At 40.1% G+C, this 72089-nt stretch overlaps 4 protein-coding genes across 5 annotated transcripts in view; 2 read left to right on the top strand and 2 right to left on the bottom strand.

The window, feature by feature from the left end:
• The window catches only part of LOC140374073 (myelin-associated glycoprotein-like), a 22801-nt gene extending 16019 nt beyond the window's left edge, over positions 1-6782 (bottom strand). Inside the window, exon 1 of the mRNA XM_072460850.1 lies at positions 6717-6782. Coding sequence (XP_072316951.1) covers positions 6717-6762 — 46 coding nt within the window. The 5' untranslated portion in view covers positions 6763-6782. The remainder of the gene's footprint in view (positions 1-6716) is intronic.
• A 5110-nt stretch (positions 6783-11892) lies between these two features.
• LOC140374176 (NACHT, LRR and PYD domains-containing protein 12-like) lies at positions 11893-21276 on the bottom strand. Its single transcript, XM_072460995.1, has 7 exons — positions 20849-21276; positions 17880-17957; positions 17749-17799; positions 15339-17145; positions 13371-13457; positions 13123-13290; positions 11893-12229 (listed from the first exon to the last, which is right to left on the bottom strand). Exons 1-7 carry the CDS (start codon positions 21177-21179, stop codon positions 11923-11925), a joined length of 2829 nt encoding a protein of 942 aa, XP_072317096.1. The 5' UTR covers positions 21180-21276; the 3' UTR covers positions 11893-11922.
• On the top strand, positions 21189-37019 carry LOC140374177 (sialic acid-binding Ig-like lectin 5). The gene is made up of 9 exons (XM_072460996.1): positions 21189-21205; positions 22466-22557; positions 23208-23612; positions 24679-24990; positions 26581-26844; positions 34269-34541; positions 36272-36380; positions 36467-36632; positions 36707-37019. The coding sequence occupies exons 2-9, from the start codon at positions 22515-22517 to the stop codon at positions 36854-36856; spliced, it is 1722 nt and encodes a 573-aa protein (XP_072317097.1). The 5' UTR covers positions 21189-21205; positions 22466-22514; the 3' UTR covers positions 36857-37019.
• A 1422-nt stretch (positions 37020-38441) lies between these two features.
• On the top strand, positions 38442-63161 carry xrcc1 (X-ray repair complementing defective repair in Chinese hamster cells 1). 2 transcript variants are annotated; one of them, XM_072460726.1, is made up of 17 exons: positions 38442-38895; positions 38970-39062; positions 40295-40402; positions 40477-40635; positions 41856-41933; positions 42339-42450; positions 44382-44488; positions 45241-45397; positions 45486-45720; positions 47916-48032; positions 58515-58596; positions 58676-58757; positions 60355-60415; positions 60825-60973; positions 61200-61290; positions 62284-62359; positions 62726-63161. In XM_072460726.1, exons 1-17 carry the CDS (start codon positions 38845-38847, stop codon positions 62831-62833), a joined length of 1866 nt encoding a protein of 621 aa, XP_072316827.1. In that variant the 5' UTR covers positions 38442-38844; the 3' UTR covers positions 62834-63161. The 2 variants fall into 2 exon arrangements, with proteins under 2 accessions (XP_072316827.1, XP_072316825.1); XM_072460724.1 differs by having other exon boundaries at positions 38443-38895; positions 45477-45720; positions 62726-63159.
• The last annotated feature ends 8928 nt before the right edge of the window (positions 63162-72089 follow it).

Raw genomic sequence — 72089 nt, 5'->3', positions numbered from 1 at the left:
CTCTGAAATTGTAATCTATTATATAAAGTTACAGTGATTGAAAAAATTCTAATTTATTACATTTTTAATAAATTATTTTCTAATTACTATTTTTCTTCCTGTCATCACAAACTGGTTGCCTAATGTATTTTATAAAATTGTTCATATTTAGATTTTGGCTTTTTAAGAGTTTCTCGTACTGTTTTAGCTCTCTGACCTACTTTTGGACACGCGCACCAACAGTTTGAGAACCACCGCTCTAAACCAGCTTTCACGTGCACTTAACATAGATTAGCATTTGAAAGTGCCACGACATTTGCAGTGACATTCATAAAACGATCAGAATACAAAGTGTTACTCTCAAGAGGGGCTCAGCAGATGTTAGAGCATTCAAACTGGAAAAGCATTGGAACTGGTCTTTATCCACAAAAGGCCGCCCTGCACTCCCCTATACTCCCTGTATGTGGACCTATCCCTCTCCCTCACTCGCATTAGCCAGCTGCTAACTGCCTGAAACAAACAGCTCAGCCTCAGTGTGATTTCTGTAAGTCCACTGCTGACCACAGTAATACATTTTGGGGTCTTTGGGGATGTTACAGAAGAGGAATTCTTTGTTTTGAGACTTGTTGTTGGCACAGCTCACATCACTGTTTCACTTTGGACCCATGTGCGGGGATGTTTTGTATTGGTTTGATGTGTTTTTGCACCTTTTGCTCTTACTGCTCAAAACTTATCATCCATCCATCCATCCATTTTCTACCGCTTGTTCCCTTTCGGGGTCGCGGGTGACTGGAGCCTATCCCAGTGACTTCGGGCCTTAGGCGGGGTTCACCCTGGACAGTGGCCAACTTGTCGCAGGGCCAACACAGAGACATAGACATTACAGACAGTACACTCTCACATTCATTCACTAGGGCCAATTTAGAGTCACCAATTTTGCCTAACACATGCAAAACTTATCATAACTTATATAAACTTATTCACCTTATTCTGCCCTGCCCAATGTGACTTCCGACTGCTACTTCTTTTGTTTTTGATAAACAGGATGTTCCCTCATTAAAATAGAGAACTAGAGAAAAGTCACGCAGCTAAAATATTACATAAAGGCAAGGCAAGGCAAGGCAAGTTTATTTGTAGAGCACATTTCATACACAAGGCAATTCAAAGTGCTTCACAGCAGGAAAAATGCATTCAAATCACAAAGAAATTACAGAAACAGAAATACTATAAAATTAACTAAATTAAAAATTATCAATCCAACTGATTTTCTAAACTAATAAAATCACAAACAAAAGAGAAGAGTGCAAAGAAAAAATCCTTTCAGTCATATGCGCAGCTAAACAAAACTGTTTTTAGCTTAGATTTGAACATTGTCAGAGTAGAAGCCTGTCTCACATCTTCAGGAAGACTGTTCCAGATTTTAGCTGCATAAAACTGAAACGCAGATTCCCCATGTTTAGTCCTGACTCTGGCACCAGCAGGAGGCCGGTCCCTGAGGTCCTCAGAGTCCGAGATGGTTCATATGGCACTAACATATCCAAGATGTACTTTGGTGCTAGGCCATGGAGAGACTTGTACACAAGCAGAGCTGCTTTAAAGTCTCTTCTCTGAGCCACAGGAGCCAGTGCAGAGACCTGAGAACAGGACTAATGTGATCATACTTCCTGGTTCTAGTCAGGACCCGAGCAGCAGCGTTCTGGATGTACTGCAGCTGTTTTACAACTCGTTTGGAGAGACCAGTGAGCGGCCGTTACAGTAGTCTAATCTACTGGAGACAAACGCATGGATAAGTCTCTCTAAATCTGGTTTTGACACTATATTTTTGATTTTGGCAATGTTTTTTAGATGGTAAAAAGCTGCTGATGTTATTGATTTGACGTGGCTATTAAAGTTCAAGTCTGAGTCCATTATTACCCCCAGATTTCTAATTTGGTTTGTAGGTTTTAGAGCGAGACTCTGGAGGTGACCGCTAACACTTTCTCTTTGTTTCTGTGGGCCAAAAATGATTATTTCAGTCTTGTCTGAGTTCAGCTGGAGAAAGTTGTTTTGCATCCACAAACTGATCTGTTGGATGCAGTGACAGAGTGAATCTACTGGTCCATAGTCACCTGCCGACAGTGAAACATAGATCTGAGTGTCGTCTGCATAATTGTGATAGGACACATTTTCACTGCGTATCAACTGACCCAACGGCAGCATGTAGAGGTTGAACAGAAGGGGACCCAGGACTGACCCTTGGGGCACTCCACAGGTCAGGGTCATGTGGTCTGAGACACAGCTACCAATTTCAACAAAGTACTTCCTGTCTTCCAGATAGGACCTTAACCAGTTTAGGGCAGTGCCAGTGATGCCCACCCAGTCCTCTAGTCTCTGTAAGAGGATCCCATGATCGACAGTGTCAAAAGCAGCACTCAGATCTAAGAGAATTAAGACTGAGGCTTTGCCCGTGTCAGTGTTCAGGCGGATGTCATTTGTCACCTTGACAAGAGCAGTCTCAGTGCTGTGATGAGGTCTAAAACCTGACTGAAAAACATCAAATGAGTTGTTTATTAAGAGGAAATCTGTGAGCTGTTGGTAAACAACCTTTTCAAGGACTTTGCCCAAAAATGGCAGATTAGAGATGGGCCGGTAATGACTCAGTACTGCGGCATCAAGACTGCTCTTCTTTAGGAGAGGCTTTATGACCGCAGTTTTCAAAAAAAGTAGGTTGATTTGTGTAAAATGTTCAATGTTCATGTGCACCAAAAAGTTGCACTGTTTCACTGGGCGGCTTGACAACGGCTTTGTTGTCCGTGTAACTTATTTGTAGATGTAGATTTTATTGTCTCTCATGTGTAAATGTTTTTTGTGTGCTACTATATTTTTCACTTTGCCCAAGGTAACACTAGAAAAAGACATGTTGGTCGCATTGGGTTCTTCACCTTGTTGAATAAAGGTTAATAAATATGAAAAGTGAATCTGCAGTTCTGTACAAAGGGAGGGACACATTAATGGCGACGTGTGTGGCACCTTCCGGAATAATGCTGCTCAATTAACGTGACAGATACAGAAAACTACAACCTAAGCTACATTTCGATCCTCTGCTGGGACATTGTGGAGATAGTTTGGAGCAGTTACTATTTGAGTTCAGCCGGTGTTTGCTCTTCTCATCGCTGCATTGGATACAGCATGAATGCATCACACGCTAATGGGAAGAGAGGTTACTGGTTATTGTTTTTGTAGCTTGTCACTCCCACTGGTCATAAACATGTTGACTTTACAGACAGATACTTGCCAAGACTGATCACTAAACGTAATGCACATTAAAATCATATTGTCAACAGACTGGTTGAAGAAGACATAAACCCATCTCACACTTACTTGACCGCACAGCAGCACAACACCCATCAGGCTCAGCAGAATAACAACGATGGTGATGAGGAGCGGGCGTATCACTTCAGCCCCAATTCCTAAACATTAACAAAAAATAGAAAAAGGTGAAAAACTCAGAAATAAAGAAAGTGTGGCTGAAAGTGAAGCCACAAAATACTTGGCCCTAAAATAATGTTGAAATTCAAATTCAAAAAGTGAATTCACCTTCAAAAAGCAAAACCACACAGCTATTGTTTTTAGCCTCAATCCAACTCTGCTTTGATGACCTTTTGTACGCGGCTCAGATATTTTGCTTATAGGTTGTTTGAAGTTATACTACAATTACTTATGTTTGTACCGAGGCTTAGAAGTAGCTTAAGATAAGATAAGATAAGATAAGATATTCCTTTATTGTCCCACATGGGGAAATTTCATTGGTGCAACGCAGGTAGATACAGAGGTAGATACAGAAGAACAGATCACGTATAGGAAGTCTGAAAAACACTTTCAGTAGAAGATCTCATATAAATAAATAAAAACTCCCATAGACAAATTAATAAATAAATACATAAATACCATTGCATGTGATCACGACAGTAATTGCACATGAATATGTGTCACGACAGCACATAGATTGCACATGAATTTCATAGTAATTGCACATGAATTGCACATGAATTCCAACAGCAATTGCACATACGACAGAATTGCACATCAGTATTAGGTTAGGTCAGTATTGCGAGTGTTCAGGACTAACAGTTTTTGTTATAAAGTCTGACAGCAGCAGAAGGAAAGACCTACGGAACCTTTCCTTCACACATCGAGGGTGGATCAGTCTCTCACTGAAGCTGCTCTCCAGAGCGGAGAGAGTGTCCTGCAGGGGGCGACACTCATGGTCCAGCATAGATGTGAATCTAGCCAGGACCCTCCTGTCCCCCACCTCCTGCACCGAGTCCAGAGCACAGCCCAGGACGGAGCTGGACTTCTTGATGACTCTGTCCAGCCTCTTCCTCTCCCTCTCTGTGATGCTGCTGCTCCAGCAGGCCACATCGTACAGGAGGGCTGATGCCACCACAGAGTCGTAGAAGGTCTTCAGGAGTGGCCCTGTCACTCCAAAAGACCTGAGTCTCCTCAGGAGGTAGAGCCGACTCTGGCTCTTCCTGTACAGTGCGTCTGTGTTATGAGTCCAGTCCAGTTTGTGGTTCAGATGAACACCCAGGTACTTGTATGAGTCCACTCTCTCAATGTCCCGTCCCTGGATGTTCACTGGTGAGGGGGCAGTGGGGTGGCATCTGCGGAAATCCCCCACCATCTCCTTGGTCTTCCCCGCGTTGATGAGGAGGTGGTTCCGCTGACACCAGTCCACAAAGTCCTGCGCCAGTCCTCTGTACTCCGCGTCATCGTCGTCCGTGATGAGTCTGATGATGGCAGAGTCGTCAGAGAACTTCTGCAGGACACAGCTGTCCGTGTCATGTCTGAAGTCTGCAGTGTAAAGGGTGAAGCGAAAGGGCGCGAGGACAGTGCCCTGGGGCGCCCCCACACTGCAGGTCCGAGTGTCAGACACACAGTTCCGGGCTCTCACAAACTGGGGTCGGTCTGTGAGGTAGTCCAGGATCCACTCTGCCAGGTCATACTCCACACCAGCCGTCTCCAGCTTGTCCCTCAGGAGCAGCGGCTGGATGGTGTTGAAGGCGCTGGAAAGATCGAAGAACAGAATCCTCACAGAGCTGCCAGGCTTTTCCAGGTGAGAGAGAGAGCGGTGCAGCAGGGAGATGACGGCGTCCTCCACTCCGATGCCAGGCCGATATGCAAACTGCAGCGGGTCCATGGCTGAGCTCACGGTGGAGCGGAGGTGGTCCAGGACTAGCCGCTCCAGTGTCTTCATCAGGTGGGACGTGAGAGCCACTGGCCTGAAGCTGTTGAAGTCTTTGGCGCGTGGTGTCTTGGGCACAGGTACCAGACAGGAGGTCTTCCAGACCTGTGGTACCACCCTCAGCTTCAGGCTCATGTTGAAGACATGCTCCATAACTCCACACAGTTCATCTGCGCAGGACTTAAGGAGCCTGGGGCTGATGCCATCAGCCCCAGGCTCATTAAAGATACTCTTTTATAAATAATATAAGATGTTCAACTAGGATTTTAAAGTCATAGTCACATTTAACCAAAATACACTATTTGAACAACTAACCTGACTGTGTTTCCTGTTCAAAGGCCGGGACATGAAAACTCTGTGTGTCAGATCCCAGAGTTGGCATGACTGCTGCAGGTCAGAGTAACACTACTATGTTCTTCCACTGGACCACTAGGGGTCACTGTAACTGTGGTGTTTTGGGGTTGATCTGTGAAAGGTGAACACAACAGAATATTAAGATACAAGGTGTGAAAAAGAAAATTGGGAAAAAGGTTATTGCAGAAAAGTCTCAGTTTTAGTGTAGCATTGGAAGACTGCTCCTAATGTGGCCAAATAATGACATGGAAGACTGAACCATAGAGAGGACTTCTGCTATTTGGATGTACAAGACTTGATTAAATGTATATTTAATTATAGTAAACAGAGAAGTGGAGTTTATATCTGTTGTATCCATTTAGATATAGTGGTATTGTAAAAGTTTGTTTGATTGACTGTTCTTAGCTGTGATTATTTGATCAATTAAGACTCTAAATGTAAAAACGTTCTAAGTTTCACATCAGTTATACATTCATTTTCAAAAATAAAAACATAGATTAAAATCGACTGTTTGCTGTGGTGAAATGTCACTTATTAATTCTGCAAAATATTTTTATTTTTTTTAATTATTTTTTTTCTATTGCTTAGCCATTTTAGATCAATAGTGCACTTTTAAAAAGATCACAATATGAAATGATGATCTACTCATTATCTTATAAGTGTCTGACGCATAATGTTTCCTTTAAAGAGCTGGATGTATGTTTACACAGACATTATATAAAACTGAGTCACTTTTACTATACTATTAAATAGTATAGTATTATTTATTTGCAGTGATGCAATAAAGAGCAGAAATGAACAGTGGAAACAGCCACGGCCAAGATTAGAATAAAGGATTTCTGCAAAAGAGATCGTTTCAATGTGATACTTCACACAAGCCATGGGTCACTGCAAATAAACTTATCTTTAACTTATTCTTTGGATTGTATATGTTGTCAGAATACAATACACTTTAACAAGTATCATGCAGCATGAAACAAATCTAAAACTGAATACATACACTGTACATCCAGCTCAGAGAGGGTGGAGTTTTCAGTCCCAAGTTCATTCTGAGCCTCACATAAAGCCTTAAAAAGGGCATCTAAACAAGACATGCAGAAATTGAAATAAAATCATATTGCATTGCTTGACAAACAAGTTGCTCTTCACAACCACTTACTGCGCAGCAGGAAGCCCAGAAGGAGAACTTTCAGAACGGCAGACATCTAATTTAATAGAAACAAAACATGTTTTCAAAGGTGAAAATACAACTTCAAAAAGTGATCTCTTTACTTTAATAATCTTTGATAATTAACAGTTGAATATTTTGTATGACAACAACCTGTAACACTGTTTTCAGAAACGTCTCGTGAATTAATGATAATTTATTGTAAGTTATTTTTAAAATTGCCTCACATTAAACACAGACAAAACTGTAGCACTGCATTCTACAAATAGTGCTAAAAGTGTACATTTTCCTCATATTTGTATTCATGGTAAAAATCTTGAATACATATATTTAAGTGTTGCCTAAATAATATCCAACAGGAACTTTTTAAATCAGACAAATAAACTTTAAAGTTCAACCAGGCCAACTTTAGACAGTTACAAGGGTCTGAGTCTCCCATTTGTGTCTAAATTCTCTGAACTTGCTTCACCTTGTATTGTACATGGAGCTGGTCACAGGCTTCTAAAGTGTCAAGATAAAACGTCACACTGTATTTAGAAAATGTCCTATTTTATACTAATGTTTGCTTACTTAAAACTATCAATGGAATAACAGCACCTCCTGTAAGAAAACCTGTTGTTTTATGCTCAGATAAAATAACTGGAGCCTCTGGATCTGCCTCAGGATGAAAGTGCCACGCCCCAAAATGCAGGAGCTCTTTTCTTAGATCTGCCTTTTCTTTTGTCTCAACACAGATTATTACATTACTTTATTTAAAACATGCAAACACCTGACAAAATGTCTTCTGGAAAGACAAGTTTGTCCCCAAGAGTAGAGTCTGCAGTAAGTGTATGTCTGAGAAGATGAGAGTGTTTTATGTGCAGGATGGTGTTGTTCAATAGTTGTAGTAGTGTTTGATTTAAGGGGGAGATTTGTTTGACGTTAAATGAAATATTTAAGTGAAATATGAGTTCAAGGTCATCTACGTTTAGATTTAGTTTTCTAGAGTGGAGTGTAACATGTGCTGATGAAGCATTTTCAAAAGCTTCACAAATATATGAATATATATGAAGCATTACCAAGCATATATATATACCTGCGTTGCATCAATGGAATTTCCCCATGTGGGACAATAAAGGATTATCTTATCTTATATATATATATATATATATATATATATATATATATATATATATGCTTGGTAACGCAAACCCAGTACCCAGTGTTTAGCAGAAACTTGACCTGGACCAAGGCAAGACCAGGTTTAAACCAAGACTAAACACACCATATCTACCAGAAAAAAAAACATGGATAAACTATACAGGACTGAAGCAGAACTAAAGCAGGACTAAATGAAACAAGACAGATCTAAATGTACACCGTCCCTAGATAAAACATATCAGTATTATGAGCAAAGCTAATACTTCAAACTCCAATACTCCAAATGTGATTATTCTTGACATACAGAACTTAACCCTCTTCACAGCATTAATGATCCGACCTTTATATCAAATAGTCATGTATATTTAGCATGAATATACTTAAGTGAGAAAGGACAACTTACTGTGAGCGCTGTCTCTTCGATATGGGGAGGAGACTGGTGGCTGGCACCTATTAAAACAACGGAAATACAACGTATTAATACAATGTATCACGTAAGAGTGCAAAGTGGTCAGTACAATTTGTTTTCCTGTCCTGTCTTTGTCTTAAGATATTTTTGGGGTGTTTAGTTGGACATGCGTCTTTTATCAAATGTAAGGCTCTTTCAAAGTGTCCAGGTCTACCATGCTAAGTTAAGATAAGATAAGCCTTTATTTGTCCCACAATGGGGAAATTCCACTGTTGCAACACGGTACAGAAGTATAACTTATAAAAAATACTCAGAAGAAGAAGAAGAAGCTCACTCACAGTAAAAGCGACCTTTCTATGACCACCATTCTTCTTCTTCTTCTATGGTGTTTTATGGCGGCTGGTATCCAAGTGTTACATTACTGCCAGACTTTATTACTATTATTATTCTCCTTGACTTTTCTATGACAACTATTTAAGGTAAAGTGGGAGACACCTGTCTCATATAGCAGATAGAGCCCATTCTCTTTAGGACATCATCAAAATTCAGCTTTGCATCGATAATATAATAGATCCATGGCCTAAAGTGAGGCTGCGTGGGCACTTACGTTGTCCTATGAGTTGTCAGGGCAGCAGCAAATTCTTTCTTTGTGCCTTCTCTCTTTTATATCTTGATCGTCTTGTACAGGGTTACATGAGTACAGAATTTATATATAAAAACATGCAACTGTAAGCAAACAAACACAAAATAAAATTCACCCCCTTCCAAAATGAGTTCCCGCGTTTATGGTTTAGGGCAGGGATGGGCAAACCTTTTGACTTGAGGGCCACAGTGGGTTCAAAAATTTGACCGAGGGGCCAGGCCAGGAACCGATGGATGGTGTGACGATGCAGGAGTCCCCTTGCGCATACAAAGTTCACAAGTTTTACAACGGGATCCACAAAATAGTTACGCTGCAATTTAGACTTACACAGTGATTCCTGATGGATGATACAGTGAAGGAAAATAACATCCTGCTCTTTCACTTTGTCCTGGATTCTTTTCAGCAGACGTGACATTGGCATGTTTTTACAGAAAGGCTAGATGGGAAAACAGCACCCACAGGCTCTCTTCCTCGTCTCGGGTGACTTTAACCACGCTTCTCCCTCTTCTGTTCTACCAACATACACCCAGTATGTTACCTGCCCCACCAGAGAGAATAGAACATTGGACTTGTTTTTTGCCAACACCAAGGAGGCTTATTCCTCTTCCCCCCTCCCTCCCCTGGGCAGCTCGGACCATAACTTTGTACATCTGAGGCCTGTGTATGAACCCATCGTGCGCAGGCAGCCTGTGGTGTCCCGTGAGGTGAGGATGTGGTCTGCTGAGAGCGAGGAGGCTCTGAGGGACTGCTTCAGCACCACTCTCTGGACTGAGCTTTATGACCCACATGGGGAGGACATCAACACCATCACAGAGTGCATCACGGACTACATCAACTTCTGTTTTGAGAACATTGTTCCCTCCCGGACGGTGCAGTGTTTTCCAAACAACAAGCCATGGATTAACCGTGAACTGAAGGCTCTGTTGAAGGAGAAGAAGAGAGCCTTCAGGTCAGGGAACAAGGAGGAGCTGAGGACTGTGCAGAAGGAGCTGAGGAGGGAGATCAGGCAGGCTGAGGAGGATGGAAGAGCAGCTGCAGCAAAAAAACATTCAGGGAGTGTGGAGGAGCCTGAAAACCATCTTGGGCTTCAAAATCCCCCCTGCCCAGACAGAGGGGGATCTACAGTGGGTGAATGATTTAAATGCTCACTTCTTGAGGTTTGATCGCGGTGCCTAAGACACCGCGCGCCAAAGACTTCAACAGATTCAGGCCGGTGGCTCTCACGTCCCACCTGATGAAGACACTGGAGTGGCTGGTCCTGGACCACCTCCGCTCCACCGTGAGCTCAGCCATGGACCCGCTGCAGTTTGCATATCGGCCTGGCATCGGAGTGGAGGACGCCGTCATCTCCCTGCTGCACCGCTCTCTCTCTCACCTGGAAAAGCCTGGCAGCTCTGTGAGGATCCTGTTCTTCGATCTTTCCAGCGCCTTCAACACCATCCAGCCGCTGCTCCTGAGGGACAAGCTGGAGACTGCTGGTGTGGAGTATGACCTGGCAGAGTGGATCCTGGACTACCTCACGGACCGACCCCAGTTTGTGAGAGCCCGGGACTGTGTGTCTGACACTCGGACCTGCAGTGTGGGTGCGCCCCAGGGCACTGTCCTCGCGCCCTTTCTCTTCACCCTTTACACTGCAGACTTCAGACACGACACGGACAGCTGTGTCCTGCAGAAGTTCTCTGACGACTCTGCCATCATCGGACTTATCACGGACGACGATGATGCTGAGTACAGAGGACTGGCGCAGGACTTTGTGGACTGCTGTCAGCGGAACCACCTCCTCATCAACGCGGGGAAGACCAAGGAGATGGTGGTGGATTTCCGCAGACGCCACCCCACTGCCCCCTCACCAGTGAACATCCAGGGACGGGACATTGAGAGAGTGGACTCATACAAGAACCTGGGTGTTCATCTGAGCCACAAACTGGACTGGACTCATAACACAGACGCACTGTACAGGAAGAGCCAGAGTCGGCTCTACCTCCTGAGGAGACTCAGGTCTTTTGGAGTGACAGGGCCTCTCCTGAAGACCTTCTACGACTCTGTGGTGGCATCAGCCCTCCTGTATGGTGTGGCCTGCTGGAGCAGCAGCATCACAGAGAGGGAGAGGAGGAAGCTGGACAGAGTCATCAAGAAGTCCAGCTCCGTCCTGGGCTGCGCTCTGGACTTGGTGCAGGAGGTGGGGGACAGAAGGGTCCTGGCTAGATTCACATCTATGCTTGACCATGAGTCTCGCCCCCTGCAGGACAATCTGTTCACTCTGGAGAGCAGCTTCAGTGAGAGACTGATCCACCCTCGCTGTGGGAGGGAGAGGTTTCGTAGGTCTTTCCTTCCTGCTGCTGTCAGACTTTATAACAAACACTGTTAGTCCTGAACACTCGCAATACTGACCTGACCATGTGCAATTCCGTCATATGTGCAATTACTGTGAAATTCATGTGCAGTCTATGTGCTGTCGTGACACATTCATGTGCAATTACTGTCGTGATCACATGCAATGGTATTTATGTATTTATTTATTTGTCTACGGGAGTTTTTGTTTATAGGAGATCTTCTACTGAAAGTGTTTTTCAGACTTCCTATAAGTGATCTGTTCTTTTCTTCTGTATCTGCCTCTGTATCTTCCTGCGTTGCACCAATGAAATTTCCCCATGTGGGACAATAAAGGATTTTCTTATCTTATCAGAGTAGAAGGGGGCGCCAAAAAGGTCAAAGTGCGCTATCTCTTGGGGAAATGTGGGCATTTTCGAATCCCGACTCCGACATTTACTGCATGTCCTCTCTTCTCTCTCATCCCCCCATCATAATTTCATCTCCTGTCTAATAAAGACTAAGGGCACAAAAAAAAGTTGTTTATTTTTTTCATTTTTTAAAAAATATTACTTGGCATGTTTGGCGGGCCGGATTATAAAGACAAACGGAACGTATGTAGCCCGCGGGCCGTAGTTTGCCCATGTCTGGCTAATATATTTAGATCATGCATTTCAAGTTGTTTCACTTTTTAATCATCCTTTTACAGACTTCAACAGCTCAGAGATCTTCATTTGGAGTTCTCTGGCCTTCTGAGAGTTCTCTGCCTTGTGTACTTCTCCAGCGACATGCAGCCCCTTGAACACTGAGAGGAGGGCATCTGCGTTCTTCACCGACTCCATCTGATCCCAGTCTGTCTGGATCTCATCCACCCAGTCCAGGTAGGCCTGCAATAACCCCATGTCATCCACGAAGTCGGCAATAACTCGGAGTTCTGGTCTACACTGCTGGAGCTGCCGAAGCCTCCTCCTGCCTTCTTCTCCAATGTCATTCCCCACAACACTGGAAACAGGACAGGACACATATTTAAAAAGGTGTAATGTGTAACTTTTCAGGTGGAATGTCTGCCACCTGCTTGTTTCCAGAGATTTGTCATTACTTTATCTGAAATGTTCCACAGTATGGCATTAAAGGTCCCATATCATGCAAACTCGACTTTTCAGAGGCTATTGGTGCCTCATATATGTGCCCAAAGTGTTTTTTTGATTGATTCCTGCAGTTTTTAGCGAGAGTACAGTCTATATCATTTTCCACGGATGAGCAGATGGACTGGGGCTACCTCAGCAATGCGTCATCACTGTTGAGTGCCGCGGCACACTTCCCAGTTTCAGCCCATCCTCCAGGAAGCACTCAGTACCTGGACCACGCCACCGTCTCCACGCTGAGACTATGTCACGGGGTGGGCGGGGGACACACACTCTCACTGAGACTACGTCATGGGTTGGGCGGGGAGGGTGGGGTGGGTGCGAATCTCAAACCAAGCCGTTTGCATTTCCGGGTTTGTGAGCGGGATCCAAGAAATGGGTGATATTTCATAACTGTTATGTTATGGGTGTTGCACAACAGTTATTATTATCAAATTTCCTTAGGGTAGACTACGAAACAGGAAAAATAGCATGATATGGGATCTTTAACGTTAACAGTCTACATATGTTTTATTGCAAAAAACAAAAACATTGTAAATAATAATACATTTCAAATAAAGTAGGCTAAGCTTTATGTCTCCAAACTCCATATTTGGTCTGAATTAAAAACAACACACTTTCTTCATATAGCAATTGAAATTCTTCAAAAATATTTAAGCCAAAATATTCAATCTTTAGGACTATTTTAGGAGGTTAACGTCTCTACCTAACAAATCCACTATGGACAGTATTCAGAGCCACGTGTCTTACGTCAGGGTTTTCAGGGAGGTGTTTTTGCTGAGACAGTTCACAATGTTTTCTGTTCCTCTTTCAGTGATGCCTGTGATGTCCAGGTAGAGCTCCTCCACGGTGGTGTTGTGCTCCAAAGCGCTCCACAGTTCCAGTGCTCCCTCTGGGCCCAGGTTATTCCCACACATACTAAAGAAAAACTAAAATTATGATATTGCTTACATAGCCTACAACTTTGTATTGTAGAACACAAAAGAGGAATGGCTTACAATAACTTCTTTACTTGACATTCGTTTGACTTCAAAATAGATGATTCCAGAATGGCTGCCTGTCTGTCTAAGCAGTTGTACCTCAAGCTGAAAGAGAGAGAAAACATTCAGATAAATGATTCCCCTCAGTGCATATGCTATTGACACCAACACCTTCTCCTAACCAACAAACAACTGTCTTTATAGGAAATTTGTTGTTAATTAAGATATAAAAAATATAATTGTAGCCGTTTATAGGTCATTCTATTTTGGAGCCTGTGTAAAGCTTTAGGAACCTGAGATTGGGATCACATTTTAATGTCACATAATAGAAAACTAAATCAATTTCAAGTTATACAAGGCATTGAGGTGTTATTCGTGTGGGCTTGTGATGGACGATACCAGCGATTTTGGTTTGGATCCAATTCTAATTAATACAACGGCAAGTATTGCTGTATCAATCCAATACTGATACCAATACCATTGTTTTTTATTAAAATGCATTGAAAATCCTCTACTATAAAGAATTTTACCTTGGTGTATAGAATCTCAGCAGGGGTGAGAAAACTGCAGTTTGGCAGAGCTGTGGCCGGGCACTAGGGTTTTTGTGTCTTTTTTTTAGAAAAGCCTCTTTGTGAGCCCTCCCTTTTGTGCATTATTTCACTGCTGGTTTCTAATGGGAGATCAAAATGTGTGTATTTGGAGGCTTTGAGTGTTTTAGTTATTTGTTGTTCATTATACTTTTGCATAAACAACAAAAAAAACACAATCTTAAAAAAGGACAAAATAAAAGGAAAAATAAAAGAATACACAATATGTTGATTTAACTGCTGTATTACTTTTTATACACATATAAAGTTATAACAGTGAGGACTTTGGATGTTTTGAGCTCGTTCATATTTTCATACAATGGAAGTACAATAAGATGAGGTCATAAAAGGTCATGGTTTATGCATTTGATGTTAGTTATAACTAATTTAGATATAAGTTATATTAAATATAATATAATAACATATTAGCCTAAGCTAGTCTAAGCCTACAAACATTAGTTACTTAATACAATAGGCGACTACATTCACTTTGTGTAATAAACATTTAAAGTGTTTTAGAATGATGAGACATCAGGACATCAGGATCATTGCCATAATAATTAATCATTTGAAATGTTTTTGTTACATCTTTTGAATGGGGAAAAAGTCCTCAATATGTTAGAAAACAGGAAGTTTGTGGAACATAATTCTGAATTTGTATTTCATTTCTGCTGCAGTTATGGCACACAACTGCAGTATTACAATAGTAACAATTGTTAATGTGATAACATGAACACTGCAGGACAAATCGTTCTCAAGAGTTGCTCACACATAAACCAAAAGAGTTGTGGCCTTTTTTTTCGGAAAAAAAGGCCACAACTCCCCAGATCTAGTCTTCTCTCTAGAACCCATTATTTTTTTCTGTTGTATTTCAAAACTGCATTTTATTAAGAACATTTATACATTTGAAGTACTTTTTGATAGCTTAGTCACTATCTTAATATCAATATTTTGTATCAATCCACCCATAGTGTGGATATTTCACATGTGGAATATTATATGAAATTATGTATTAGATCAGGGAATTGTCTCCACACTTATCATCCTGCTGTAAGCCACTGTTTTCTAACCAGGGGTACATGAGAACTTACCACTTACTACTACTTGGAATTATCATTATCAGATTTGAAAACAATTAGTTGAATTGTATCACAAAATTTGCAGTATTTTTAATATCTTTAAGAATGTATATTAAGGAGGATTTTGGTATAGATATCAGTAAAACAAGGGCTGTAGGCCCGGGAGCCGGAAGCCCCAAAATGGCATTTGTGTCTGTACATTTGTGTTTTTTATGTTTCTCGTATGTCAATAAACACATTGCATCTTAGCTGAGGTTGTGGTCCTTGCTTGTGAATTATTATCTTTGGGTTTTTTTTGGGACTGGCTGTGTATTACTCACTAGAGAGACTCGCAGCGGTGCAGGATGGGCCCTAGTCGTCTAAGCCCCCTGTTGCCGATGTTGGAGTATCCCAGGTTGAGCTCTTGCAGCTTGTGTGGGGAGAACTGTAGGACATAATGCATGGCAGCACAGTCTACCACACTCAGCTTCATTTTAAACAGGTTCAACTTCTTGATTTCAGGTGCCGCTACGCTAGTGGTGTCCTCCATGTGGAACTCCATCAGACAGTGTAAAAGATTCAGAGCTTCCAGGTTCCTCAGTTTTCTGCCTTTGAACTGGTCACTGAACCACATACCAAGCTTGGCAGGGATACCACTGGCTTGTTCCATCGGACAATGGACAAGGCCTTCCAAGTGTCCTGCAAGGCGCGCTTTTAGCATGCCCATAAAGAAACGTGTGAACATTTGCATGTTCTCCAACTTGTCCATGTGAAATTCTGTGTCACAAAGAGGTGGGGCGGTAGAAGATGGCGATTTACCAAAACACCAGAAGTCCAGCGCTTTGAGTATGTCATCTTGGGTTGAAAGGTTGCTCACACAGTACAATGCTGCAAGGTGTTCTTGAACAGTCAAGTGGAAGAAGGAATACATGTCCACAGTTTCCTCTTTGAGCTGCTGGAGAATGTGGCAGAGGAATGTGCTCTGGATGTCAACAGGTGTAACTCTGTATTTCTCCAAGTCGTTTGTGTCAAACATGACCTTTTTCTGCAGAAGATTTTCATAAGCAAGTTTACCCAAGTTGGTCAGCTGTAGTTTGGCAAGACTTAACACCTGAGCTCTTGACGTGTTCCTCTCAGTGCTCCCCTTCAGCGCATGGTGCTTGACAGCCGTGAAGAGGTAGCAGAAGTAAACCTCGCTCACAGTTTTAGGAGGATTGAGCTCCAAAGATCTTGAAGCATCGTCATCTTGTTTTTCCAAAGAGAAGAATTCTACCATGGCCGTGCAAATTATGTAGCAGTAGAGCGGGATGAAGGACAATACGAAAAGATTGTCATTGTTCAAAATGTAGTCATAGACCTTGTCCGCTACTTGAATGTTTTTGTAGAACTTATAGGTGTATTCCTTCACTTGCTCTTCCTCGAAACCCAGGACTATGCAGCATCTTTGGAAGAATTGTTTTGGAGATTCAGTGGAGGGTCTGGTTGTGAGAATGACCGAGGATTCAGGGAGAAGGCTTCCTTTAATCAAGGCAACCATTAACTCTGACACTGGCACTTTTGACTCAATTCCAATGTCCTTTGCTGGATCATTCCATTTAAGAGGAAATTTGAATTCATCCAATCCATCCAAAATGAAGAGAAGAGAATTTGGAGCCATGAACAGGTCTTTGAGAACTTCTTTAAGGTAACGGAATCGATCCCCAAGAAGCTCCAACATGCTCACCGGTTCATTGACAAGATTGAGCTCTCGAAAACGCAAGTTAAAAACACAATCAAAGTCGCGCATGTTCTTCCCAATGGCCCACTCGTAAAGCAGCCTCTGAACCGCCACGCTCTTACCAATCCCAGCGATGCCTTTGACTTTGACTCTTTTGGGGGCCCGACCCGAGCCTTCCTGCGGCGTGAGCAGATGGCAGAGCCGGACGCGCTGACAGGCCTGATGGACATAGATGCGGGCCCTTCTGCTGGCCAGGTCGAAGTACTCGTGTCGACTGCTCTCCACATGTTCATCGTCTTCAGTCACGAAAAGGTCAGTGTAGCGGATCTCGATGTGGGAGGCAGAGTTTGCAGAAGTGGTGTCCCCCTCAGAGTAGCTCTTTAGTTGTTCAGTGTGTTTCAGTACTGTAGTTTTGTGGGCAGATATAGCAACTGGAAGAAAGTAAAGCAGGGCAGAAAACGGTTTAGACTTCTTAGAACTGTATTTGACCTCGAAGCACTTATTGGTGTATTTATGTAAACTGTAAAAAATGTTCTTGTAAAGTTATGAACATTTGCTTACAATAATTTTATTTATTTAAGGATAGAATCTTGAGATGATTCATGCCTTTTTCGAGGGGGTCCAAATTATGAATTACAATATTTGACATTTAAAATGACCCCAGGAAGAGTAGCAGAGGCAGTATGCTGTCGATGCTAATGGGGATCTTATAAACAATAGACAATAACATAATGTTTGCAAAATACAAGTTTACAAGGACAAATTTTCCATGTGAAGCCAATATGTTGTGTTTATGAAACTTCCCCAAAATATTAAAATATAAAGTGCGTATTAATAACTATTAATAAGGGATCAAGTTCAAGTAAAATGTATTTATACAGTACATTTATAACACAGCTGCCCAAAGTGCTGTACATTTACAAATGTATGGGATGTCAGGGTAACTTTTTAATTTTTTTCCCCTCAATACATGCATTTTCAAGTGTGGATTGTCAAATACCACTTCCAGACATTTAATTAATCTGTGCACTCACGTCGGACGTCTCCAGACTTTTTACTTCTCCTTGCGTTCAGTTCATTTTTCCCTACATCAAAAAGACAATCGTAAGCCACACTTAATTTAATACTTTAAAAGTATATTTCAAACTGCAAAGTATAAATGTACCTTTTTCTTCTGTTGGCAGTGTGAATCCCATGCTCTTTCCTTTGAAGAACTTAGCAAAAGAACCCTTTGGCTTCTTGTCTGTGGATGACATCGGTCCAAACATTTATGCTTGTTAAGGCGAGAGTTTTTTAATTTGTTATTTCACGGACTTTCCTTGTCATTTTTTAAGAGGGGAGGACGGGATAAAAATAAAAATACAATTTTATTTTCAGTTTATCAAATCAAATCTCTACCATCCAGAAATCGGAGTTGAATTTAAAAATACAATTTTATTCAAAAGAAATGTCTTGGATTCTTAGAATATAGGCCCACTACCACCTATAGTAATCAATGCAAGAAATTGAAAATAATAAATAAATAAACATCAATAACAGCAAGACTTTTAAGACTTGCATTTCCCAAAATAATAATTGAGTTTAATCTAATATCTCTATTTTTAAAATGCTTCAAAATACATTTGTAAACATATCTATCTCTTAGATAAAGTATATTTATATATATTGATGTTGTCCTTGAATTAGTAAGAATGAATGTGTTATCTAATGGTGTTCAGTCAATGCCATTATGCACCTGTAAACATTAACCTAAATATGGCAATTGTCCAAGATGAACCCTCCCTCTTGAATAAACTTGAACAGATTCCAATCCTCACAACTCCTAATGATATTTGCAGACTATAAAAAACATTAAACTGGGATTTGTGAGTCTTATGGATCAAAATGCATTTGGGATTGGAAAAATTTCATAAATAATTACATAGTTGCGTGGCATGCAAATGTAGGGTATTCGTCTTGTTTTCTCCTCACACATTTGCACCAAGATGTAATGTATATTCTCCAGGACTAGCCATTACATTGTGGACTTGTGTAGGATTTTAGGAAGTTAATGTTCATATTTATTTTTAATGGGGCACCCTCTGAAGTTTGTTCAGCAAAACATTAATACCTACCTCAGAACTGAAAGAGAGTACACAATTCATTGAAGGACAATTAAAAAGATCAACAAAAAGGGTCTATAAACCAGAATGATTTTGTGTGGTTTAATAAACAAAAATATAAAAGCAATTAATTAGACATTTGGTTAGGGATCATCTCAAAATGGGTTGAAGCTGAAAAGACTTAATATTTTTCGTCTTGGGGGGGGGTTGAACCTACATTTAGTTTTTTTGTTGCTTTGAAGCTTCAATACATCGTTGTGGCAGTAATTGTTTTGAAACGCTAAAAAACTCTCACAGCAACGAGCATTAGGCCAACATTAGGGGGGCGCTCACGGCGACAACACGGCGAGCGCTGCGCTCACGGAGCACGGCGGGTGCGTGAGGGGGAGCACGGCGGGTGCGTGAGGGGGAGCACGGCGCGCCGTGGCCCACGCAAGGAGCGGGTATCGCAGTCACCAACGCGACTGGTGCAGAAAAGTTGGAAAAGCTTTTTTGCGGCAAGACGCGGCGCAGCAAATGATCAAGAGAGTTGGCTCTATTAACGTGCTACGCACTGACCGGAAGAAGGAAACAAAACAAACCCGCATGAGGTTTCGGCCAATCACAGAAGACGTGAGATTCACACTGAGATGAAAGCACGTGTCCTGCTTCTGTCATTCTGACATGGTCTAAGGTCTAAACTCAGGCAATTGACAATTACTGGTTTTGACAAGAAACATGAGTTTCTCACTCTCTCATCCTCTTGAGACTGTCTCAATGTGGTCATCTCACAGTTTGGGTTGAAACTTACCAAAGGATGTTCAGGGATGTTCACTAGAGGTGAGCAGGTCTATCAAGCTACTATCGTTTTATCAACGCGTAAAATTTTATGTGAAGCCAGACAAAGTCTTTTTTGGGGGGGGAGGAGGTCCAGAGAGAGAGCCTTTTCAGCTTCAACCCATTTTGAGATGATCCCTTACACAGGCTATGCTTGGACGAGAGAGAGCGCAGGCTCGTTTGGTCCTTTAACCTGTTTTCGGAGTTGTGGCCTAGAGTGGGAGTGACTTCAAACTTATTCTTAATTTGGACAAATTTAACTTAAACCAGCAAAGTTTTTTACAATAGAACGTTCCTGGGCGAATGAGGTATTACACCGACACCTTAAACCAGCAAAATGACATGTAACCATAACAAAATACTGCAACATTGCCAATGAACACACTTCATTTGCAGGTAATGAGGCCGTACATTAAATATGTCATGAACACATTTCAAGCACAGTTCTTAGCACAGTTCTTATAGCAAAATAAACGCCATTGTCAATGAACAGAATTTACAAACATAGGAACTTGTCTTGGTGATTTGGTGCAACATAAAACAATGAACAGTGAATTAAGTCAGAAGAGAAACAATTTGAATCTGCTGTGGGATCAAAAATAACAATAACCTATAAGAAAAAAGAAAAGAAAAATAGTCTTGATATGTACACAAATGTATAGTTGAGTTTACATATGTAGAGCAGAAAGTAAACGGTGCAGTGAGTGATTAAATTCTGGTCAAAGTGTTCAAAAGTGAGGGAAAAGAAACTGTTCTTGTGGGTTTTTCAATGAAGATATCCAGGACCGACCCAAAAGACAGTGCTCCCACTTATGAAAGAGGGTGGCATTCAAAGTTGATATCTATTAAAGAATTGTTCAAGATTTCAAACATGACACAGTGCATAAGTGTGTGTATGTTTGTATCATATTTATTTGAGTAATTCTTTTGCCATATCATATTTGAGTACTACTTTTGGCTACTGTACTCCGCTCTTCTAGCAAAGCATTGTGCAACACATTTTCCCCACAATATCATTGGTGTCACACAGTTGTATGTATAACGAGTGTGCGCTGTCCAGTGTGAATGATTTTGCCCTTTTAAAGCAGAAAAGCACCATTGAATCAACAGTTGCACCGGTAGTAGAGCGGTTGGCTCATAACCAGGTGATTTACGGTTCAGTTCTAGGTCCCATTTCGTATTCTTATATTTTGACTATAGTAACTTGAATCCCCACCTTGTTTGCCTCCAGGCGTCTCTTGGATCTTCCTGGCGTCATTCTTGCAGTGTTTCTCAACCCAAAGCTGCAAGTCCCGGCCGTAGTAGTCCTGCACCTCTGCCAGCACTCTGAGAAAGCTCTGACTGCTCTCCTCCGAGGCGCTCACCACTTCCAGAGCCTGGACCACCGCGTTGGAGGGCGATGTCTCCAGGAGGGACAGGTAACGCGCATGAGACAGCACCTCAGCGTCACACAGCCAACGTAACAGGGGCGCGGGGTGCTCACGAGTCCAGGAGAGGAGCAGGTCTCGCTGGGAGCGGAGGAGCTGCTGGGAGGAGGAGGAGGCCATGGCTTCCAAAACAAGCTTAAACTAAGGTAAGCAAATAGTGGAATGGCATTGCAGAAAGACGGATCACACTTTCTTGTGCTTATCTCATTGACCCATTTCTGATCTGGTAAATGTTATGTCTGTTAAAAGGGTGGGTCGGTTATAAAAAAAAAAAAAAAAAAAGGAGTCCAAAGTCTGTCAAACATACTGCCAGATTGTGTTTGAAGTACTGCAGGTGCAATTTAGGCGGCAAAGAGAGGAGGAGAGGAGGAGATAATCAAGAGGAGATAATCAAATATAATCAAGGAATTCAAATTACCCAGAGTAATATTTTACTGCTAAATAGTGCCTGAAGCCCAGGGACAAAAGTATGACCCTCATTTTATAGTTTAGTTTATTTTTTAGTTTATAGTTCATAGTTTCTACAATGGAGACAAGTCAACCTCTAAAATCTACTTTTATCTACTCTCACATGTCTAAATATACTGATTATGCACATGGCCTCTGCCAAACTATTGAAAATATTAACACATTTAGAGTTACTCTAAATATATGCTATCTAACTATGCACATCACCGTGTTACAACTAACATACAAAAGATAAAGGAAAATATATGGTCAAGTTTTTTGTGTTTATTTTTACAGTTTCTTCAGTGATTTTTGGGCTATAACCAACCAATACATTTGCAACATATTTGTAAGAGATACATACATTTTTAGTGTCTTAATACAACATTTTAAGAACTTAACACATTTTAAGGTCGTCCAGATTGAGCATTAGGTCATTCCATCCTGCATGTCTTTAAGTTGAAAGAAGAAGCTAATAGCATGGGAAACACATGCAGACCTCATATTCACATGGAAATAAAAACATGAACCACCATTGTATGATATGAAACTGAAAATGTAAAAGACTATTCATGGCATAATGCTAATCAAACACCTTGCTGCTCAAACCTGCTTTCTTTCTCGTCTCTTGTCTCTTGTAGACAGAGCCTGGGGTTTAGAGGAAATGGCTCTCTGCATGAGAGTGACTCATTCACGGTCATGTGTCGTCTCACAGAACGCTGAGCTTTTCTTTCCCTAACAAGGTTCTTTTTTCTTTCTCTTTTTTTTCAATTTCAATTTGTATATACAATTTACTATCATCCTGGAGGATTACAATACGAGTCAATTATATTGGTATAATTTGTTATGCATGAAGCATAACTAAAAACACCACTGTGGCATTGTTGTCTGTGGCAGGACACATGGTACTTTACATAGTCCATGATGGATACTGAAACTGGGCACTTCCCTCTTTGCAGTGGTCATCCCAGTGTCCAGACGAGCAGAGCGGGACAGACAGAGGCAGTCATGCATGTGGACGCCAGCTTTGTCATTAATGTGCTGATATTTGGTAAGTAATGCAACTCTTCACACATGACATTAGAAAATGTCACACAGATTTGGAGAGGCTTTGGTCGATGTGAATATTGTAATATTCAAACACATGCAAGCTGTGAATTCTACACTGCATGACTGCTTCATATCACATACACACAGACCTTTGTCATTGTGAACATTTGCAATAAAATGATTTACATTTTTTACTTCATTTTTTACATTATGATAAATTGTTTGCCTTCATTCAGTTTTGCACGGCTTTTTACATCAGGTACATATAATTACAGAATTATTTTAAACTGTGCCTTTTACTTTAATGTGTTTTCATTTTAACCTGTAATAAATAATATGAAGTCATATAATAGACGTTGCTCACTTCCAGAGACAAAAGTGCTGTGTTTGTCTTCCTCTTTCTAAAAATGTCTTCATTGCGAAATGTTCTTGTCTGATGTACACACAAAGCAAGTTTACACAAATCAGTTTTTGGTTTTATTTGGATGGTTCCTTTATTTAAATTTTAATTGCAGGAGGCTTTTTAGTCTGTTTGTATCTTTGATTAGTATTTGATTGCCACAAAGCATTAATGTAAACACACCAGATTGTAGCCAAGGCTCATTTCCAAGAATACATTGCTCATTGATGGTGATTCTTTCTTCATTGCAGTGTCTGGAGCACTATGGCGGGGGGTGCATGCCGTGTCCCCTGTACCCTCAGTCCCACCGCGGGTCCCTGCCCTGGCTGGCTCCTGCGTGGTCATCCCCTGCTCCTTCGCCCCCTCCGCCGCCCCTCTCGGCGGGAGGAAGGAGCGCATGGACGTCCGGGTGCGCTTCAGAGGAGGGGGTCATCTCTTCCCCCTGCGCAGCACCGCCTTCAACAGCGAGGACAGGGACCAGGTGAGCAGGGACTTCCAGGGCCGCTCCTCTCTGGTGGGGCAGACCTCGGAGGGGGACTGCTCGGTGAGGATCAGCAGGGTGAACCGGGACGACTTGCGGGTGTTTGAGATCGCTCTGAAACGAGGAGGGGATCTGCTCTGGGGAAAGCCCCGCACGTTCAGTCTGGAGGTTACAGGTGAGTGCTGGAGGTGTGTCAATGAAGCTTTAGTTCATGCATTATAATAGTAGAGATATTATAATTTACAAATCAAAAATGAGAAACTGCTACTTTAGGGTTCAGGGCTGCAATGATCAATCGACTGATCGTGAATAGTTGATTACAAAAAATACTTGTAGTTATATTTTGATGTAACAAAACTGACTTTACAGACCACACAAACAAAACACATAAACATATCTTTTATAATCAAGACTATGACATAAACTATCTTGGATTTTCATCAGTAATACACACAATACTTTATTCACTAAATATTCCCTATCAAGAAGCCTTCAGTCACCATATTTCAACTTTTAGTTGGGGTTGATAATGTAATAAGTCTCAAAGCACTAAAATACAGTAAGCATTTGAGACAGACCTCTTTAAAAAGAATGCTCGGATGCTAGTTGATACTGAAACTGGATACAAGTATTGATATTGAAAGACTGTCTTGTATAGTTTTAAATTAGTATTTTGGTAAGATTTTTAATTTTTTACGTTGTAGATATTTTTAGCAAAACAAAACTGAAATGAAACAGAACAGAATGAGGATCCAAAAAGTTAAAATACAAAAGCAAAAAGCAGTTGAAGACATACTGATCAAATATATTTCATTTTGTGTTGAAAAGGACAATTATTCAACCTATTGAATACTTTTTTTTATTTGTAATCCCCATAGTGGCTCCGAATTTGGTTTCGAGCTTTGTTCCTGTGGTGAACTATTGATACTGACATCTGAAGTTATGGAAAATATAAAGTTATCGCTCTTGTCCCGCTTACGCAATTTATGCCTCATCAAACTTTCACAAAATCTGTCCATTTCTAAACTTTGTGGCACTTCACTGAGCAGGTTGTTCTCTAGGCCTGAACTTGAAACTATAACATCTCTTTTTTAATTAAATTCAACATTTTTATTTCATCTTTCCTCGCCGGTGATGGTGATCTTACATTATGACCTTGCTCAATGTTCAAAGTTTGTATTGTTTTTGTTTTGTTTTTCACAGTCCCTTTTTTCTATTTCCGCCCTCCTTCCTCCTCACAGATCGACCTAATGCTCCCGTCATCGGTGGGATTTCGGCTTTCACAGAGGGACAGCTGGTGACTCTCAACTGCTCGGTGGATTTCTCATGTGTGTCCAAGCCCCCGTCTCTGATCTGGAGCTGGGACAGGGGGGCCCAGCTGAACAGCACCGAGCCCAGGGGACAGCTCACCCTGTTCCCTCAGCCTCACCGGCCCGTGCTGGTGTCCACACTGTCGTTCACCGCCACACACCAGGTCCAGCCCCGGGTCCGCTGTGAGGCCAAGTATCCGGGGGGAAAGAATGCGGCAGCTCTGAAGGATCTGCACGTGACCTGTAAGAGTTCTGAGAGTCTTATCATGCAGTTTTTAAGTAGCAATGTACTAAAGTAATAGCACTGTATCTGTAATTTTAAGTCAATTTTACAGTGGTTACTTTTACTTCTTTACTTTTGAGAAGAGGAATTTGTACTTTCTACTGTACTACATTTTGAATTGGACTAAAAAGTGTTTGGCACGTTTACATCCCAACTTTGATCCAATAAAAATACAGGGCAGAGGTTGTTTCAGTTGTCTCTGTTCTGAAAATTGCACGTTTTAGATTAAGATTTTTACCACTTTTGACGCTTTAAAAGTTTTCAAAATCTGTCTGAAATACAACAAGAGAAAAATTCGAGGCGCTCCAACAGCTTTGAAAATCCTTTATTAGAAAGGGGATAAGCCTGGGCGTTTCAGCCACATGAGGCCTTCTTCAGGGCATGAATGAGTCCAAATGATATCAGGTGATTTAAATAGATCAGCAATAAGTCACATGACAAAATCAATCAAAAATACATAAGACATATGTAGTATGAAACGACAGTAGTAACCTCCACACATAGATAAGACCACAACAAATGTATTCTTACATTCACATTCACAACAATTCTTGAACCATTTTTAATAATTTAACTAACCGGAGCTCCAGACCTCTACCATAGACACCATTAAAAATAAGTCTATACAATAACACAGTCTGTAATATAATAGGACAAGCAGAGAAGTCATTCAGTCCGGGATGTTTCATAGCTTTGAGGGTCTGTATCCAGTCGGCTTTTCTCTGTGCCATAACTTTTAATTGGTAGATGCTGCAATGATTTGAAGTGTTTCGCAATGGGGTAGTTTAAATGTTGCGTCCTGATGTCATATTAGTGCTCAGAAAACCTGTCCTTTAGTTCTCTTTTGTTCAGGTCCAACGTAGAAGCATACACAGTTACAATCCAGGCGATACGGGATAGTGGTGTTGCAGTTTGTGTTACGTTGGCAGGTAAACTCTCCCTGATCCGAGGAGTCTTTGAAGTGGACAATGTGTGGACAATGGTTCCATGGGCCACATTGGAAAGTGCTGACCGGTTGGAAAGTGCTGACCGGTTGTGGGAGCAAAGTCCTGGGTCTGGAGGCTGGGAGATCATTAGTTTGTCCTTTTGGGTCGTAGCGCTTCTCACAGCAAAGTCAGAAATACTTTTACTTTATTCTAAATAGTACATTTTGTTGTAAACGTGCAATAAAAATAAACTTGACAGAGAAAAGATCGGGAGACAACTGTGCTGTGTGACTATTGGATAGTAAATGTTACTAATTACAATGGCATGGCTTGATTTTTCCTCAATTACAATCACAATTTGAATAAAGCACAATAAAGTCACGAAAAAATCCATTCAAATAAAGTCACGAAAAGTATTTGTAATTACCATCCACTGTAAATATTCTTCAATTAAAGCTTAATTAACGTAGCTTAAAGGACTTTTTGACTTGACTTTGATCGTTTCTATGCTGTGTATTGCTGCAACATCCACAAACTAAAAAAATAAATCTGTTATGTTTGCACTGTCTTTGTTCTTTGTAGCAGGTTCACTTCACACGCCTAACTGTCCTGTGTCCCCTACAGTCTCCCCTAAAGACGTGAGGGTGCATGTGCAGACGTTGTCAGTGCATGAGGGGGGCAGCGCTCTGGTGTCCTGCTCCTGTAAGGCCGACCCTCCCGCCTCAGAGTACCACTGGTCCTACGTCCAGCATGGCCTCTCTGTCCACCTGCACCAGAAGACCCACACAGTCCGTCTCCACAACGTCACCAGGGACACGAGGGTCCGCTGCTCCGCGCTCAACCTGATTGGACAAGGAGAGTCCCCGCCCCTGCTGCTCAACGTACAATGTAAATATTATATTATCAGTCCTTTGTCCTTTAACACTTCAGCAATGATAATAATGACATTAAGGCTGATTTGATTTCCCCCCTGAAATATTATCGTGTTTTTAACCTCTTAAAATGTATTCCTTTTTGTCAACAAACTTTTTTTTTGTCCACAATCTGATAAAAGAAAACTATTATGCTTTATGTGAAACGGGAAAAGAAAGTTATAACCCAGGTATTTCCAGTCAAACAGACCGTTATGGGATAAACAGGCCCGGTTCTAGGCATTTGATGGCCCTAAACAAGATTTTGGTTGTGGGCCACCAAATGACAAACACTGTCATTAAATATATGGACAAAACTCTCTTTCTCTCTTTCTCTCTTTCTTTCTCTCTCTTTTCTCTTTTGAGCGTGCACTCTGATCACCGAGCATGTGGCCTTCCAGGAGGATGTGGCCCTAAACAATGGCTTAGTTTGTTTATGCCACGGGCCGGCCCCAGGTTCTACTACAATAAAAAATAAACCTACAATTCACAAAAATTGAATAGGCCTGTTATTCTGCCTGGAGTCTCTAAATCTCCAGCCAATGGTTTGTACTCCAAATAGTTCAGAAACGGCTTTTGTTCATTTTAGTAAGGCATTTAGGAAAGATCAGCCCTAATGTCAAACTTCTTTTTTTTATGTGGCCTTCATTTTGCAGTAAAAACAGTATAAACAGCAAAGTTGGTTGTCAAGATCCCCATTCCTGGCACTGCATACTGTTGTTGTTCTTCGACGTCCTTGCTTATATAATTGCGTCAGTGAGTCATGAATGAATGTACAATGTACCAACTCAACTACTAATACTACTACTAATCATTGCTTGAAGATTTTCTGAGCCAAAAGGCTTTATTGAACAGTGTAGTTGTAGCATGTAATGGCAAGAGAGAAAGTAGAGACATTCCGTAAACGGTCAAGGCCACCTCATCCCCTCCCACCTTTTTTTTGGAGTTTGTCTTGCACACGAGACCACATCAAAACACAACACAAGGTAAGGGAAACATATAGAAACTGCAGACAGGCATTCAAATACAGTCCAGGTGTCAGAGCAGAGAACCAGGATTGAAGTTTATTGAACATCTGAATCCTGTGTAGGACAAAGGATTTAATGCCTAGGTCTTCATTCAAAGCATCACAAACCTTCATCCAGATCTTTGGAGACCAACAATCTTCCAATCTCTGCATTCAATTGTGATTATTTTTAAAATAAAGACACAGACTATTACATGTCGGGTTCTGAAATGGCACATTTTCAGAAATAAGAACATGTAAATTACAATGACGTGCTTGTTACCGTGATATGCCACTTTGAAGAAGCGGGATTATCAGTTCTGCTGTTTTGAACGGGAAGTCAATGGAACTGTTTCTATTCCTAGGCCGTTTTAGATCAATATTGCAGATTACAATGAACATAACTTAAAATAATGATCTACTTACGTATGTTAATGTTTTTCAAGTACCTGAAAAAAGCATAATCCGTCTCCTTTAAACCACCACAACATCTGTGAGCACAGTTTATTTAGATTTTTTCATTGTAAAAGTTAGAATTGCTTTAGCCCTTTGTGTCGTTTTGTGCCACGTTCAAACAGTCGGCATTCTTAAAAGATAAGGCTTTTTATTGCACGCTTGGATTGTCACGTACTCCACACTACTGTACGTTACGAAGAACCTGATAAAAACAGAAGCTTTTTCCACCCTCGCTCCGGTCAGAGAAACTTACAAACTGTCACATTTTATGACCAATCTGTGTGAGTTGAAATGACCAAAGTGAATAAAAGGACTTGAGTGCAGTATTTACACTCCATTAACTTTATGTATCGTTGAAGAGTGTATTAAATGCTCAGCTGCACAGACGGCACCGCTATAAAAAGTGTGTGTCCCAGAAGTTCTAACTATTGGCAAAAGGAGCCACTCCACTGCAGTTTAGGCCATTGTGTAACTTTGAACAAATACAGAAGTTGGAAAGTTATGAATAAATATGCATAGTAATGGTAAAAGTAGTATGGTAAAATATGCATAATAATGGTAAAAGTAGTATGGTAAAATATGCATAATAATGGTAGAAGTAGTATGGTAAAATATGCATAATAATGATCGAAGTAGTATGGTAAAATATGCATAATAATGGTAAAAGTAGTATGGTAAAATATGCATAATAATGGTAGAAGTAGTATGGTAAAATATGCATTATAATGGTAAAAGTAGTATGGTAAAATATGCATAATAATGGTAAAAGTAGTATGGTAAAATATGCATAATAATGGTAGAAGTAGTATGGTAAAATATGCATAATAATGATCGAAGTAGTATGGTAAAATATGCATAATAATGGTAAAAGTAGTATGGTAAAATATGCATAATAATGGTAGAAGTAGTATGGTAAAATATGCATAATAATGATCGAAGTATTATGGTTAAATATGCATAATAATGGTAAAAGTGGTATGGTAAAATATGCATAATAATGGTAGAAGTAGTATGGTAAAATATGCATAATAATGGTAAAAGTAGTATGGTAAAACATGCATAATTTTGGTAGAAGTAGTATGGTAAAACATGCATAATAATGGTAGAAGTACTATGGTAAAATATGCATAATAATGGTAAAAGTAGTATGGTAAAACATGCATAATAATGGTAGAAGTAGTATGGTAAAACATGCATAATAATGGTAGAAGTATTATGGTTAAATATGCATAATAATGGTAGAAGTAGTATGGTAAAATATGCATTATAATGGTAAAAGTAGTATGGTAAAATATGCATAATAATGGTAAAAGTAGTATGGTAAAATATGCATAATAATGGTAGAAGTACTATGGTAAAATATGCATAATAATGGTAAAAGTAGTATGGTAAAACATGCATAATAATGGTAGAAGTAGTATGGTAAAACATGCATAATAATGGTAGAAGTATTATGGTTAAATATGCATAATAATGGTAGAAGTAGTATGGTAAAATATGCATTATAATGGTAAAAGTAGTATGGTAAAATATGCATAATAATGGTAAAAGTAGTATGGTAAAATATGCATAATAATGGTAGAAGTAGTATGGTAAAATATGCATAATAATGGTAGAAGTAGTATGGTAAAATATGCATAATAATGGTAGAAGTAGTATGGTAAAATATGCATTATAATGGTAGAAGTAGTATGGTAAAATATGCATAATAATGGTAGAAGTAGTATGGTAAAATATGCATAATAATGGTAGAAGTAGTATGGTAAAATATGCATAATAATGGTAGAAGTAGTATGGTAAAATATGCATAATAATGGTAGAAGTAGTATGGTAAAATATGCATAATAATGGTAGAAGTAGTATGGTAAAATATGCATAATAATGGTAGAAGTAGTATGGTAAAATATGCATTATAATGGTAAAAGTAGTATGGTAAAATATGCATAATAATGGTAAAAGTAGTATGGTAAAATATGCATAATAATGGTAAAAGTAGTATGGTAAAACATGCATAATAATGGTAGAAGTATTATGGTTAAATATGCATAATAATGGTAAATGTAGTATGGTAAAACATGCATAATAATGGTAAAAGTAGTATGGTAAAATATGCATAATAATGGTAAAAGTAGTATGGTTAAATATGCATAATAATGGTAAATGTAGTATGGTAAAACATGCATAATAATGGTAAAAGTGGTATGGTTAAATATGCATAATAATGGTAAATGTAGTATGGTAAAACATGCATAATAATGGTAAAAGTAGTATGGTAAAATATGCATAATAATGGTAAAAGTAGTATGGTAAAACATGCATAATTTTGGTAGAAGTAGTATGGTAAAACATGCATAATAATGGTAGAAGTACTATGGTAAAATATGCATAATAATGGTAAAAGTAGTATGGTAAAACATGCATAATAATGGTAGAAGTAGTATGGTAAAACATGCATAATAATGGTAGAAGTATTATGGTTAAATATGCATAATAATGGTAGAAGTAGTATGGTAAAATATGCATTATAATGGTAAAAGTAGTATGGTAAAATATGCATAATAATGGTAAAAGTAGTATGGTAAAATATGCATAATAATGGTAGAAGTAGTATGGTAAAATATGCATAATAATGGTAGAAGTAGTATGGTAAAATATGCATTATAATGGTAGAAGTAGTATGGTAAAATATGCATAATAATGGTAGAAGTAGTATGGTAAAATATGCATAATAATGGTAGAAGTAGTATGGTAAAATATGCATAATAATGGTAGAAGTAGTATGGTAAAATATGCATAATAATGGTAGAAGTAGTATGGTAAAATATGCATAATAATGGTAGAAGTAGTATGGTAAAATATGCATAATAATGGTAGAAGTAGTATGGTAAAATATGCATTATAATGGTAAAAGTAGTATGGTAAAATATGCATAATAATGGTAAAAGTAGTATGGTAAAATATGCATAATAATGGTAAAAGTAGTATGGTAAAACATGCATAATAATGGTAGAAGTATTATGGTTAAATATGCATAATAATGGTAAATGTAGTATGGTAAAACATGCATAATAATGGTAAAAGTAGTATGGTAAAATATGCATAATAATGGTAAAAGTAGTATGGTTAAATATGCATAATAATGGTAAATGTAGTATGGTAAAACATGCATAATAATGGTAAAAGTGGTATGGTTAAATATGCATAATAATGGTAAATGTAGTATGGTAAAACATGCATAATAATGGTAAAAGTAGTATGGTAAAATATGCATAATAATGGTAAAAGTAGTATGGTAAAACATGCATAATAATGGTAGAAGTAGTATGGTAAAATATGCATAATAATGGTAGAAGTAGTATGGTTAAATATGCATAATAATGGTAAATGTAGTATGGTAAAATATGCATTATAATGGTAAAAGTAGTATGGTAAAACATGCATAATAATGGTAGAAGTAGTATGGTTAAATATGCATAATAATGTAAAGTAGTAGCAGTAGTTATTGTAAATGTGAATTTGCATTTAGGGCTGCAACTTACAATTATTTTATTATCAATAATAATATAATAATATGAATATAAAAATCATAATAACAATACAAAATCATAATTCTTTATCTATTCAGCACTTTTCTATACAACAGTTACAAAGTGCAAAAACAAACAACAAATAAAATAGATCATACAAGCAATTACAAATGACCAAAATGCTACAAAATATGAAATGCTTGTGTGAATAAAAATGTTTTAAAATTGGTTTTAAAAGCGCTTCGGAGCTGAGTAGAAGTCGACCAGACAATGATCCATTTTGTGATTAGTCGACTGATTAAGCAATTATTTCTAGTGAACATTGAGACATTTTAAATACATTATCAACCAAATAAAACTTGGAATATGGAGAATGAAGGAGAATTCTTTACGCAATAATGTGTTTTAGAGTCTATACAGTCAAGTTGATTAATCATTGCAGCCCTCCTTGAACTCCTTTTCTTTCTTTGTTTTTCAATCTATGTATTTTGCCCACTTACTTACATGCAGCTACTTGAGTATTATTTTGAGCACGTTTGTGTACTTGAAAATTGTAAGATTGAATACAGTGCCTTTTACAGATTTGAATGCTTCTACCACAAATCAACATCATGCAAATCAGTTGTTATTGGCATTAATCAGTCTCCATTGCTTCTGTCGTGTGTGTCTAGAACTATGCATTCTAACAGAGACATGCTCAGGTCAGATACGGTCAGGCCGTGTTCACTTTTACGCTGCAGCTCAAATAATATAACGTTACCATCTGCGTGTTTGGCTCTTAACCACGCCGTCTGCAGATTAGACCCACCCTAATCAGAACGCGTGTCGATGTGTATTCGAAAACAGCTGCACCTAAAGAATCAGGTTCAGTTTAACGTTCAATCTCGTTCTTCTTCATGGCCGTAATGATCCGCCAAAGTAGATGTTTTCCACAGGTTTGTCCTTACGCAGCCATTAGGACCGGGAGCCAGACCATAATGCACTTTAAGCGGTAATTGTATTGAGAAAATATGCATATTTCAAAGTTCAAGGACAGAGGATTGTTCGCTGCAATCTGGTGTTTGTAGGTGGGGTTGTTTTGATTGGTCGTAGGCAAAAGACCTGAACAAATAGTGGGAATTTCAAGTATTAAGGCAAAAATCTTCGGTCTCTGTTCCTGTTCTCAAACGCTGCTGAAACTAGACTCACTGGAGAGTCCTTCATCAATTCAAATTCTATTACAGCAAAACAAGCAGAGACGGATTAAACGTCCTCTAAGTGGACAGTAAATAAATAAATATATTCTTGAATTGATATTTATGAGTAGGGATGTCACAATGTAAAGTTTTAGTAATCTGATTAGGTTCATTAGGTCCTCTGATATAATTATACTGCACTCCTCTGGCTGTCTTCTTCAGAATTGTGACATGATGTATGTGTGAAACTGTCAAGGTCTATGAATCAGGTCTGTTCATTTAAAAACGCACACAAAAAACAATCACATTTTTGTGTCACGATGATATGCACCATTTCTAACACCTTAACCAAACAGTGAAATCCTCCACTGTCAATACATTACTACATAACCCTCAAGCACGTGACCAGCTTTTTACAATCAAACTTTTGAAATGAAAATGTTAATGTGACATACATAGGTTTACATTTATTTCTAAATTTCACACGTCCCTTTTTGATATATATTATATCACATTATATTATATTATATGAATTAATTGTTGTGCCAAGCAAGTTCCTAGTTTGTGAATTATTTTCACTGTCAATAGCAATAAACCCGTTTCTGATTCTGATTCTTTACCATTTTGGATTATAGATAGGTCTTATAATTATCCTGTGAGCTGATCAGGAGTTTTGATACGCTTGACATCCCTATTTATAGGATAATACAAAGGTATTCTGAAATACTTTAAATCTTGGTATCCACTTATAACAGTCTATTTGAGAAAGAAATGTTTAAAGTTCTTAATTTATGATGCTCAAATATGGTTTGGGGGAAATATTGAATGATAGAGGACAGACAAACTCACGTCAGGTCGGACATATTCAAAAATACAGTTTTTCTCAGATAAAACTGTGTCAGACAAGAAACGCATTGAGCAATATTGTATCTGTGCACTGGAAATATACAGAAATGCCAGGTTAAAACCAACTCTAAAACCCATCAAACACAATTAAACACAATAAACACAAATCAATCCTTTTTTTTATTTATTTATTTCATGACTTTGCAAGTTCACCAGCTGTTGTACGACCTATTTTGCTTCAAACAAACTCCAGAATAGCTGTAACAGGACTGGGGCTTATAGAATGAAGCCAAACCGTGACCAAACCATTCACCCAGGGAGGGCATATGTAAACTTGTGACCTCCACTTCTACTCCGGCGTTCGCTTTTAAATTGCATCTGTCTCTTTCAGATAAGCCCACCATCCTGGAACCTTCTTCCTTTTGTGTCTGGGACGGTGCGGCGGTCCTGTGTGACTGCACGGTCCAATCCAATCCAGGACCTTCCATCACCTGGAGCGTCAATGGGAGCGTTCCACCCGAAGATTACAACATTTCGTTTACAAGTCACTCGCACGCTCTAAAAGCCACGATGAGGGGGCACATGGGCAGCGTGCTCCCGGTGGTCTGCTATGCCGTGAACGCACTGGGGAATGACTCTGCGCTGTTGCTGCTGGGAAGAGAAGGTGTGTTTGAAGTCAGTTTAAAAAAGAGAAAAACATTAAGGCAAGCAGCTATGTTTAGTTGGCTGCGTGATATGCAAAAAGTGTTGTTTTGCCTCATCTTGGTGAAGTTTTAAGAGCACAGTTCAAATAATCTGTTTAGAGCAGGTTTATTTATGGCTGTAAGTCATTTTTCAACAAAAAGTGTACAAGTGCTGTTTTGTCCGTAATGTCTGCCAAAGTAGATGTTTTGCACAGGTTTGTCCTTACGCAGCCATTAGGACCGGGAGCCAGACCATAATGCACTTTAAGCGGTAATTGTATTGAGAAAATATGCATATTTCAAAGTTCAAGGACAGAGGATTGTTCGCTGCAATCTGGTGTTTGTAGTTGGGGTTGTTTTGATTGGTCGTAGGCAAAAGACCTGAACAAATAGTGGGAATTTCAAGTATTAAGGCAAAAATCTTCGGTCTCTGTTCCTGTTCTCAAACGCTGCTGAAACTAGACTCACTGGAGAGTCCTTCATCAATTCAAATTCTATTACAGCAAAACAAGCAGAGACGGATTAAACGTCCTCTAAGTGGACAGTAAATAAATAAATATATACTTGAATTGATATTTATGAGTAGGGATGTCACAATGCAACGTTTTAGTAATCTAGTAAAAATTGGTGAAGTTTTAAGAGTACAGTTCAAATAATCTGTTTAGAGCAGGTTTATTTATGGATGTAAGTCATGTTTCAACTAAAAGTGTATTAGTGCTTTGTTTGATTCCAAGTATACACAATAAAAGTTCACATTGATTTTATGAAGCTGCACAAAGCTTGCCGATCACACTGTGGATGGAATGACAACAGGTTTGAAAATATCAAAACATTTGGCTGTAAATAGAATTATAGCCCCTGTGGGTTACTGCAATTTGAGTTTCTTCTTGAAACAAAACATTCAGAATGATTAAAGCCAATAATTTAAGCCCCCAAAAAAATATTGAAATGAAGGCATTTGTTTGATTACAGGTGGTTTTGTTGCACTTAAAACCTTGAAAAATGTGCACTCTTCTGCATTTTTTATTTTATTTTTTTCACAATAAGGTTAAAGTTAGGATTAGGTTTAAGTTTGGGAAAAGGTTTTAGGGCTTTGGGACAGATAACTAACCTCGGGTCTCATTTATAAAGCATGCGTACGTATAAAAATGCTACGTACATCACATTCCACATTAAGTATGACATTACAATAGACAATCGAAAAATTTGCAATTTGGTCCAAAAATCCTGAACTTTCAGAGATGAGGCAGAAGGTGATCTGTGCTCCGAGAGATTACAATTTTGTGATCTTAAGAATTATATGTTGTGTTTTATAAATGAGACCCCTTTTGGCAGAAGGGAAAATGATGCCGTTCTTCCTTCTCCTCCAACATTAGCATAAAACTATTCTGTCTCCATGTGTTAACTGTGGTTCATAGAAAACTATCTGGTTGGTTTGTGTGATGTTTGTTTTAGGCAAAAGGGTAAAAATCTTTTTCACACAAAATGCTGATCTTATTTTTATTTCTGCTGTGGTGGAATCCATGTGTTTGAATCATTGGCCCTCCCTTGGGTTTCGAATGAAGTGCACTGCTGTAATTGCAGAAGTTGTGAGAAACCCTAGGACGCTAGCAAATTATGAAATCAAAATGATCCATCATGCTGACCTTTGAAAGAACAAATGCATTCAAACAGGACTCATCATTGATATTGTATCTTTTCTCACCTGCAGCAGACTCCGCTCTGCTGTGGCTCATCCTTCCAGCTGTGGCCATCTGCTTCATGCTCCTCATCTTTTCCATTGGCTTTTGCTGCTATTGCTTTAGAAACAGAACCAAAAAGTAAGCGAAATCCCTCAGTGCTGCTTTCTCTACTTATTTTAAAGCCTCTCACATGTTTTGTAATACTTTTTGTTTTACCTTTCCAGACGTATGTTGCGCCGCCATCTTGCTGCATATCCTGAAAACCATGGCATCTATCAAGACAGGATGCCACTCTATATTAACTGCACTGAAGTCACTCATATTTACACAAATGGAAGCTACCAACTTGTGTATCAGAACTGCACACCTTGTTTTGTCCGAACCAAGCAGGTATATTATTATTTTATTCTGTCTTGTAGCGTTGAGCATTCAGGTGTGTAAATATATTATCTTGGCTCTTTCAGATCCGACCGATGGGCAGAAGAGGAGGAGAGAGACGCCGAGGGGCCGAGCGCGGAGCCAGGGAAAGGCAAACTGATTTAGAAAGCGGACAGACAATCCAGACTTCGCCGGCGGCTGATGCGGATACTGCCATATACTTGGAGATTCTCTGAACTGTGGATTCAGTTATGAATATCTTGCCACGATATAAAGGATTGTCATTGTTTTTCAGCAACCTTTGCAAAGATTTGAGAGAAAGTTAATTTTAACAAAGACATATTATGCTTTTGTAATACATTTAGCAATACACCAACACAACAAAGATCATTGTAAACCGCAAAGAAGACTTACTGGTAATAGAAATGCACGAATCAGTCAAAATAAAGCTAATGATGAAGGATAAACATTATCACTACTATTATTATTATGGTTATAACTTTACAAATAATGTCATGTCACTATTGTCCCCTTTAAATTCCATTAATGATGCATTGAGATATCTCTGAAAAGGTAATAATATTCATGCAACCTATTTAAATATGTTATAGCAAGTATAACAAAATATAACCCCGTTCAATTAATAATAGTGACATAATATAGTTAATAAGGGGATTTTTCTCATGATGCTCTGGTAGAAAGGCTCTTTTGTGGCTCCGACCTAAAACAGAGGACAGAAGTTTAGATGCGCTCATCACATTGTACAGTCATTACCCCTTACCTAACCCCTATGCCACACATTTAAAGCTGAACCCAACTTTTTTTTCCTCATGATTAGTCTCTTCTCTTTCCACCATTGAAAGTGTATTGTCCTCCACATGCTGTCTTATTCTAATTATTAAACATTTTATCTTTCCAAACCTGTAAGAAAGAGTCACTTGATTCTCTATATGACACTAAAGACACTTTGGGATGGCAGATGTGGGGATATCACCTGCTTCACTTTTGTGTGTGACAAAACTGATCAAAAGCTGTGCTAGGGGCCAAAAAATGTGTGCATGTTTATACTAGTGACGTGCCAAAGCATTTGTGAGAGCTAAGAATTAGTTTAATCAATTTGGGGCTGTATCTAATAAAAGTTCCTTTTGCTTTTTTAACATTAATTGAATCTCATTTAGGTTTGAGACTTTTTTTTGTTAGTCTTCCTCAAAAGGATTGGCTTACTGTAGTAAGCATGTGCTCAACTGAGTGAGGTCTAACTCCTTTTCTTAGAGTTCTCTTTTAATATTTTTGTGGGGTTTATCTGTTAAGAATCAGGAAATTCAGGTAATTCAGAAATATCAGATGGAGCTAATTTAATTAGATAATAAGTAATGGTCAAGTCAGCGATTGCATTTTTCTTTAATCTACAAGAATTTAATTATGAAGTCTGTTTAATTGGTAAAAAAGATACGGTGTGGGCTACTTGGTAACAGTTTAGGAGTCTTGGTTTATGTAAAATATGCGAGTGGAAAAAAATCCTGTTTCTCCAATGAATAAGCCACACATTAAAAAGTCAAGTCACTTGATAGTGCACACACATCCTACACCTTGTGTAACCTTCTTGTAAACTCATGAGCCTTTGAATAACAACTTTAAGTTTGATTTCATGTGAAAAAGACTGCAAATCATGTATTTAGTTATTCATTCGTTTGTTGGAACGTATCACATGTTTTATGCTTCTCCAGTCCAACAGGAAGTGAAAGGCTTTTTTCAGCCGCAGCTTTAGTGAACGAAGAAACTGTTCTGCGCAGTGATTGGACAGAATCAACGCGGTGACGTACGTGACGCAGCACCCTGACGTCAATCTTCTGGTGGGAAAATGAGCACAGCCACATTTTATGTAGATTTAAAGTTAGATTTATACATTTTATGATACTCATTTCATTGCTAAACGAAGCGGGTGACTATACGCCCATACTATTTAGAACAATTCCCCCCGTATTTGCCATTTACGTGAAATAGAAGCTTATGCTACAGAGACGAAGCTAGCACTGTCGCTTCTGGCCATTGTTTGGTAGCATTTAGCACTCTAGCTACTGGTCAGTTTGAGCTGTAATAAACGCCATTTTTTTTGCAAATAATACTTTCTTGGAGGTATTCTTTGACTTCCCTGCGAACTAGATTATTAGTTTTCTTTAGACACATTGTGGGTCACGTGGTGCGTGCTAACAACAACAGAAACATGCCAGAAATCAAACTCAAGCACGTTGTGTCCTGCAGCACTGAAGATACGGTACGTTTCTGTTTTGTTTGATGTTTTATCTGCTTTCAAATGGCCTGGTTGTTAAGTACTTTGTTGTGACGCAGACGCACAAGGCTGACAACCTGCTGAGCTCTGAAACCTACAGAAAGTGGAAAGCAGCAAAACCAGGAGAAAAACAGACATCAGTCATTTTACAGGTAATTCATGTATTATCATTATTAACCTGGTAGACAATATTATTTTAGAGTTCCTGCATTTCTTCAATTTATTCAGTTTCCCTTTCATGGGTTTCTGACAAGTAATTCCTTTCAGACTTGAAGGTTTGTGTGAAGACCTTTCCCAAATCTAAAACTGCAATGATTAATCAATTAATTGTGACTAGTCGATAATAAAAAGTAATAGCGTTTGTTTTTTGATCATTGTAATTATCTGAACTATACAGACTCTAAAACACATTCGCAAATACCTTTTTATAACATAGAGAGCAGCAATATTACATTAAAAAGAATGTGTGGAATAGACCAATATGTGCATGTTTGTTCATTGTTTTATCTGTGATTGTTTTTACATGAAACATCAATATTTTCTTGCCGAGCACATTTCCATTGCAACAAGTCAAAGTTCACAGTTGCCCAAGTTAAACTCAAGTCTGGGCTTTGTCTTTACATGTACAAACTAGCAATACACTTCAAATGGCACAACATCTCAAAATCGTTTTATTACCATTGTCGGTGCACAAAATTTGCAATTCCTGGCATTGGAAACGTCTATTTCTATTAACAATAACCATAATATATGTATTTTACTTGCTGGTTGCAGTACCGTATTTTATAAGTCGCACCGGCGTATGAATCGCATCAGCCCAAAAATGCATAATAGAGATGAAAAAAACATATATAAGTCGCATTTTTTGGAGAAATTTATTTCAAACTTGAAATGCAGTTTAAAATAATAACAGATTAGAGAACATGGTGAATAGGTGTACGTATGTAACGAAACACTTTCAGCTACATGACGCATAGACAGAACTGTGGTAAGTGTCTGGTATGTTAACGTAACATTTTAACAATTATTCAGATAACTATAGCATAAAGAACATGCTAACAAGTTGACCAAAGCATCAGTTTTACCCCAAATCACTAAATCCATTGAATTCTTCTTCCTCTGTGTCACTTCAAAACAACTCCGCAAACTCCGGAGGTAGAGCAAGTGCTAATTATTCTTCTGCGTCGCTTGGAGGCTAGAGCTCTCTATTGCAGTTGTCATGTGATAATAATGCGATTGCCAGTATGAAAATAACGAATAATATCGCATATAAGTTGCTCTGGAGTATAAGTCGCACCCTGGCCAAAACTATTAAAAAAGGTGCAATTTATAATCCGGTAGTTTTTCTGTTTTTATTTATTTAACTTAATACATTTGACCACAGTTTGAGAAAGAGGAGCAGGTGCACAGCCTTGACATTGGTAATGAAGGGTCGGCTTTTATCGAAGTCTTGGTGGGCAACTCCTCAGCTTCAAGAGACCAAGACTTTGAGGTATTTACTTACACTATATATCTATTTGTGTTCTTTATTATAGTTTCTAATTTTTTGTTTGTTTTTCTTTTTAGGTTCTCTTAGTGACTTCCTCTTTCATGTCTCCGACTGAGAGCCGTAATGGCACCAACTTAAACAGAGTTCGCTTCTTTGGGCCTGGGCAGCTGCAGAAGAGCGCAGCGCAGGAGAAGTGGGACAGAGTCAAGGTTGTTTGTTCACAGCCATATTCCAAGGTAAGTTTAGAGATTTTCTGGTATTTTACTAATACTACAACTTTGTTAAAACCTTGCTACTAACTTTAAATTTTTTTTGAAAAATTCCTTTTTCATTTTGTAATGCTCTGACTGTTTAGTAGCGGAGTGTGTATTCACAAAGGAGCTTTGTCAGAAGCTTTGATGAGGCAGACTATTATTTTAAATTCCTCAGCTGCTGCAATAAGCTTTTTGACCGTTCTATTAGGCAATAACAAATTGTTTGGATGTTTACATATTTAAATTAATTAGGCTTTGTTACAGTAATTGATTGAATAAAGTTTTTAAAGACATGATAAAACATCTGCCCGTAAATTAAGTTGAAATGATAAGTTTCAATGTTGGTTGAGAATGATATTCTTAAAAACAATCGGCATGAAATACGGAAGAAGAATAGTTATTTCTTGATGGATATAAGAAAAGGGGAAGAATAAGGCCCAGTCCAATTTCAGTGCTCACAAATGTTTTTGGGCTGACGGCTATTTCAACAGCACTGAGTTGATCGACTAACTATTCAGTTTTCCTAAATGGGCCTCCAATTACATTAATCATAACCAAATAAGCTATAATTTAATAAATATGCTTTTGTGTGTGATTATCATTTATTTGTTTAATTCAAAACCCCAATCTTAATTTACATTAAGTGAGTGATGATAATGGCAGTTTAAAAGAATATAAAAAAAATCAACTTTGTTCTAAATCTAGCACTAACTCATTCAATTAGTAATCTTTGTAATTGTCCAAATAGAGGCAAAAGGTGCAACGCAAATGCAGCAAAATAGTCGTGAAATAAAAACTTTCCTGCTCAAGTCTCTCCTCATGTGGCTCTATGTTTCAGTAATCATTTCAGTCCTCTGTGTGTAGCCACAGCTGCCCTGGGGCAAACTGAATGAAGCAAAGCTGGCACCATCAGCCGCTCAGACCACCACCAATCATTCACACACGCACCACATTCACACTCGGCACTGTGGAAGTGTCTGGCCTAAGGACACAGCTCCAGTTGGCATTAGACCAGCTGCTGTTTGTGCATGATTATAAGACATCACATGTCAAGGCTGTGTGTGGTGCAAATTTAGTCCAAATCAAGTCGGGGACAAATAAGGATAAAGTAACAATACTAGCCATATAGTTCCTGTTTTTTTTCCCTTTTGTAAGTTCCGGTCCCTGAAGGTCACGTATGTCTTTTTACCCATCTTGAACAGAACATTGCATACGGTCTGGCCTTTGTCAAGTTCCACTCTCCTCCGGATAAGAATGATCCTCCGCCCACTACTCCTCCTGTAAGTACGGCCAGTCTTCCCATTTCATTCTTTTTTATAGACTCAATAATCAGAGGTCTACATTTTTTAGTGTCAAGTATAAATGCGATCCATTTCCCCAACCAACCATTTTACTGACATGCTCCAGACTATAAGTCATTTTGTAAAACTATTGATTAAATTTGGCGTCCTCCATAGCCCTATGCAGCTCTGCAGAGGATTGCATTGCATTACATTTGTTCAAACCGAATACATTCAGTCTGTGCAGTAAATTGTCAACCATGAACATAAATCCTGAGCCACACTTCATTTCCCTTTATTGAATGATATGTCACACTCAAGCCTTAGTTAATGAAACGGTCCTGTCAGTCCACAAAGCAAATTTGCCTAGAAATCCACTCCATCTTAAGTCTGTGCTCTCAACAGAAACTGACAAAGCTGGGACAGTTCAGACTGAAGGACGAGTCTCCGTCAGCTGGGCCCAGCCTTCAGCCCGGCAGCCTCTTCAGCGCAGCCAAGTCCTGTAGTGAACTTAAAGGTAATGTCTATAAACCTTGCATTTGTTATTTAGTTCTGGTTGATTGGAAAAGTTTGTCTTGATCCTCCCTGATTCATGGGGTTGGGCGATATACATGTTTTATTTCAACATCCATCCATCCATCCATTTTCTGCCGCTTATCCGGGGCCGGGTCGCGGGGGCAGCAGTCTGAGCAGGGATTCCCAGACTTCCTCCTCCCCAGACACTTCCTCCAACTCCTCCGGGGGGATCCCGAGGCGTTCCCAGGCCAGCCGAGAGACATAGTCTCTCCAGCGTGTCCTGGGTCTTCCCCGGGGCCTCTTCCCGGTGGGACATGCCTGAAACACCTCCCGAGGGAGGCGCCCAGGAGGCATCCGGAACAGATGCCCGAGCCACCTCAGCTGGCTCCTCTCGACGTGGAGGAGCAGCGGCTCTACTTCGAGCTCCCCCCGTGTGGCTGAGCTCCTCACCTTATCTCTAAGGGAGCGCCCAGCCACACGGCGGAGGAAACTCATTTCGACCGCTTGTACCCGCGATCTTGTTCTTCGGGTCACTACCCAAAGCTCATGACCATAGGTGAGGTCAGAACGTAGACCGACCGGTAAATCGAGAGCTTTGTCTTTCGGCTCAGCTCCCTCTTTACCACAACGGTCCGATGCAGCGACTGCAGCCGCTGCACCGATCCGCCTGTCGATCTCACGCTCCATCCTTCCCTCACTCGTGAACAAGACCCCGAGATACTTGAACTCCTCCACTTGGGGCAAGGACACCCCACCCACCTGGAGAGGGCAAGCCACCTTTTTCCGGTCGAGAACCATGGCCTCGGATTTGGAGGTGCTGATTCTCATCCCAGCCGCTTCACACTCGGCTGCAAACCGTCCCAGTGCATGTTGCAGGTCCGGGTTTGATGGAGCCATCAGGACAACATCGTCTGCAAACAGCAGAGATGAGATCCTGTGGTCCCCAAACCGGACACCCTCCGACCCCTGACTGCACCTAGAAATTTCAACATAGTTGTATAAATCAAATGTCTTTTTAGTCAAAAGCCAAAGAAATGACAGCTTTTGTTGACTAGTTATTTGTTCAAATTAAAAGTAAGCTATTGTAACAACAAAATATAGATTATATATGAGATATATAAGTGAGTACATTATTTGCTGCAGTGTCAAATATAAACTTTGCACATTCTAGGAGACTTTTAAAAAACGGATGATATTAAAAGTGGCATTGTCAGGGTTAAAGGCTGGGCATGAGCCCAAAAACAAATGCATGTGAATATTAATAATGTGTTGTGAGTTACATATTGAAAAACCTTTGGTGTTGTGAACGTCAGGTACTCCAGCTTTAGGATTTAAACTGCCCAGGAGCTTCATAGTTATTTCATCAGATATTTGACAAATGGAATAGATGAAGAAAGAGTTCAGCATCTCGCCGTAGGGCTGGGCATTACCAAGACGCTTGCAATACAATATGTATCCCGATACGATATATATTCTGATACAATTCACTTCCGATACGTATCCTGATACATTAAAAAAGGTCCACAGCTCCTTCTCCCCTCGGCCCAGAGGAGCGCGGCACATATAGCAACATATAACGGCATATATCAGCATATCAAAAGTACTATTCCACCTCATTTACACGTCAGAAATAGAGAATGAATTAGAATCTCATTTTCAGCTCCTCATATTCAGCCTTGATTCTTCAGTCTGTAGATTAAGAAGTATAGAACTTTTTAATTACTTTATAATGTCATTGAAAAGTATCACTATGGGCATCTCTGTATTGATACACGTATTGCCAAGAAGTCCATCACGATATCGATATATTGAGCACAGCCTTATCCCGCCGGTGGGACGTTGGATTTCTAACATGAGGAATCATGGAATGTGACTGTGAGCCTTGTGATAGTTGATAGCAGTCTAGTCTGTTTTTTCCTCATACCTCCTTAGCCTCTCCACACAAGGAGAAGTTGAGTTACGCAGCAGCTGCTCTGAAGACCAGTGGTGGCTCCCACTCAGCCAGCCAGGCCTCGTCCTCCAGCTCTGCCTCTCCACAGGTACTAATCACGCCCACTCTCATGTTCATCAAACAGAGTGCAATCAGTGTCACACAGCTGCACAGGGCAGGAAAAATACTCTAATATCTATGCACACCTATATGCAAAGGTAGTAAATCAGAATGTAATGTACAAAAACATGCTCTTAGTGTTTTGCATTTAGCTGCGATCATAAAATGTTAAAAGATAACTAAATAAAAAAAACGCACACACAAACCATTATTTTCTTGCCAGATAAAAGGAGAATAAATCAATGTGTACATAAAATCAGGATGTAATTGGCCCTAGTCTTCTTTATCAACAGGGTCTTAGACATGGTAATCAAACTTGTCTTGGACACAGCGCGTATATTGGACTAAAACTATAGCACTTGCAGATGTATACGCCGGACCCATTTGTTGAGTACCGGTAATTGTACCGGTAATTGTAGGATACTTAAGACTTCTCTGTAATTCTGTGGCTCTGACATCCGACTGAAAATTACTTTTGATGGTGAGAACATTATGGAACCATTTTAGTCAAACCATTTAGTACATTTGAAAAATGTCTGGAACATTTGTTCTTTGCATCTTTTTTTTTCAAACTATCTTTTACAGACCTGAACATAAATTACCTGAACATACATTTGATCAGAATACCTGTAGATGGAATAATATTTTATTGGAGAAAACGCTGATTAATTGGTATCCAATAATTAAATTATTATGGTTAATATATTGAGTATATTAAAAACACATATTTTATGATTTTAGGCTTCGGTGAAAAGAAAATTTGAGTTCAGCCAAGAGCGTCAGTCGGCACCCGGGCCTCCACCTGCAAAGAAAACTAGTCCTTTGGGTTCACCTGAAATCAAAGCTTCTACACCCAAACACAAGGCCAGTCCGGTCAGCACTCCCAGCTCTGCAAAAGGTACACATCTCTTTCCAGTTTGTCTGTCCCTCATCAATAATGGACTCACATTGACTTGTCATCATCTCATGCTCCTCAGCCTCACCAGCACCAAAGCCGTCTGAAAAGAAGCGGGAAAGCTTATCCAAACCAGCAGCCAAAGCCAAACCGCAGAAAGCCAAAAGCCAGAGTGGCCAGAACGTGCCATTCAACCGCATCCTGGAGGGCGTGGTGTTTGTGCTGAGCGGATTCCAGAACCCTTTCAGAGGAGAGCTGAGGGATAAGGCCCTGGAGATGGGAGCCAAGTACAGGCCCGACTGGACCCCCGACGCCACTCACCTGATGTAAGTGACTCAATGACAAGCTTTGTGGCTTATTATAGACAATCCAATTTAGCTCAAGCCGCATCGGTTCTATAAAATGGCAGGCGTCATTAAAATGAAAGTAAAGCATGGGTTATGGATGGCTCGATGCCCCCAGATAATGAATTTGCAAATTACACACTGTATTTCTGACTGCTGCTAAAATGAGACACATTCTTTAAGTGTGCATAACAGGTTTTTATGTTTTTCTAAATTTGCATTTATTTGGTGGGATAAAACCCTCTACTACTCTTAAAACCCTAATTCAACTAAATAAAGGTGTTCCCATATAAGATAAGATAAGATAAGATAATCCTTTAATTGTCCCACATGGGGAAATTTCATTGGTGCAACGCAGGTAGATACAGAGATATGCTTTTATGAGTCAAATCATAATTTCTGTGACATGAGAGGAGTTATGGCCCAGTGTACAACATGGTTGTACACTGAACAAGAACCGAGTTTTCTCTGGAGATTTGTCTTTGGATCAATGTCGGCAAATGTTGCAAGGCTGTTTTTCCCAGAGACAGCAGCAGGAGGCAATGACTGACACGTCAAACGCCCCAAAAATACACATTGAATCATCACAGGGACTTACAAAGACGTTTGATATGGTTAAAATGTTACTTATGGTAGTTCTTTTTAAAGTTTGGATAATGTTTAAACAATGACACAAAGTCCATTTGCAAGCATAAATATACCTAAGGCTACCCCAAATAAATTGTCTGTGTGCTGTAACCCGAGTCAACATTTTTTAAGTGGGTCGGTCGGTAGGCAAATTCTTATTTTTTGTACTTTGAAGGCAAAAAAAAAATCAAAATGTTGCCATTTTTTGAGTTGGAGTGACCACCAGGGGTCAGGCTTCAACAGTCAATGACGGAAAACGTCTCTATCAACCCGATCAGGAGACTAAATCTCACGATTTTAAGACATTTCAATCGACCTTTTGTACGCCGTTATCCTTTATTTTGGTAGCGAAGGCGAGCAGGGGGAACATGCGGGGGACACGGGCGCCGCCATGTTTGTTGTGATGACGCTACTGGGCGTGTGTCAATCCCAGAATGCATTGTGTAAAACACCCTGACAGAGCCTGGCATGTCCTATGGACACTTCAGTGGCGCCGACAGAAGCAAACCAACCTGTTTAAGGCAATTTGTCGTCACTAACTCGCAGTCTGTTTCGTTACAGACGCATGTGGGGGACTGACTTTGCAGACGCACATGCTTTGCGCAGTGCGTTATCTTTGCTATAAGGATGAAAGATGGGCGTGATAAAAATATTCAACACTCTGGTTTAGGGAAGTCCGGTCGGTGAGTCGGCGAAATAATTGAAAAATAAAAGAATTCGATGTTTTTTCAACAAAATGCTGATAAAAAAAAAATTCAGTCGGCTAGTTTCACACTGGGTCGGTCGGGTTACGGCAAACAGACATATTATTTTGCTCAGCCTAATTAAATGGTAAAACTTATCAGGATGTTAACTTTGGAAATGTTAGGATTTGACCATACTAAGCTCTTTCTTAATCAACGTTTCTTCTTCTTCAAAAAAATAACAAAAATAGGTTATATAGTGTTCAAATGAACCTGACAGTGATTATTATTTTCATCCAAATATCATTCCATTGTAATCGATAGTACAACAGTAGATGATGCAATGTGATCTCTACTTTGAGTTCTCTCTGAAAGAATCTTTGCATCGTCACATTTTGACTGTCATATTACACGGTTTAGATGATCCATTTTACTGAAAGGCCTTGAAGCTTGTATTTTATCTTGTCACATTTCCCAGACAAAAATGGGTTTACGGTAATCTGATTTTACGTCCTTGGCATAAATACATTGAACAGTTTGAAACAAACTATTGTGTTCAGGCAGCTTGGAAAAATGCCACTGTTGAGCCAGCGATAAAATTAAAGCGATAAATAAAACGCAACTTTGACATCCTGTTTAAGTTATTCTCCGATCCAGTACATTTTTTATTCCAGACTCTGAAATGCTCCCAAATGTTCTTAAGCGCCCGCTTGTCTGACACTGATGCGCTCTGTGGAGGAACCCTGTTTGCTGCTGAGTAAATCACTTTGATCCCATCTTCATCAACGCTGTCAGCCGCGGCCATTAACCTTGTCAGTGTCCCTTTTCCACTGCTGTAACCCTTATGTGTGTGTGTGTGACCTCCAGCTGCGCCTTCGCCAACACCCCCAAGTACAGCCAGGTGAAAGCAGCAGGGGGCATCATCGTGCGCAAAGAGTGGGTAATGGACTGCCATAAGAGGAAGCAAAACATCTCCTTCAAGAGGTGAGACACATCTGAGGCTGTGACACAGGATTAGAGGGCTCTTCAACACCTAAACCACTGTATTTTTCAGTCCATTGGCCTGATGTTAAAAGCAAATGATACGAAACAAGCTATATTCAACCTACAATTTAACACAATGCAATTAATGACCAAACTAATATCCGATAATGACAGCAATCCACAGATTATTGTTGACAAATGTCTTGTTTGCATGATTTGTGTACAATCAATTCAGTATTTCCCTTCATGTCCAGTTTCCTGCTTGAACACTGAAAGAAAGGCGAAAAGAGGACCAAAGAGTAAAACGCTTAAGGCAGGGGTGTCCAAACTTTTTTCACCGAGGGTCGCATTTTGAAACTTATACGGAGCAAAGGGCCACAAAAAACCTCAAAATGTCAAATTTTTGTATTTGTCATAGTTTTGATGCCTCCACACCTTTTTAATAAGACTTGGAACATTAACATTAGGTTGTTAAAACATCAAAAATGCTCCAATCTCTCAAATTTTACAGTAAAAAGTACTAGTTTTTGTTATTTGGACCAACTTAGACCAATTTTTGTCGGCCCTCCGGCTTCCTGCTGAGGGCCGCATTTGGCCCCGTGTTAGTTTCTTAAGTTTCACTTCTGTAAGTTTCACGTCTCATGCCTGACAGCTAGGGGGCGATACTGTTCTGTTTACCTGTTATACGTGTCTGGGTGGGACCGAGGGAGACGTTGTTGTGTGGCTTACGTGAACGTGGTGTTCACGAAATAAATGAACCAAATCAAAGTGGAGTTATTATTTGAACTAACATTGGTAGCAGAGGATGGTTAGTAACTACAGAGTCCCGCCATCGTTTGAAGAGGGAAAACCCTATGAAAGCTGGAAGAATGAAGTCGGCATGTGGATTAGAGTTACCGATTTGGAGAAAAAAAAACAAGCTCTTGCCGTGGCGTTGGCGCTATCTGGAAGAGCACGGGAGACGGCGATGGAAATTCCGGTTGATGATGAACAAAGACACGGGAATTGCCACTCTTTTTGGTAAACTTGATAGTTTGTTCCTAAAAGAAGAAAAAGATCGGATCTATGAAGCGTACACGAACTTTGACCGGATGATGAAAAGTGGAAACGTGTCCATGGTGGACCATATTATTGATTTCGAACAGCGATATTCGCGTATGCGCAATTACAACATGGAGCTTCCCGATGCAGTTTTGGCTTTTAACCTGCTGGACACCGCGTGCTTGGTTACGACGGACAGACAGCTGGCTCTAACTGCGTGCACGGATTTGACATTCGCCTCTATGAAGTCCGCTTTGAAGAGAATATTTAGCGGGAAAACGATTGCCACTACAGAGGGAATTAGTCAAGAATCTGTTTTTGCAACGGAGCAGCGACGTCAAAACAGGCCCTGGCAACAGGGTTCCAGAGCGAAAACTCCACTGCCCGGTACGAACCCGCTGGACAAGTTCGGACGGCGGTCAAAGTGTGCTGTATGCCAAAGTACGTTTCATTGGGCAAAACACTGAGTGTTCAAATAATTGAAGAAAAGACAAACGTGGAAGAGTGTAACATTACACTGTATACAAAAGAATCGCCAACAGATGCAGAAATATTCATGACTGAATGTTTTGGCTCCACTATAATAGACACTGCTTGCACTAGGACAGTGTGTGGACAACAGTGGCTTGACGACTACATTAATGTGTCTGGAAAGAAAAACAAAGTATGATAAAAACTGAAACACAAAGTCATAGGCCCTTCAAGTTTGGAGATGGAAAAGTGGTGCACTCTGTCAAAAAGGTTACGATACCAGCTAAGATTGGCACCACAAAGTGTGATATAGAAACTGAAGTTGTCCCTGTTAATATCCCCTTGCTTTTGAGCAAGACATCTCTAAAAAGGGCAGGAACAGTTCTGGACATGGAAAATGACAGTGCTGTGATGTTCAATCAACCTATCAAACTGGACTTTACAAGCTCGGGACATTACTGTGTGAACATTATCGACAGTGAAGATAAATGTTTTGTTAATGCTGATCAGATATTAACAACTACTGAGGAAGAAGTGCTGACAAGCACAGACAAAATGGACACAAGCGAGAAGACAAAAGTTTTAGAGAAACTTCATAAGCAGTTTGGGCATGCTTCTGCTGACAAACTACAAAGGCTTTTAATTAAGTAGTTCTGGAAACAAAGACACAGAATGCATTGGCTTACTACAAAAGGTTGTAAGTCAGTGTGAAGCATGTCAAAAGTACTGTAAGACCAAACCCAAACCTGCGGCTGTTCTACCACTGGCTTCAACGTATAATGAGACTGTAGCTGTAGATCTGCACGAGCTTGAGCCAGGGGTGTGGTACCTACATATCATTGACCAGTTCACTCGATTTAGTGCAGGAAGTGTCCTGACCACCAAGAGATCCTCTGAGATCGTTAAACATTTTATTCATGATTGGATCAGTGTGCACGGCCCACCACGAAAGTTGTTCAGTGACAATGGTGGGGAGTTTAATAATGAAGAAGTGAGAGACATGGCTGAAAACTTTAATATTGAAGTAAAAACCACACCAGCATACAGCCCCTGGAGTAATGGGCTGTTAGAACGGCACAACCAAACTTTAACAGAGATCATACTCAAAGTGAAAACTACTACTAGATGTGATCTTATGGCAAAGAACTGTATGCAAAGTGTCCATGGTTACAGCCCACATCAGCTTGTGTTTGGGCAGAATCCTAACCTACCTTCGGTGTTGATTGACAGACCACCTGCTCTAGAGGGCACCACTAAAAGTGAGTGGGTTGCCAAACACATTTCAGCTCTGCACACTGCAAGGAAGGCCTTTACAGAAGCAGAATGCTCCGAACGAATACGGAGAGCGCTAAAGAAACAGATACGTCACAACGATGAGAGGTATGAACAGGGAGACAAAGTGTTTTACAAACGTGTGGACTGTCCAGAGTGGAAAGGGCTTGCGGTGGTCATTGGGCAGGACGGTGCTGTTGTTTTTGTTAGACACGGTGGCACCTGTGTCAGAGTTCACCGACTTAGGCTGAGGAGAGCCAATCAGGAACATGAGGAACCTCAGACCATCTGTGATAAAGAAAACAATGAGGACGAACAACACTCATATGACATAAATGAGGATACCGAAGAGACAAATGCTGAAAACAATGACAATGATCCTCCACCCGCTCATGAATATGCTGGGGCAGAGAGACGGGGTGCTGGAAATATAAAGACTGGCCAAATTGTTACATTCAGAAACGCAGAGAGTGGTGTTTCACGTACTGCTAAAGTGTTAGGACGTGCTGGAAAAGCCAAGGACTGGTATAACTTTGAGCTGCTTGAGCCTGCTGAGGTGGCGGGAAACAATGAAGCAGTGGATCTGTTACAGCTGGAAGATCTTCAAGTCCAGGTTCAGGCTCCTGGTGGTGACATATGCGAGGATGTTTTTGTCACTAAGGATTTGTCATTTGATGAAGCCAAGTCCAATGAAATAAAAAGTTGGATACAAAACGACGTGTTTGAGGAAGTTGAGGACAAAAGAGAAAAGTGCATTTCCACTCGGTGGGTGTGGACTCTAAAAGAGACTGAGAACGGATTAGTACCAAAAGCCAGGCTTGTTGCACGAGGATTTGAGGAGCTACAAGTTTCTGAGCTACAAAAGGACTCTCCAACCTGTGCTTCAGAGTCCCTGAGGCTCTTAGTGGCAGTCAGTTGTCAGAAACAATGGCAACTTCGTTCAATGGACATAAAAATCTGCCTTCTTACAAGGACTGGAACCATCTAGAGACATTTTCATCAGACCTCCTCCAGAAGCTAATAGCACTGGTGTACTTTGGAAACTGCGAAAATGTGTGTATGGTCTAGCTGATGCCTCACTCTATTGGTATAACCGAGTGAAAAGCATAATAATTGAAGCAGGAGCTGTCATATCTAAAGTTGACCCTGCAGTTTTCTACTGGTTAGATGAGGACAAAAATGTAACTGGTGTACTAGCTTGTCATGTTGATGATTTCATTTGGGGAGGTACACAAATGTTTTCTATGACTGTCATGCCTCATCTCAGATCAAAGTTCAATGTTGGTCATGAAGCTCAGGATAGCTTTTCTTATGTGGGTGTGGAGTTGGTTACTTTGGGTAAAAAGGTACAAATACACCAAGAGACATACATTCAACATTTACATCCCATACCTCTCACACCCTCACGGGCAGCAGAGACAGGCTCACCCCTCACTGAAGCAGAACAAGATCAGCTCAGATCTAAGATAGGGCAACTTCTGTGGGTTGCCAGACAGAGCAGACCTGATGCCATGTTTGATGCAAGTAACTTAGCATCAAATCTTAAACAGGCTACTGTACAGACTATTAATGAAGCAAACAGAGTTGTGTGCAAACTGAAGGCTAAGTCTGTTGAGTTGAATTTCCAGCATCTTGGTAAAGACAGTAACTTAAAATTGGTTACTTTCACTGATGCATCTTTTGGTAATCTGTCAGATGGAGGAACTCAAGGTGGGCACTTTATTGTTTTGATGGGTGACAATGGATGTTTTTCTCCTATCTCATGGCAGTCAAAGAGAATCAAGAGAATTGTTAGAAGTACACTTGCAGGTGAAACTCTAGCAATGTCAGAGGGAATCGACAATGCAATCTTTCTTTCAACATTGTTCTCTGAACTTAATGCAGGAAGCACTGAACATCCTGTACCAATAATCTGTGTCACTGATAACTTTTCCTCTTGTTGATGCACTGAAGTCTACCAAGTTTGTCACAGAAAAACGACTGCGTTTAGAAATCAGTTCAATCAAAGAACTAATTCAAACTGAAAAGGTCCTTCAAGTGTTGTGGTCTGAAACTAAAGAGCAGCTTGCAGACTGCCTTACTAAAAAGGGAGCTTCCTCGGCCATGCTTCTTAAGGCTCTCCATGAAGGACATTGGACTGTTAAATAACTGTTCAACCACAACACTTACACTCATGTTATGTTGTGTTGCTGTGTGTTTTTTTGTTTTTATAAAGAGAGTGAGTTTGTTTCTTAAGTTTCACTTCTGTAAGTTTCACATCTCATGCCTGACAGCTAGGGGGCGATACTGTTCTGTTTACCTGTTATACGTGTCTGGGTGGGACCGAGGGAGACGTTGTTGTGTGGCTTACGTGAACGTGGTGTTCACGAAATAAATGAACCAAACCAAAGTGGAGTTATTATTTGGACTAACACCCGGGCCTTAGTTTGGACATGCCTGGCTTAAGGGAATAATCTTGCCATAATCATGCCATAGTCGTAACACAGACGGAACAATTAAGCGTACAAATGGCCTCCGAGTGCAGTGGCCCCGGGGTTCAGATAAGAGCGCCACTTTTAACAGTTTGATGTCACATAAAATATCCCCAACACATTTTTTCTTTTATTTTTTATTATCGTAAAACGCAACACAAAGTAAAAACGGACAGACTAAGACACCGAAAAAAAGAGCAGTCTAACAAAACTCCATCTGGCATATGTCCTCTTTTGTATCTGATGTGATCCGTTTCAATAACGATAATATAACCAAAATTGCCATATTTGATATTTGCGAAACATAAAATTCAAAAGACTTTACCAACGTCGCTCTGATAAACTGCCAATACAGTATGGATCTAGAATTCAACTTTTGGACTAGTATCAACCAGGTCTGAACCTACAGTAGCATAATTACACCTGTTTGATGCACGTATAACGCGGCGGTAGCAGCCACACATCCACCAACGACAAAGCACAAACTAACAATTATTGGTAAAGGTAGAGCGATAAAGGACACATGCGTTTGATTGCTTGGTTATTATTACCCTTTCCAACTTGACTTGACCAAGACCACTCGCCTTCTTGATATTTAACAAAATTGCTTTAGTCTGGAATCATATCCTGCCTCGTGTAATTGACAGGCATATTCGGATTAACCAATCAGAGAAACACATAGTCCGATCATGTCAAAACAAAGATGGCGGCTTATGAGGGAAAAAAGGAAACTGAAATAAGACGGAGGACTGAGAAACGGAGCACAGAGGGAAATTAAGTTGTATATTTTGTTCTGAATGTCGTGAGAATATTAGAGAGATGTTTGGGAGACGCGTGCTACAAAGTAACAGTTGTTTTTGCACCGTCCCAAGTCAGGAAGGCTTTGACGCCCCCTTATGGCATTTGACCAGAATGTAGAAGGGACTGGCTGGTCAGGACACTTTTCAACACCGTGTAAACCTCGTGGTATAAACTCGGACATCCAAAGCTCCCAGGATCTCACCACATGAATGCCTCTTATGTTGATTGAAGCATCTAAAAATACACACGCTATAATAATGTCCTCTCACACTGATCACAAACTCTCTAATTATGTGCCTCATTATTGAAGGACTACGACGACGCCCAAGTCTGTCCTTACCCAGGAATCTCTGTTCACTAAATAATGCACAGTGTAGTATTCATCCAGAGAGAAAACTGCTGCTGGCTAATTGGACCTGTGCTTTAGTATTACAGTAACGAGCTTCGCATCATTCATCTCATAATTTCAAACTCGCTGCTTTCCCGATTATTTTGTCGGCTTTGAAATTGCACATCCCACACAGCCTGCGCAGTCATCCAAGGCCACTGTACAGACTGTAAGATCATAAGTACAGTCTGGCAGAGAGGCCTGCAGCAAAAGCTTAAAGTTTTAGTTTGGAAAGTTTGTTAGAAAGGTTTTAGCCTCAGAAGTGTAATCAGGAATAAAAAAATAATGAACTTTTAATGCTAAATGAGGCTGCAACAACTAATCGTGACCAGTCGGCTATAAAAAGAATAATTACATTTTTATTATTATTATTGTCGTTGTTCTTTGGACTATACAAACTCTAAAACACATGAAAACATCTATTGAAAAAGAAACATGTTTTATTTTAAATATAAAATGTTCTCTATTTAGAAGTCTTTCACCCCGCCTAAGGCCCAAAGTCACTGGGATAGGCTCCAGTCACCCGCGACCCGGAAAGGGAACAAGCGGTAGAAAATGGATGGATAGAAGTCTTTCAGCATATTTGCGCTCTATCTCGTTTTAATCTTTGCAAGGAATGACCCACGACCCAAATCATTTTGCACTGCTGTTTGTCCCCAAAGCCAGAGTGAAAATGACAGTATCATCGGACGTGCTGCGTGTTGTCAGGACCGCTTCTCCTTTCAGAAAGCATGGAAACGCTTGTTCAATATCACAGCTCCAAAAACAGTGTTGTTACATAAATTCACACTGCGACTTTGCACTGGCCTGTTTCGATCTCGCAGTTATTGGCCCAACTTGAACTGAGCCAGCCATTTCCCATTCTTCTCTCCTCCGCTGCACTCCCCTGAAAACCATTCCCCAGTGACCAGCGCCGCTATTGTGCAGTTCCTGAAGTGTGGGCCTTTGATGATGTGTGCTGCTGTATTTAAAAGCTGCATCTGCTATGAGTAATTAAAAGGTGCTCTCGCTTTGATGATGGCAAGTGGCCAACAGAATAGACACACACGGGCACACAAACTGTCACTCAATTAATGCACAAAAAAACCTGGTGGAGAACGTTACGCCTGTGTGGTGGTGGTCACATGTGAGACCTTTCAAACGAATGCTATCAGTGATTAGGAGAAGTGCCACGTTTGTCACAGCATCTCAAACATACAGACCTATGGGGTAGGAATAACAATATGTTGCATATTTATTTCAAATCATGTCTGTTGCAGAGTTTTTGCTTCATATTCAGAAAAGAATGCCCCAGTAAGAACATTTGGACGCTGTTGCTCGCAACCATTGGCTCTGACTCCCATTAAACATTCATTACTTTGTTCAATAATACATAACTGAACAAAGTCCTTATTAAATAGGACAGAATTTGAAATGTCCTGAATAGTTTTAGAAACTGAATTGTTAAAGGTTCACATGGCAATAAAAAAGCTTATTATTATAATGACATTTTTAATGAGATTGTATTTTTGTATTGTGGTATTAATGTATTGAGTTTATTTAGCTTTTTTCGTACCAAGATTTAAATGTGGGGTTTTAGGCTCCAAACTACAAAAGTGCCAGAAACAACACTGCTTACACTACTTACATCTCCAGTTGCTTTTTGCACAACTTGCTTCTACCCCAAATTCTCAGTGGAGCCACAAAGAGTCCAAGTCCAATGAAAGTTCCCTCAAAGTTTTCCTTCTTCAAGCAGAGGTCAGAGTAAATTGTGTCTCTAGAACTGTTTTCAAGTGCCCTTTTTCATGTGCAATTTCCTGGACTGGTAGAAAAAGATTCCGTTGTCGTCATCTGGCCTCTGTTTTAGAAAAACAAGACGTTTTGACTCTCATCCAAGAGTCACCTTCTTTGTTACCTTAACGTCCCTGTAAGGCCGCAGTTATTTTATTACTTGGTTTACGGATTTTTAAATGTAATGTAAACTATATTGAACAGGCAAACGAAATATAAATATAATTTCAAAAGATTTTTTTCTCCCGGGTTTGCACAAAAAGCACCACGGGAGGAGGGGGGGGGAGACGCGCAGGCACATGTAACAGTAGATTTAGAAAATGTGGTAAACGGGTTTAAAATTTATATTTGCGATAAAGATCTCATTTGGCATTGCGCGCAGCAGACAAGGATACGGGCGTGCACGTCGTCACACGTTCTCTGCGGGAGCGGCTCTGTCACAGACTCCCGCAGGATTTTGGCGAAAAATTGCTTCACGCGCCCTTATCTTTTGACTTATTACTGCTTTTTATATTTCATTTAATGCTATTTTGCGTTGTCTGCGGTACTTTATAATAAAAAAAAAATATAATAATTTCATTTATATTGTAGAAATCAATCATCTAAGTGCGGCAGATCCGTAAACCAAGTAATAAAATAACCGCGGCCTAATGGGCTTCTATGGCCCATTGCAGTGTTGTTGGGGTAACAAAGATTAGCTTCAGAGTAAAATGAAACCTTTACTACAAGTAGATAGACAGTACAATAAATATGAGTTCTCGGACTAGACCCGCAGATTGGGAATGACTCTTGGATAAGAGTAGAAATTACTTCTTTTTCTAAAACGCTGTCCAGACGACTACAACTGAAACTTTTTCTAAAATTGAACAGTACTGGATGAATAAGGGATTACACTGACTCATTTCCTGAAAGTTGTGGGCACAGATCAATGAAACGTGTCCCTGCTGAATGCTAGGAAATGATTCTACTTAAAAACCTAAATAATCTTAAGGCTGATATTTCCCTCCTCTACTTCTGATACCCCCTGATTATCTTCCGATGACTTTCTAATGGCCACAGGACAAATCTAAACAAATGTCAAGTCCTGACTGAACCCGGAGGCGCTCGCGTGTTCCCTTTTATCAGCCTGAGGCAACCATTCCATGTTTTATTGTTACCGGCTGAGAATTCCATAAAGAATTCACAAGGTATTTTTATTGCTCTAGTTCCCTGTTCTCCTTTAACTTTGTTACAAAATGGATAATGGCTGCTCTTTGCCTCAACCTTCCATCATATATCTTTTATTTCTGACAATCTTTCACTGTAAAACATTATTACGGCCACTAATGGTACTTGATGGATTTCAGGGAAGGTTGTGGTCAAGAACAAAATGATGTTTTTTGTCAAGGATCTGAAACACACTTTGCATGGAGATGATCATGTCAAGGCTTTGAGTGAGAACTATTTCAGAAAAACTGGTATCTTTTTTCCTATTTATGTAATTCATAGTTTCTGCAAGTAGTAGTGGGTGTCAACTCGACGATTTTTGCGCCTACATTGCTTATTGATGTGGGATTATTATTAAATGCATTTCTAAATATGGGTCCACTCTGCACTGATGAGTAATGATCCAAGGCAAAGACTACTGCTTCTCTTCAGAAGAAATGCAGTGCCTAGTTTATTTGATATACAGTTATTGTTATTATGAATCGCTACTGTAATGATCTTGTTCTTTTTGGACTGCTGACACAAGTTTTACTTGCACACAATACATGCCATACCTTTTAACAAACTAATATACAAACTTAATATTGGAACATTTATTGTTTTTATTAGTTATTGTATTCTCTTCCTTTTTAGTTAAAGCCAAACATATCAATTTACTGTCTAGAGTTGGTAAACTGCAAATGATGTTGGTATAAAATTGGAATTTGAGTGAACATAAACTCTAAGCAAGTGGTTTCCTCTAAGACCCCCTGCTTGAATCTGAGACTTGGTGTTTTGATTATAACTGCATCCCCCACAAATATATTTTATGATGATAAAAATATTATCAATAAGCATTTATTTCAGACAAATAGCAATTTTTGTGTTTTTGTATGCTCTTAAAAAAACGCATACAGACGATGCATTTAACCTCAGCCTTCAAATTGTACAGCATGTCATTGTGAACCTGGCGGTGTAAAGCTACCAACTGACTGAATCCTAGTTTTAAAATTGAACTGGTGTTTTCCATTCCCTGGTGCCTTTAATCAGGCCGTGACACATTTCCGTGTGTCTTTCCTGCAGGTATTTGATGGATGGGGCCGAGTCGAGTTCAGAGAGTGAAATGGAGGCTGATGACCAGAGTGACGAGGAAGTAAACACAAAGGTACTTTTCAGATTTTAGTGGACCCATAAATAATCTTGTCATTTTATTAATTTTGCACCTTGAAATATTTTGTCTACAGAAGAGACCGGTCACCCCGAAAAAGACGCCAGAGAAGAAAGACGATGATGAATACGGCGGCTCGACCGACGTAGATGAAGCAGGTTTGCATATATGAATGCATGAATAGAAAATAGGAGTAATAGAAATGAATTTTGTAGTATCCGGATCACAACTGTCAACTTGGTAAGCTATTGTTTTGGTCCTTGTCCCTGTTCCAAAGACACAAATTGGGTTGTCCAGTGGACATACTGCCAAAGTTCACTTGGGGCAGACAGATGGACTGGGTTTGAGGAAATGATAAGCTTTCTCAACGAATGTGAAATAGAGGAAATGGCAAAAATGTCAAGAGATTTAAGAGGCACTCAGAAAAAAAATCAAATCTTTTCAAACATCACTCTCCTCCGTGCCAGACCAAAACAAACGCTATCTCATGTCGGACAAACAAGAATAAATAAGCATCTATTATTGGTTTAAGGTCAAGGACGATAAACCTGTTGTCCTGGCATTTACGTAGATCTGACCTTAGATGTGGTCTCTTCTGTCAGTGCGAGGCTAAACACTGTGTTCAGTCCGCTGCTCTAACCTTGTGGCAGTTGAATAATGACTGCATTTCAAAAACCTGAGCCGTTGCTAACAGGCCTGTGCTTTACCGGTGCATTAGTGCATTAGTGCATTATTCATCCATGAACCCTCCAGTTATGGTCGTCTTTGAGTCACAGTGTGTAGTTTGGCATTATAATTTACAATACTGACATTACTTCACATGACTGTTTACTTCAGACGTTACATTTCAGATTTAATCAAGCTTTTTGATGAGTAATGAAATGTTTAACCGGAGCATCTTACATTTGTCACAACAAGAGCCGTTTACACCCACGAGTACCGGACTGTACCCGTTATGTTTACCTGTTGGCCGTGTACATTTACCTTTTAAAAGTTAGATACTTTGAAATACAGTGTCTAGACCTGTAATTAAATACTTGATTAAATGAATAGATAATATCTTGTAAAAACAATGAGAGAAATGTTTCAAGTTACATTAAAATCATATCAATTATATTTGAAAAGTGTGATTATTAGGTGTTTATTTTTGATTGACAGCACTAGTTGTAATACTAGAAGAAAGTAGAAAGGGCTCAGTTGCTTAAAAACTGGCCACTCTGAGTCATAAAGCTTTTATTCTCTGCTTGAAGTGGAAGAGCAGCTTGAAGTGGACTGAATGAATGGCGAGGGCAGGGGGGGGCGGCGCGGCGCGAGAGCTTCAGTATCCGGACGAGGGGCATCACATTTATGAAGTACCGGGAAACCGACGCAAGCTTAAAAGTTCGACTGAAAAGGGCAGGAGAGCAGGCGCTACTTGGAGGAGAGCACCAAGACAAGATTTCAATGTCGTAATCATTGCGGAAGGACTTGAGCATGATTCTCATTTCTATGTTAATGCAGGGCCAGACGTGAAGTGCCGGGGCGCATTAGCGAGGAGACACAACAAACATACAGGGGAGGCGGCGTTTTAATTAGAACAACCGCCCAAGATGCAGAGGAACCATCCAATCTCATATACTGTACATAAAAGAGGCATTAAAGTGGGATTTTGTTCTGTACGGTTTGTCGCGAAAGGCCATAGTGCTGAGGGACAAGTTAGATTTGGAGTAGAAACCGATTCAAATCACACCGAAATGACGAGGTTTGTTTCGACAGGTGGTGATGATGATGATGATGATGATGAATCGGGCGTGGACACTGAAGACGAACTCCAGAGGTAAACGAAGCAATGAATGTCGTTTCTCATAAATGGCTAGACACGTGGCTATTCAACATCGAGAAAATAATAACGATAAAACTGGAAAATGAATGAAAGGGATCAAAGTTCAGGACATAGCCCATCGAACCCCGATCGAGTTTACATTTTATGATGATGGACGTTGGGAAAAACTATTACATGTTGAGAGATTATGTTTGTCAATGTGTTAAATTATACAAGATAAAATGTATTGAGTACTTCTGGAGACTTGATTAAAGAAAAGTGTACATTTAAACTGCACAGATGTGACAGACTTTAGTCTCCTTGGGTCTGTCAGATTTCATGTTTAGGACTAGGTTTGGAAGTCTTGTGTCCCTCTCTGCGTCATCGTTGAATGGTTCACTGGAGGTGGTTTTGTCCTTGTCAGAGTGGAGAAGGAGAACATGCAGAAGAAAGCGGCAGCAGCAGTGAAGGCGGTGAAAGAGGAGAAAGAGGAGGGCGACCCGTACGGAGGCTCCACAGATGAGAACACAGACGCTGAGGCTGAACAGGACTATCCCATCCCCGAGCTGCCAGGTGGGGGTCCTTTTATCTTCTTTGTCAGTGGCGTTCCTATCACACCTGCCGCCTGGCCTTTCTCCTGCATCCCTCATTGCAAACACGTAATTGGACAGCACCCATCCTTTCACAGGGCAGCAAAGTTAAAAGCATGTTGCTCATTTTTTGTGTGCTTGTCCTCTGCTTTTTCCCAGTAACCACCTAGAATTGCACTTTTGTAAATCCTTGTTCAAATGTCTTTCAGACTTCCTGTCGGGAAAGCACTTTTTCCTCTTTGGGAAATTCCCCAACAACGAACGCCGGCTACTCTTGCGGTACATCGTGGCTTTCAATGGGTTGGTATTGAACCTTCTGCACCTCAAATTGTAACTAAAGAGACACAAGCCTTTTTAGTATGCAATAGCACAGCTACAGAAAAAAACATCTGAAATGACATATTCCAAGGACACTTGAATCCTGCATTGATCTTCCTGTGGACCCACCACATGTGGGAGGAGCCGTGAGGGGCCGTGCAGAGAGAGCCGGGCAGCAGTCGAAGCGGGGCCCTCGGAAACCGGACAAACAAAAGAATAATAGCAAAAGAAGAGTGAATACATTTTGCCACTCGAGTAGCTTCATCAATCCTGACGTAGCTTTAGTAAGATCATCTCTCTGATAAGTGCAGTTAACTACACTAAAACTAACACACACAATGATTATGTTCAGCTCATCATAACAGCATCAATATTAATGACAGCTCCTTGTGGAGCAGCACTGTCCCTGTTCTTTTAGCCTCTCGTGTGTGTCTGTCTGTCTGTCTGTCTGTCTGTGTTTGTGTGTGTGTGTGTGTGTGTGTGTGTGTGTGTGTCCTTAAACAGATGTTTAAAAAGTCTAAAAACATAATATGTACCAGGACAATCTTTCACACAAGGGCGGAAAGTGTTATTTCTACAATGTTTGTGGATCCTTTTACTTTTATTTCATATTTGTCTGATACTTTAGCTCAGCCAATATTTTATGTTATAGCACATTTAGCTCTTCACATTTTGACTCTAAAGGCTATAACGGCAAAATTGACTTGACTGTTCTTGTATTTGACAGGCTGCATACAGTTCATGTGGGAATATTCCGGGAGTATTCGCAGCAATTCCCTTTTCCCACAATTTATTATGTTACAGCCTTATTCCAAAATTAATTGAATTAATTATTTGCCTCAAAATTCTACAAACGATACCCGTTTGAGCTTTGGTGAAGGGCACATACAGTGCATCCAAAGTATTCAGTGTTCCTTTGGTCCTCCAGGGCTCCTTGACTGTTAATTGTCTGATATAATGACTTTTTTATTACAGGGCCATTGAGGACTACATGACGGAGAAGGTGCAGTTTGTAGTCACCAGTGAAGGATGGCAAGACTCCTTTGAAGACGTGAGTCCTCTCTTCTCCTTTCATAATGAGTCTCTGAACTTTCATTATCTCAATTGTACAGCCACTTTTTTAAAAGCTTTTGTGCTAAAATGGGTAAAGTGCCTTTCAAATGTAAAAGAAGCAAGCGCTCTGACAACATAGTTTAGAAATTTCAATTGGGGTGGGAACTGTCTTTTGCAATTTCTGTTAGTGAAACAAGTACTTATATCTGTTAACTGTGTAATAAAATAGTCCCAAGGCAAATTCTCTGTGAATATGCAGCGAGAAGGCATTCAAATGAGCAGTTCTAGTTATACATTCAGTTGCTATAAATCCTTCTGAAGAGGATTTCTGAACACGGCCGCACCTCATTATTTATCTTCACAGGCATTGATGGAGAACGGCAACCTGAACTTTGTCAAACCAGCCTGGATTCACGCCATCAACGAGCGCCAAAAGCTGCTGCCCTACCAGCCGTACACAGTTGTCCCATAAACACGCTCAAACTCTTTGGGACGAGAACGAAGCGAGCAAAGCAATAACGCTCCGGAGCCAAGAAATTCCTCCTCCTTCCATTGCATTACTTGTGATATTTTCCCAACGGCTCGTCTCAGATCTACGAAGCACATTTTGGATGATTGGGAGTTCTCTATCTCGGGGCCTCTCCTCACTCCTCCCTCCTGCTTCCTCCAGCCCCGTCTGGGAGTGAGTTATCTCCTCGTTCTGACCGCCCGTGGCACTGATAAGACTATTGCTCACGGAAGTGCGGACTCTGGTGCTGTTTTAAAGCTACTGCAAAAAAAAGAATATTAAGAGGACTGACCCTTTTCAAGTAGTGTATTAAAACCAATTTAGCTATCGAAGGGATTGTTTGTAGACACTATTTTTCTTGGGCGGGTAAACTTTGACAAACAACTGTGGTCTTCCATGACTGTAACCAGTTTATTATATCTGTGTGAGGCTTAAGTCGTTCCAGATAGGATCCATAGCCAAAGAAAATTGAATTCTGTCAACTGGAGAAATGTTTTAAAAAGCGTTAAATGTTTTGCCACTCATCCAAGTCACTTCTTGAGTTCCTCTGTCTTAAATCTGTCCGAAGGGAGGAGCTCACGACACTGAAACTACGGTACCTTAGTGTTGTTTCAGTGAAGAAGCTCTTAAAACTCCTAAACTAAAAGAAGCTACTTGAATGAGAGGCGAAGTGCCCAGTCGACGGAATGAAATGTTCTTTTGTGACACTTCAGTGTATCATAAAAAAATCACTGGCTCTTACCATTTAGCACCCTTTTGATAATCTCCTCTTGTGTATTCCCATTTTTAAACGGTTTGAGGCGAATGATTACTTGTCCACTGAAGATGTGTCGCAGCGTTTCTCAAACTGTGGTGCATGTATCTCTTGGAGTGTGCAGGTTTCTTCTGGTGGTGCTCAGGGCCTTGAAGTTTTAGTTTTTATTGTTTTAATTCGAAACAATGGTATTTATGCCTCAGTCTGCTTTAAAGTCGGGGCTTGTCCTCAATTTGAACTGGTTTTACGGCCAGTTTAACTCTTGAGTTAGTTTTAGTTATATTTAGGCCTGTTTTATCCCCATTTTCGACCTGATTTAGTCCAGATCTAGTCAGATACTTGCCAAATACTGCATGCGGTTGTGTGAAAAGTTCGAGAAACACTGATCTTTTGCATCGTGCTTAAGCCAGGCCACATAAAAGCACATGTCGCCATTTTCTTTACACGTGCGCGAGCGAGCAGAGGCCATCGATTTTGAATGTTTTTTTTACCCTGTGTGTGCGATTTCTTTTCTTTACGTCTTTAGCCGTGTAATTTCCTTTTTATTTGTGTTTGTAAAATAATTAGAATTGAAATGAAGTGGCCTTGATTGACGGGTAAGCCCGAAACTGTGCCCTCTTGAGCCTGGCCGGCCTCACCATTTACCGTGTCGGAAAAGTAAACGCACCACCAGCAAAATTCAGCCCACTGCAAATCGAGTTTTTGTGATCGGTTGTGGAGGAGTTAGGGACACGTTAACAATGCCCCAATCGTACTTGCATATGTCCCGTTGCATTGATAAGATGTGTTTTTGTTCTTTATTTATTCTCGCTCTACACTAAAATAAAACGCTGCCAGGCCAGTGTCACGCGGCGAATGCTTTCTTTGACTGGGGAAATGTCAAATGAACTGCTTTTCAACCACTTCTGTTCAGGAATCTTTCTTACTTTTTCTTAGAGTTGTTACTGTATTATTATTTTGAGATAATAAAATATTTGAATTATCGGTGCCTCGCTCTCATTCTTATTCAAAGGCTTGTCTTTGCTCTTAGCTCCCACATCCTTTTCTCTTTTTTTTTTCGCCACTCAAAGACACTCTCTGACTCGAGCCAGCCCTCCAATTTGTTTCTCCTCCTGTTTTGTACCCTGAAGCCACAGAGTCTCGCGCTCTTCACTCAAGGGGATTATAAAGATGGAATGCGGATGACAGACGAGCGAGGACGACGACGTGAGCGCCCCGCAGCCAGCCGTGTGCGCGTCTTTTCAAAAATTGTAACGTTCAAGCACCCAATTAATATTCAACCTTTTAGGACCGATTTAATTGCAATCATACTGAGATTGAGATTAGATTTGCAACGTATGTCCAGGGGCATTAACATATGCAATGAGAATGAAGTGCGAGCCGCTTTAACTGATCACATGAAGTAACAATCACGTTATTTTTCGAGATCCAAAGCCCTCGCGTGCCCGCCAGTCAACACGGCATCTGAAGTCCGGCTGTGGTTGATGGAGGCGTCGTTTCCGCTGGAGAAGTTGTGCCTGACAGATCGCAGTGACGTGCAGTTATACACAGACCGTCACCTCGATTCTGGAGCCCAGAAACTAGACTTCAGAGACACTAACATTGTTATTGATCGTCATCATGGTAATTTGTTATTGAAATAAATGAAAGAAAATAAATAATTACCCCCAACTCTAATCCCTAACCCCAACCCCTAACCTTAATCCCTAACCCCTAACTTTAATCCTAACCCCTAACCTTAATCCCTAACCCCTAACTTTAATCCCTAACCCCTAACTTTAATCCTAACCCCTAACCTTAATCCTAACCCCTAACCTTAATCCCTAACCCCTAACTTTAATCCTAACCCCTAACCTTAATCCTAACCCCTAACCTTAATCCCTAACCCCTAACTTTAATCCTAACCCCTAAACTTAATCCTAACCCCTAACCTTAATCCCTAACCCCTAACTTTAATCCTAACCCCTAACCTTAATCCTAACCCCTAACCTTAATCCCTAACCCCTAACTTTAATCCTAACCCCTAACCTTAATCCTAACCCCTAACCTTAATCCCTAACCCCTAACTTTAATCCTAACCCCTAACCTTAATCCCTAACCCCTAACTTTAATCCCTAACCCCTAACTTTAATCCTAACCCCTAACTTTAATCCCTAACCCCTAACCTTAATCCCTAACCCCTAACCTTAATCCCTAACCCCTAACTTTAATCCTAACCCCTAACTTTAATCCCTAACTCCTAACTTTAATCCTAACCCCTAACTTTAATCCTAACCCCTAACCTTAATCCTAACCCCTAACCTTAATCCCTAACCCCTAACTTTAATCCTAACCCCTAACCTTAATCCCTAACCCCTAACTTTAATCCCTAACCCCTAACTTTAATCCTAACCCCTAACTTTAATCCCTAACCCCTAACTTTAATCCCTAACCCCTAACTTTAATCCCTAACCCCTAACTTTAATCCCTAACCCCTAACTTTAATCCTAACCCCTAACTTTAATCCCTAACCCCTAACTTTAATCCTAACCCCTAACCTTAATCCTAACCCCTAACTTTAATCCTAACCCCTAACCTTAATCCTAACCCCTAACTTTAATCCTAACCCCTAACCTTAATCCTAACCCCTAACTTTAATCCTAACCCCTAACCTTAATCCTAACCCCTAACCTTAATCCTAACCTTAATCCTAACCCTAACCCCTAACTCTAACCCCTAACCTTAATCCTAACCCCTAACCTTAATCCTAACCTTAATCCTAACCCCTAACCTTAATCCTAACCCTAACCCCTAACCCCTAACTCTAACCCCTAACCTTAATCCTAACCCTAACCCCTAACTCTAACCCCTAACCTTAATCCTAGCCCCTAACCTTAATCCTAACCCCTAACTCTAACGCCTAACCTTAATCCTAACCCCTAACCTTAATCCTAACCCTAACCCCTAACTCTAACCCCTAACCTTAATCCTAACCCCTAACTCTAACCCCTAACCCCTAACTCTAACCCCTAACCTTAATCCTAACCCCTAACTCTAACCCCTAACCTTAATCCTAACCCCTAACCCCTAACTCTAACCCCTAACTTTAATCCTAACCCCTAACCTTAATCCTAACCCCTAACTTTAATCCTAACCCCTAACCTTAATCCTAACCCCTAACTTTAATCCTAACCCCTAACCCTAACCTTAATCCTAACCCTAACCCCTAACTCTAACCCCTAACCTTAATCCTAACCCCTAACCTTAATCCTAACCTTAATCCTAACCCCTAACCTTAATCCTAACCCTAACCCCTAACTCTAACCCCTAACCTTAATCCTAACCCTAACCCCTAACTCTAACCCCTAACCTTAATCCTAACCCCTAACCTTAATCCTAACCCCTAACTCTAACGCCTAACCTTAATCCTAACCCCTAACCTTAATCCTAACCCTAACCCCTAACTCTAACCCCTAACCTTAATCCTAACCCCTAACTCTAACCCCTAACCCCTAACTCTAACCCCTAACCTTAATCCTAACCCCTAACTCTAACCCCTAACCTTAATCCTAACCCTAACCCCTAACTCTAACCCCTAACCTTAATCCTAACCCCTAACCCCTAACTCTAACCCCTAACCTTAATCCTAACCCCTAACTCTAACCCCTAACCTTAATCCTAACCCCTAACCCCTAACTCTAACCCCTAACCTTAATCCTAACCCTAACCCCTAACTCTAACCCCTAACCTTAATCCTAACCCCTAACCCCTAACTCTAACCCCTAACCTTAATCCTAACCCCTAACTCTAACCCCTAACCTTAATCCTAACCCCTAACTCTAACCCCTAACCTTAATCCTAACCCTAACCCCTAACTCTAACCCCTAACCTTAATCCTAACCCCTAATTCTAACCCCTAACCTTAATCCTAACCCCTAACTCTAACCCCTAACCTTAATCCTAACCCCTAACCCCTAACTCTAACCCCTAACCTTAATCCTAACCCCTAACTCTAACCCCTAACCTTAATCCTAACCCCTAACTCTAACCCCTAACCCCTAACCCCTAACCTTAATCCTAAATTTAAAATGTTCAAACCCGAAAAAAATGTTGTTGGGTCAAAGCGTGAGTCGAATTCAGGATTTCATACATCCGAGTCCGTGTCTCTAACCACTGGGCCAACACATCTTATAGTTAGACAGTTGCGAGACAGAGCATCTCTCCAGAATCGGGGTAACGGTCTGTGTAAAACCGCATGTATCGTCCTGCATCGCGTTCGGTTCGAATCTCAGCCTCATCGTGTCACCATTTTGCTACAGTTTGCTGCACTAACCAGACCAACAGCGAGGAACATCTCCAAAACATGTCGCATTCCTCTGATTGGTTCATGTCCTTCCTGTCAATCCTGCCTTGAAACCGCATTCAAACAAAGCAGAAGCGATTTCTGTCGTCTTTTTAAATTGGCTGACTGAATAGTTTACCTGCTTGACACGTTTCTGCTGCAGTGTGGTGTGTGTGATGTGTGTGGTGTGTTGGAACCATGTTTGTGCTGGTTTCCCTCTTGTTTTAAGCAGGTAAACAACCGTTCCCGCCTTCCCTCACACCCCATACAGGCGGGTTATTACATACTGAAATGCATGCATTGCCGAAATGTTTGCGTTTTTTAATGTAACGTGACATTGCATTAAAAAAAAGAAAAGAAAACATAACATACTATACTTCTATGGTGTTTTATGGCGGTTTGTATCCAAGTGTTGCATTAGGTAATGTAACACTTGGATACAAACCGTCATCAAAAAACGTAGAAGAAGTAGGACAGTATGTTATATTTTCTTTTGTACTGTGCTGTAAATTGGACACGATTTTAAAGCCCGATTGAGAATTCTATGTTTGTGAGCACGGTTTACGTCGTCTGAAAGCCGTTTTCTGCAGATTAACCTCGTCACAAAGTGTATCCAGGAGATGCAGCGTATCACACGATTCTTAGGAAGTGAGTCATCGATCCCATCGCGTTAAAGGGGACAAACGTGCACAAAGCGGCTCTAAATATAAAACGTTCCGGCGAGGTTCTCTAATATAGCGGGAGGAGATTGACACGGTAATGTTGGCACGCTCCAAACCCTTGCACTGGCTGCTGACGCATTCACCACGGAAGAGACCAGACAAGGACAATACAATTACGTGGAAGAGGAAGAAATGACATCAGCGTCATCCGAACACAATCCACACATCCCCCACCGCCCCACCCGAGCTCTCCGATCCTCCTCCTCTCTCACCCTGACTGCACCAACATCCCGACTCAAAACTTTTGGCGACAGAGCATTCTCCCGAACAGCACCCCGACTCTGGAACTCCCTCCCCCAACCTGTCCGCCACTCTCCCTCACTCACAACATTCAAATCCCGCCTAAAAACATACCTCTTCACCCAAGCCTATGACCTCCCCTACCCCTAGCCTCCTCTACCCCATTGCCTACACTTCTACCCCCTGTTACATCCCCATCTTTTTCTCTCTACTTCTTCTGTCTTGTTCATTTTATCTGTATATTAATGTGTTCTGTACGTGTTGTCCCCCCTGTCTGTAAATACCCCCCCTTTTTTATTATGTTCAGCGTCTTTGGGTCACTGAAAAGCGCTATATAAATAAAAGTTATTATTATTATTATATTTCACCCGTCGAGGGGGGAAAGGGGCACGGACCGCTTTAATAGTGTCCCATCTTTACGGGTCCAGTCTTGATGGCGAACAGACAGCAGGTTCCAGCACTATCTTGTCAGCCTGATTTGGTCGGCGCAGATTTACTTTGGCTTTTAGCATTTTTTTTTTTTTTATATCTCCGGTGTGTTTTGGCACTGACCTTGTGTTTATATCAGATAGTGCCGTATATCTTCAAGTTTATAACCAGCAGTTTTTCCTGTGACTTTCCTCTCAACTTTGTATATTATTGGTAAAAGTCGTTTTTTTTAGTGTAGTAAAGCTGTACGGCTGTAGTCTACTAAATAAATTCAACTAAAGACATCGAGCAGTAAAAGAGGCCGGAAACTGTTGGTTTGTTGTTGTTTTTGTGCGCTGATATTTGGCTTGCTGCTGTGACCGATAAAGTAAAAAATCACAAATTCACTTTTCACTTCTGTAAAAATAATAACACAATGGAATATAAACGCATTTGTCACCAAGAACCATATTTTAGCCTAATAACTCTAATTCTATTTCCATCGTCTTAATATATTCAAAACGAGAAATTGGAACTGATATATCGCTCATGCTTGTAATTTCATCAAAATAATAAATGGACCAATAAAAATGTTGGTATTTGTATCCGTTTTGCACTTTTCAACATGAAGTCAATGGACCTGTTTCTATTTTTAAGCCGTTTTAGATCAATATTAAATTTAACCATGATTTACAAATCTATGAAAGATAAATAATATGTCTCTGGGTCCCAAAAAAAATGTGACGTGTGGCGACGTGATTGGCAAGTGAACGATTATTTGAACGCTATTTGAATCGGCTGCCCGGCTGAACAGCAGCGATTAGGTAGTGCAGTCACATGCTCACTTGATCCTTAATGCACCTGAGATATTTCCACAAAGAAAATCCCAAAAATCCCAAAATGCTCCTGCAAATTTTGATTAGCCGAAATAGAAGACGACAGGAGATTTTCAATGAGTTCTGGGTAAATATATAAATTACAAACTTGTATTCAGAACATTTGCAGTTGTTGAATAAGTTGTTTATTACTAATGATGAAAACAAGTAATTGAATATATGTTAAAGCGCGGTCTGAGAAACTGAATTGGAATATCCAGACAGTACTTTCTGCTCATTCACGTGGATCTCTTTAGTCATTGGAAAACGGTGCCGTGATTTCCCTTTTTCCTGCTCTTTATTTATTTATTTTATTTGGTTCATCTGTATTTTTCACATTTTAATCTTGCCCAAGGACTCATTCGCACCAATCAACGTATAAAAATAATGACGCTTTATGTCAGATAATTCCTCACAAAAATGAAAGTTCGACAGTCGAATTGCATCACAGCAAAAACTCCCATCCAAACTCTTGCCTCATGAACTTCACTATTTATCTTTAGGAATAAAATTATGTGCTTTTTACAATGCAGAAACTGGTGGGAATTGGTTATGAATACAATGTTCTGAATTCTGAATACTGTGCCATTTCTATGACTGAGAATACATTAATAACAAGATGAATGCAACATTCAAACAAATCTATTATTACCAGTTTAGCTCAGTATGTTCTTTGTGACCTTTCTGTTTGGATAATGGCTCCTATTCATCAAAAATCATACCTAACCCTTCAACCCTTTACTTGTCAAGCTCTTGTCACTGATTTAGACGCTCCTCATTATACATTTTACCCCAGTGAAAAGATGTTCTATTCCCCGCAATGTACAGAGAAAGCTATTCCACATTTACAAAAGCTCATTCAGTCACTCCCACTAAACCACAGGCAGTGAATACAGTATGATGCAGTTTTAAGGACTGGAGTTTGCACACCTCGGTCAGTGTTGAAGATCGAAAAACAGTGGCTTGTGGGTTTTACGGCACGAAGAGTCGACCAGTTTGAATCTAGTCACTGATATAAATAAATATTAAAGTCCAAAGGAAATATTCAGTAAGTGTTGTATCAAATATCAGAACTATGCCAATCTTTGCTCTCAGCTGTGGCGTTATAATGTGTGATTAACAGTATATTCAATCATGAAAATGTCCTAATTGAGCTATTTTTTTCCTTTTCATTTCTTGCTGGTCAAACACAATAGTCTGAAGGAAAGTGTGCTATAGAAAACTTGTCACATTGATATGCAGTCATATGAATTCAATATAAAGTGCAATGATAGACATAATTTATATATTATATATTTTTAGAAATATATATTTGATTTTCTTTTTTTATATTCCAAAGAAATCAACACTTTTTGAGTGTACTGGTTGTATTATGTTACACGCTCTGTGCGTTATGATTCATATAACATTAAAAAATCATGATAATATTGCCGTTATTACATCAATGAGCTGAAAGTGCATGATTGGTTTGGCTTCTTATTTCACAAAACATAGAGAACATAATTAAAGTTAATCATATAGATTTTACTAAAATGGCTTGTTTTTTGCCATAAACATTTTCTTTTTAACAATTTAACTTCCTGGTTTGATGTGAGCTGAAGATGTGCCACACAGGTATGTTACAGCCTAATTCCAAAATAAATTAAATTCATTATTTTCCTCAAACTTCCACAAACAATGCCCCATAAATGACAACGTGAAAGAAGGTTGTTCGAATAATTTACAAATGTATTAAAAATGACAAAAACAAAAAAGCACATGTACAATAGTATTCACAGCCTTTGCTCGATACTTTGTTGAAGCACTTTTGGCACTAATTACAACCTCAAGTCTTTTTCAGTTGATTTTTATGGAAGTTTATTCCATTCTTCTATGTAGAACCACTCAACCCCAAAAAGGT

The sequence above is a fragment of the Eucyclogobius newberryi genome, unplaced genomic scaffold, assembly GCF_026437365.1.
Source record: "Eucyclogobius newberryi isolate DKJ021-1_F unplaced genomic scaffold, fEucNew1.0.hap1 SCAF_3, whole genome shotgun sequence".
Lineage (NCBI taxonomy): Eukaryota > Metazoa > Chordata > Actinopteri > Gobiiformes > Gobiidae > Eucyclogobius > Eucyclogobius newberryi.
This window is presented reverse-complemented; position numbering and strand designations above follow the sequence as displayed.

Excerpts from the sequence above, each read along its gene's own strand:
- LOC140374177 (XM_072460996.1), top strand. The coding sequence starts at position 22,515 with ATGCATGTGGACGCCAGCTTTGTCATTAATGTGCTGATATTTG. Across the intron at positions 24,991-26,580 it reads GAAGGATCTGCACGTGACCT|TCTCCCCTAAAGACGTGAGG; the intron begins GTAAGAGTTCTG and ends TGTCCCCTACAG. Across the intron at positions 34,542-36,271 it reads GTTGCTGCTGGGAAGAGAAG|CAGACTCCGCTCTGCTGTGG; the intron begins GTGTGTTTGAAG and ends TCTCACCTGCAG.
- LOC140374176 (XM_072460995.1), bottom strand. The coding sequence starts at position 21,179 with ATGGCCTCCTCCTCCTCCCAGCAGCTCCTCCGCTCCCAGCGAGACCTG. Across the intron at positions 17,958-20,848 it reads GACGCCTGGAGGCAAACAAG|ACAAGAAGCCAAAGGGTTCT; the intron begins GTGGGGATTCAA and ends TGTCATCCACAG. Across the intron at positions 13,291-13,370 it reads TGTCAAGTAAAGAAGTTATT|TATGTGTGGGAATAACCTGG; the intron begins GTAAGCCATTCC and ends GTTTTTCTTTAG.
- xrcc1 (XM_072460724.1), top strand. The coding sequence starts at position 38,845 with ATGCCAGAAATCAAACTCAAGCACGTTGTGTCCTGCAGCACTGAAGAT. Across the intron at positions 42,451-44,381 it reads GTCCTGTAGTGAACTTAAAG|CCTCTCCACACAAGGAGAAG; the intron begins GTAATGTCTATA and ends ATACCTCCTTAG. Across the intron at positions 60,974-61,199 it reads TCCCATCCCCGAGCTGCCAG|ACTTCCTGTCGGGAAAGCAC; the intron begins GTGGGGGTCCTT and ends AATGTCTTTCAG.